At 32.3% G+C, this 72,089-nt stretch overlaps 1 protein-coding gene across 1 annotated transcript; it reads left to right on the top strand.

Annotated features, from left to right (window-relative positions):
- Window positions 1-43,196: 43,196 nt before the first annotated feature.
- LOC143255604 (uncharacterized) lies at window positions 43,197-59,057 on the top strand. The gene is made up of 3 exons (XM_076511492.1): window positions 43,197-43,740; window positions 45,612-45,669; window positions 53,703-59,057. The coding sequence occupies exons 1-3, from the start codon at window positions 43,384-43,386 to the stop codon at window positions 54,059-54,061; spliced, it is 774 nt and encodes a 257-aa protein (XP_076367607.1). The 5' UTR covers window positions 43,197-43,383; the 3' UTR covers window positions 54,062-59,057.
- The last annotated feature ends 13,032 nt before the right edge of the window (window positions 59,058-72,089 follow it).

The raw sequence follows: 72,089 nt of genomic DNA, 5'->3' as shown, positions 1-72,089 counted from the left end.
CCTCAGGGTCTTTTAAGAAATGTGCAACAGCAGTTTTACTTTGCCCAATCTCACCAGCGATGGCATGTTGAGAGAGACCTTGCTTTTGTAGCTCGACAATTCTGCCACGTTGAAACTCTATCAATTTTTTAGCCTTTGCCATGTTTTTATTCAATGTAACACAGGAGATGTCTGTGGGAGATGTTGACAACACTAATGCTTGAACACAAATGACTAAATTTCGTTATATGTTTACCGATTAACACTTCGTTTCAGTATGGTCTTAAACTGTTGACCACCTAGTATTTAGGCTAATTTCATGATGTTCACATTTTCCTTGTTAAATGCTAAAAACATTTTTATTTCTATTTTTCCTTTTTTTATTTTCATCATTCCAAGCTCTACTTAAATAAGTGGTTGAGTCTAACAACCCAAAATGCATATTTTTTCTTTATGTTCATTGGCCTAAAGATTTTGGCCAGCAGTATATGTCTAGACAATAGTTAAGTTTATTTGCCCTACTGATGCATACATTTTAACCCTTCTACCTTAAGTGGGTAGATTTTAGCCAGCCCATATTGCCAAAGGTAACCATAAAGCAGTTATGCAGTAACATTTTAAAATGTATATTTACTTTTTTTTTTAATTTTGCATATTATTAGTAAACATTACAAAGCATTTTTGCACAAAGTATCAAATTTTAATAAAGTTTTAACATTTTTAAAATTAATTATTTGCTCGTGCATTTTTATTTGTGAAAATTGACCATTGAACATGTAATTTTGATTTCAAGATTAAAAAACATTTTTGCACCAGATAATTGTCAAATTTCACATGCAAAATATCTATAATCTTCTAATAATCTCCAGATAATCATTAAACCTTCTTTTATAAATAAACTTTATATTTTATCTGTCTTTTTACTATTGTATCTTTGTATGAGATTGGTTGATTTTGTTAAACCATATAAACATTATAAATCATATGATTATATGAAACATAAATTAAGCTTTTTTCATTCTAGAATTACTACAAAGCATAACAAAACCACAAGTACTTAGTTCAAGTCGTTTAAATCTTGTGACATTTTACATACATAAATATTATTATTTTTAATTTTTATTGCCCTTTCAACACTGTCTGACTAACGTAAGTACAGAGTCACCACTTCATTAAACTTCTTTCTTGAGTTTGTTCTAGAGGACCAGTATTTTGTCACACTTCGATTGTAACCTATTATACATCTATATAGATTATTACTATATGCAAGTAAGTTCTTAAGTTTCGGTAATTTTAATTAAATCATAGGACAGTAAATAAAGAAGTATAGAAATCAATTATTTTAAGTCTCAGTTTGAAATAATTTTCATTTCAGAGTATTTTGAATAATTGTGCATACAGTTAATGGTATAGTCTTTAGTTGATTAAATTTGTGTGATATTTATCTTTATGATTCTATTTACTTTCAACAAAATTAACTTCTTGAAAATTATATAATGTGAATCATGTAATACATTCATTGTTGATTAGAAGTGCAAATTCAGTAACTTTCATCTTGATAAGGATAAAAATATAATCATGTAACCAGTAAAGCTAGTCCTTTGGATTGGGTGTATAGGCAATTTTATTATTCCTAAATATACTAGATCTTGTTGTAAGTGATAAAGTATTATAGAATTACTGCCTGTAAATATGTTATGTTTTGTAATTTAAATGAATACTATTAATCTGAAGAGAAAAAGCTTTATGCTTTTGTTACAAAACTTTATGTTGTAAGACATTCTGTACACTTTTAATTCAATCAGACATGTGGATTTACAGCTTATAATTCATTAAGAAATTATTAATTTGTGAATTTGCTACTAAGTGTAACTGTGGACAATAAGATCTTAAAGGACAAGCAGGTTTTGCATGTACATATACACCTGTATATGCATACAATGGCCTGCCATGTCCTAATTGTTAAGGCAGTTGGCTCTCAATTTACAGATTGCATGTTTGAATCTCTTCACCCAATATACATTTTCAGCCATGGAAGCTGCATTAGTGAAGTTCCAAATATATAATTGCACATGGCTCGAAGTGGCCCATTGGTAAATTTAAGGACCATGTCCTAATTGTTAAGGCAATTGGCTCTCAATTTACAGATTGCATGTTTGAATCTCTTCACCCAGTATACATTTTCAGCCATGGAAGCTGCATTTAGTAAAGTTCAAAATATATAATTGCACATGGCCCGAAGTGGCCTATTGGTAAGTTTAAGGATTTAAATTTTTTCTTGTCTAATTTAAATACAAATCAAGCTGTGTATTTTTAAAAATATGGCATGGATCTATACATTTCACTCAGCACTTGCTGTTAAGTGTTTTAGTGTGAAAACTAAAATGTTCTTGCACCCATAATAGAAACAGTGAGTCTTCAAATAATATTTGATAGACTAGTAACTACAAATGCCATAGCTTGAGGTCTTATTGTAATTGTTTTTGTAATTTTAATCAAAGGTGAGAAGTAACAGAGTAGTCTGTATAATTCCATTTTGCTTTATTTATACATAGTGCCACATCAGCAAACCATGACTACTAACAAGTAGTTCATGAAAGTAATCTGTACCAGTTAGTATGGTTACGGTGTGAATGCCTGAGGAAAGCTGTCAAAAACTACTATGTAACAATGTGTGAAAATTGGAAGCCTAAGTATATGTCAGTATATGTTTGATTGTATGTGTGTGAGGTTTTGCACACATACACAAAACTTTATATAGTCATTCAAACACATTACCCAACACAAAATGAATTGATCAATGAGAACACAATCTTTAAATGAGAATATGATAAGGATGTTAAAACTTCAAGTTATAGTATTCCTAGTTACTGGCCTGCCAGATATTATTTGAGGAAAGAGCGAGCTTATTGTTACCTCCTGATGGCTTGGATAGCAAGGAATGTTATTTTCTAGTCGGTACTTTTTCAACTATGTGAATGTTGTGAGTGGTATCAGTATCGTATGTAAAAGATGGTATTTTACATCACCACTTGTGGGTTCAGATAACCATTGTTGAGGGATGCTGGATTATTTGTCTTCAATAATTGCAAATAACATTGGAATCTTGGCCTTCAGTGCAAAGGTCACTGTTATCCAGTTATTACCTATTCTCAGACAGAAGAAAGTGTCTTGTGTATTGGTTTAACACCATGTTAGATGGCATCATTGCACTTTATTTGGCTCATAATAAATCATGGTACACTTGTATATGTGGAGGTACTTTGTTCCTTCTGCAAGATATGCATGAGCAGCTCACTGTCCCTGAATTTGTTGTGACCAGTTTTAGATGGATTTCTCACAGAAACTTAATTCACCTGTTGCATAGGCAAAGTTTGCAGAGAACTTTCACAGTATATCCATTTTAAGTATGTCAATGCCACAACTGAGTTCTGCCATAATGATCGTCATTCTTTGGCTCGTGCAGTCTTGTTCTACTAAGAAAGGTGACTCTTCATTCATGCTTAATGTGTCACAGTTCTTTAGAATGAAATTAGTATCTATTGGCCAAGTTAGGTGGCTTTAGAGTTTTTTGCATCGCCTTTGTCAACCAGGCATTCCATTACCCCTACTATGCATCCTTCCAGACTCACACCAAATACTATCAAGTCCTGAAAGAGATGAATGCTGGACATATAAGACTGTTTAGTGTGAGCATTATTATTTGGTTTATTTTGTGACTTAATATTTAATGATTGTTTTGTTTTCATAACAGGAATGTTGAAGTTTGATTGTTTTAAAAGCGTTAGTTGTAACAGATTTCATTACATAATTATGTACATGTTGTATGCAGTTAGTTTGTTGTACCAGTAATATTGTTGAAGTCACGTTACTCACATCTTTATTTTTATCATTATCTTAAGTGAATATTGTTTAATGTGATGGTCAATCCCACTATTCATTTGTAAAAGAGTATTCCAAGAGTTGGCAGTGGGAGGTGATAACTATCTATCTTCCCTCTAGTCTTTCACTGCTAAATTAGGGATGGCTAGCACAAATATCCTTTGTGTAGCTTTACTTGAAGTTCAGAAAAGTCAAACCTGACATTTGAAAAATTGTATTTTAGTTTGCAATACACCTTTGGTGATACTTCACAAGATGCGGGCTGACATGGCCAAGTGTGACAATAATTTTGAGTGGCTAGCAGAGCTACTAGTACATGAACAGTTAATGATAACATGCTCAACTGACATGTTACTGTTCCTAAAGGAAAGAGCACCAGAAGACATGAAGGAGATGATCTAGCTGACAGAACAGTATGTAGAAGCCCATAGAGAGAATATAATGTGTAAGTCCAAGAATATCCAGTGAAATTCAAACTCAGTGGTGACTGCCCAAGAGTAGGAGGTTAAGAGACAAATAAGAGATACTGTATTTGTATGTTGCAAAGGAATGCAAATTCACCCCCAACAAGTAACAGGAGAAAACTCAACATAAAGCAGCTAGAGCTACTTACAAAGATAGTACTGGTAGGTAAGAAACAAGAAAATAGTGACTGTCATTATAGATGATGTAGCCAGAAGAAAAAAAAATCAATAGTACACAGCAGATTCACCACAAGAAGGAAATGCCATTTCCATAATTGATCAGCTAAAGACAACTGAAGCTAACAAATGGATCAACAGTGCCAGTAATGAATGAATCATGTTACAGATATTGAGAGATGCCAATGAGTCACAACGTTACATAGGTGAAGACTTTGTTGGGGACAAGAAAGTGAAAGTTGTACAATATACTTGGTGCAGTAGTACATCACTGAAAACCAGTTTAATGTATGACAACCAGATGACAGGCAAGGTACTCCCATGTGTGTTAATTGATGGGACAGTGAGAAAGTTTACCAAAGGCAGATATTCCATACTGTGTATGCAAGCATCAGTATACAACTTGATGAGGGGAAAAGTACTAGATAGTAGAAATTTGGAGAAACCAGACAGAAAGAGACTGTGGCACCACTAGAGTTCAAGGGAAGAAGATAAAGCAAGAGATCAAGCCTTTATAAGTACCATCCCTAACTTAGTTTTATGGAAATGGAAGAATGCTCAGGAGAAACACCATTCTCCACAGAAACTTCAGGACAGTGCCCAAGAGAAATGGAAAGAGGCTAACAAAACAGATGACCAAAAAGAACTATTGAACTGGACCTATCAAACCAGTTTTACTGGTGAAGATAAACACATCAAAGCAATAAGTACTTACATAACAAGAAGGTCAAGGATTGACATTTTGAAGTCAGACAAGAAGGTCTTAATTCTTCTTCCCATAGCCAATAAGAAATTCATCTGGCAGTGGAAAGGATCTTTTGCAGTTCAGAAAGTTGTTAACAGAATGCACTATGTTGTGAAAGTGGATGGGACAGTTAAGGTCTATCCTGTCATTCTGTTGAAGAGATTCTTCAAGAGAGAAGAGGATCTTATGAGTGCAGCTATTGAAGTACAGATGGACATGACTGGTGTGGGTGTCTAGAAGTAAAAAGTGAAGATAGTAGTTTTATTATAGAAGATAAAGATCTATTAGGCCTAAGATCCTTGGGTGGAGATGAGACATACAAGGAATAACTGACTGGCAAGAAGAATAAAGAGGTACAAGATGTACTATGCCAGTATACAGATACATTAGTATAGATGAAGCTTGGGCAACACAAGATCAAGATTAAGACAAGGAATGCTGTCAAGATGAAGCTGTACCAGAGATTCTATGAGAAAAGAGACCAAGAAGGAGTTTGCAAATGTTGATGCAGACAGTGTGAGGAGGCTTAGTGTATGAACTGAGAGCAGTCTTTGTACCTGGTGTAAAAATATATTGTAAATGTTTCTTTTTTAGATAGGTTTATTGTTGGGTATACAGTTTATGATGTTAGAAAAGCAGATAGGCTCAAGAAGTCTTGATAGAAATAAGTTAAAACCCTATAACCTGAGCACTTTCAGAAAGTGGACCTTTTTTCTTCAGGGGCAAACTTTCCAATACTGTTTACTGTAAGTGTTATTACTTTAGCTTATTTTATGACTTAATATTTAATGATTTTTCAATTTTCATGATAGGAGTGTTGTAAGATGATTGTTTTACAAGTGTTGGTTGGGAGAGATTTTATTATGTAACTGTATGAGTCATACATTGTGTATGTAGTTGATTGTTGTACTAGGCTTTAGTAATATTGTTGATTTTAGATAACTCAAACCATTGGTAATTTTCTCCATATCTTAAGTGAGTATTGTTCTTCCATTATAGTATGACATAGTTTGTAGGAAGTTTGAGGCCTAAATTCAACAAGTTATATATGTATAGGTAACTAAGTGAGCATAAGTCAAGTGAAGTTCAGCCACAAAAGTAGTAGTAGCAGTTAGCTAGCATGTGAGTGAATATCCTTAATGGGTGATTTTTATTGTGTGTTTCACAGTTGTAGTGTAACAACCGAGATTTTAAAATGTAATTTGTCAGTTGAGTTCTAAAGTAACTGAACCATCTTGTATGGACTTTTGACAGATAATAAAAAAAGAGAGACAATTATTTAAAACTTTGGATACAACTGTGATAAGCAACAAGTTAAGTAAAAAAAAGGAAGTTAGAAAAGTTAAATTATTGAAAGTGAGGTTAGACTAGAATTGTTAGTTTAGTTGTAATGAGCAATATTTTGAAGTTTGGATTTTAGTTAGTGGTTATAAGGAGATAGGGTTTTTGGTTGGAAATTTTTATGGGCAACTAGATGAAATTAATGAGAAATTCTAAAATGAGATTATAATTATGGGAGATTTTAATATCTGACATCTAGATTTGGAAGTTTTGGAGTCAAGTCATGAGGGAGGCAGGTTTTCTAGAAATTGCACTAGGAACATTGCCATTTTAGATTTGTTATTAGCATCTGATATAGAAATGGCTGACAGGGTGGAAATTGGTGAACATCTGGTTGCAAGCTATCATTGGTTAATTAAATTTGGTGTTTTGCTTCACATGGAGATACATAATAATAAGGTTTTGGTGTCAAATTAAAAAAAAAAATCTTTTTGAAGTTATGAGACAAATTATTTGCAGTCAATTGGGCAGTTGTGTTAATTAGAAATACTGATCAAATGTGTAAAAAGTTTGAAAATAAATTCTTAAAAATTTAAAAGAGACATGTTTGTTACAGAAAAACGTTTCACAAGGGAAAATACTTTATTACTAATAAGGGGATACTAAGCATAGCTTCACTAGGGGAAATACTCTTATTAATCAGGGGATACTAAGCATATTTCACTTGGGGAAATACTCTTATTAATCAGGGGATACTAAGCATAGCTTCACTAGGGGAAATACTCTTATTAATCAGGGGATACCAAGCATATTTCACTTGGGAAAAATACTTTTGCTTATCATTTGATATTTTTTGAAAGACATTACTGCTTATGTAGATAAAAGTACAGGTATGGATTTTGCATATTTCGATTTTCAAAAATCATTTGACAAGGCATCACATAAAATACTTTTAAAGTTATCTTGGTAGGTGTGGGAGATAGGTTGACAAAATGAAATAAAGCAGTGGGTTGTGAGGGAAGTTCAATCAAGCTAGATTATTGTCACAAGTGGAGTGCATCAGGGCTTACTGTTAGGATGTTTGTTATTTTGTATTTACAAGAATTACATAGAAGAAGGAGTGGTCAGTGAATCATAAAATTTGCCAATAATATTAAAATTTTGAGTGTTGCTTGTTGTGGGGAAGATACTGCTGGTTTTAAAAGGATTTTGTATATTTTGTGAGTTGGGCAAACACATGGCAGATGACTTTTAATAAAAATAGATACAAAGTAATACATGTGATATATCACAATTTGCATTGTGTGTATACTTTTGATGGGAATAACATTAAAATAGTTATGAAAGAAAAATTTCATGTTCTGTTTGATTATCCTTCTAAGTTAATCAAGCAGTGTGCTATTGCTACTGGCAGAGCAGAAAGCATTTTAGGTTTTATTTATAGAAATATTGAATACAAGACTAAAAAAGTTGTTATTATATGCATCACCGACAAGGCAGCATTTGTTGTAATGTGTTCAGTCTTGAACTCCTTGCCTAAGAAATGACACTTAATTGTTGGAAAGAATTTAAAGGAAAGTTACCAGTATGGTACCTGGGGTGTGAAGATAGGTTAAGATCTCTGAAACATTTTTTTTTTTTCTCATACAAAAGTGGAGTTAGAGGGAATCTGATTGAGGTGTTTAAGATTTTTAAAGAAATTAATAATGTTTTTGTACCATATTTTTTCATGTTTAATGATGAAATGGTAAGGCTAGAACACATAAAATTAAATTTTTGGAATGGTTGTGTAATCTTCACCTAAGACAGTTTTATTTTTGTACCATTGTGGTTGGCCTTTTTAATAATTTGTATTAGATGTAGTTAATTTAAAGTAGTTTAAGGAAAGGCTTGATATAAGTATTATTTTGTTAAGAGCTGGCTTTGAGTGTTTTGCTTTTATTTTGTACTTTAGTGTAATGCATAAAATAGCATAGATAGACCAACAAGCCTCTTGTTATCCTTAACTTATAGCTACATGTATATCTATGTATGTGTGCCTTCCAATGCAAATGATGCAAATCATCAGAGAACATACCTATATTCATAGGGAGGCCTCTCCTACATTCAATCTGATGAATGTCTTGGTTTGCCATTGGCTGAACTCGACCTGTGTCTCTCTTGGCCAGTTGTATCTCTGTGAGATAGTCAGTAGCATTGAGTGATGGACCATCTAAATTTAAGATTAAGTGATTTATTGTCTTCTTCTAGACCAACATTTTGAGGTAGTAACTAACTAGAATCTTCTTATATCATGGTTCAGGTTTTACTTTTATTCAAAGGGGTGTGATCTGTGTTCTCTTGAAGTTTTGAAGAGGGTCTCTCTTACTGTAGCCCTTGTTATAGTACTCACTGTATCACCTGTTGGTAGTACAGTTTGTCCTGTTGGGGCTCATCTACCAACAGTTTCTTGCACCTAATGCATGAGACAGTATAGGATTTGTTTTGAGAATTTTCTTTACTGTTTAATGTATCTCTAAGGATTTGTTGCTGAAACATGGGGTCATTTAAAAATGTTATTAAATTGTCCAATCTCTTTTGTAATCTTAAGAAGAAGCCAAAGTAATGATATATAAATTGAGCAGAGTTATGAATTCCACAAATTTTGGCAAAACTGAGAGGTATTGTCACATTCTCCGTGAACACTGAGATATGATTTTGTACTTTGATCGATAAAAATATGGATAACAATAAGTGAATTGCTTGAAGTTCTTTTATTCAGGTTATTGTTTATTCACAATTCAAAATTATTTGAATAGTTAATGTATGTTAGTAGTGATGTGTAAAATATTTTGCACTGAGTTACACAGCAATATGTGTACTACACAACATACATTAATAGTTGACATACAAGACATTATAAACATATTATTAGAACTGAAAGAGAATAACAAAATATTTGCAAATGCTTGTTTTTCCACATTCTTTTCACTTGTCTACTGCATCTCAAAATCACAGGTGTGTAAAAAGTCAAATCTATCTCTTGTCTCATGTAAGTCATTGTCCAGTATGTTGCAGTGGAAAAATTAAGAGGAATTTGAAGTAAAATTTGCAAACTTATTTTAATGGCAGTTCCTAGGCCTGTTGTTTTTCCAATTTCACCAGAATTTGGTATTTAAACTGTTTTTTAATGACTTGTTAAATTTAATTTTAAATATAATTTAAACTTGTGAATAGTAATATATTAATTTTGTTTTGTGTGGAATTTAAGTGAAATTTACAGCAATAATTATCAAACTGTATGTTAGTCAATATAAAGCATGTACATGACATGTTTTTTATTTTGACTTGGACTTTCACATTTCTTAAGCTGAGCTAATAAGTCAAATATTTATCAACATTAAAATTCTTTATGTTTTATAGTCTGTTTTAATTGTATTATTTTCATTTTTAACATTAATGTATAATGTATTTTTGGACATACTCATTGTGAAGTATTTAAGAATGTTAAATATACTTAATTTTTTTGTCATGCTGGTATTTTTGTTGATGTGGTTTGTTAGTTGTATATTTAATATTTGAATATGTGTAAATGCATCATCAATATGAATATTTAACCAAATTTCTTTCCCTTTGTTTTTAAACAGATGTATGGTGAATTGGTGGAAATGTGGAATAAGTGTGAAAAACAGAGGTGACAAGTGTTATCTACCAAAATATTTTATAAATATACATCCAAATAAAAGTTAAAAAAATTGTGAAAAGATTGTGAAACATATTAAAATACTATGCTTAGGCATGTCCATAGCTTTGTTTGTTTTTTTTTACATCTTCCTTCTGTCACATTTCAGTCCATCACTGATCATACAAACCATTCTAATACACATACTTTTCTACTTTATGTTTTCTTTCTTCATTTCCATGATGTTAAAAAAACAGTTTTTGAGACAAAAATGTGTTATGTTAGACTAGAATGAAATAAGTAATCTGTATTGGTGCATATAAAGTTGATTTCATGTAAAATAAAATTCAAAATATATTGAAATTTGACTATCATTTCATTGATTTTTTGGTAAAATTTCCTTATGAAATATTATATATCACATAAGAGAATTTTTAGTATGACAAACATTTCTCTCCTTTAGGCTTAAGTGTTTTTTTGTGTAATGACAACTTTTTCAACGAAAGTGAAAATGCTTGGTTCAGAACTTATCCTCACTTTTTGTATTTTTTATGTAATTGAATAGTTTAATTAACATTTTTGCATTCACAGGTTTGTCAGTGAAAAGATATTCTTATTACTTTATGCTGGCATAAATGTCTACATTTTTATAGTTGTATGTTGAACATTAATTTTAGAACTAGTAATTTTATTAACTTTTTTTTCCTTTTGCAAAGTTTTTAATGTCTAGTTCACAAACTTCTCTTTACACCCTATCTTTTTGAGAAAGAACATGCATTTTATCAGGATATTAACATAATTTATAACATCAAATATTCTACTTATAATGAGGCAGTGATAAGTTTAATCATATACAGTGATGAAATCTGGGGTTTAGTTAACTTGTATAGCTTTACACTAAAAAAACAAAAGCAACTTATATTTATACTTTTTTCAGTGTTTCATTGTTAAAAATTAATTGTTGAAATAAATGTTGAACATTACTTGATATTTTGTAGCTTTTTGTAATTAATTAAAACCAGGTGGTGATCAAAATATTAACAATTTATTCAAAGTAAGGCTTCTGGTTCTTTTCATAATTCTGTAATGTTCCTGGTTTTATGTTATTTTTAATCTTATAAAGGTGCATGTGATTTTTTTTTCACAATGCACAAAGCTGTACCTTTTATTTAGTATGCTAATTAAGGCTAAAAATATATATATGCTATTTGAACTTCATTTAATGCAGACTTACTCATTTTGTAGAAACATTTCTTCCTAATATTGTTTATTCCTTTATTTATTGTGCTTTAAATTGTGACTTCAGAAAAGCAAAGAATACACATTTCTCATATGGTCTTATTTTAACCTTTACTCTCTTTCTTCACTGTATATGATTCTTACTTGTGAAAAAATTTTAAGTAACTTTTCTAGAACTGTAAGTTGCATTACAAGTATTGTGAACTCATCACTCTACACAGTTACATAAGATGCACATTACACTTGGATCATGTCAAAAATAAACTACTGTTCCATGTAGTTCAAATAACTTTCTGCTAGAGTTTATTTTGCTTTAGTGAAATTTAACAGGTGTTTGGTAAAGGCAGGTGAAAGATTATTAACTCTTTAAACTATAATTTTTGCACATTCTGCTGTTGATCTGAAATTTGTTTTATAACAAATAACAATACTTCACAGTTAAAATAAAATGAGCATTTTTATTGTCATGTCAGGTCTGTATATTTTTGTTTCTTGTTTCACTTTTCTTCACACAGTAATAGGTAAGAATGAACCACCATAAGCTGAGTACCAAGGTCTGTTACTCAGTTTTGATTTTGTGCATTACAATAATATCTTTTATCTTGATCTATGTGTGCTTATTATGCATTCTTTATATTTTGGGTTCCAAACATCATGCCAAATTGGAATTTACAGTCCATAAAGAATAAAATATTACATTGTCAGAGCTTTGTAAACTAAGTTTCCAAGCTGGTTTTACATTTTCTTTACTTCTAATGGTGTACTTTATTGCTTTATAAATTATGGAAACTGTTAATTGACATGTCTTCACAGTAGATGAGAATTTTTTTTATAATTTGATATCATTAACAAATTATATGTTTTAAAATCATTCTTGTTTTCTTTCTTCCATTTTTCTGTAGAACAAACTACCTGTTAGAGATCTTATTTTTCATTTTTTTTATTTTTAACATAATACATTTGTATACATTTTATATGGAAAAGAGTTAATGAGCGAAATGCTCTACGGCATGCTTGTTTATGAAAGAAATCCTGAAACTTTTGGTGATACCTGATATTGTAATAGAACCTTAAAGCAAAAAAAAATATATCAAAATTACAGATATATACTTACTTAACATGTTTTGAAAAACTGATTTTTGTATTAGTTATGAGATGTATATTTTTGTGTGTAATTTTTCGTAATAGTACGTGTGGCATTATTGTCATTTTTTTTTTCTTTTAACATATAAAAGTAAGAAGACAAGAATCTAGCTTTTTCCCAAAATGGATTAATTGTTCTGATGTGAAATGAATAATAATCAATGGTATTGAAAGTAATGCTTTTTAAACATTGATACAACTTTTACAAGCTTTTTAATTATGGAGTTCCTTAACCTAGTATTAATCCAACTATACCTGTTTAAATTCAGACAAATGGGTTTCAAATTATCAGAAAATAAGGAAAAATCATATTTTATTGTTACTGTTTCAGAAAAACAATCATCAGTACATTTAACCATTACCTTTTCCACAACATATATCATCTTTATAAATTCTTTACATAATATTTTTATCACAGTGTTAATGTTGAATGTTTTTTGTACTTGTACAAAAAAAAAACTAAACTTGTTAAGAAACAGTACTATTCTTAGTTTGTCTAGAGTTTAAACCAGGAACTCAAATTTAGATTAGTAACCATTTTTGATGATATTTTAATGCTATTGAAATTATTTGGCAAGAAGAGAAACATTCAGGTTTGCAGACATTTTAATCTGTAGAATGGTAAAACTGTTTCACTTTGATGTACATGTTTTTGTGAAGTTGCTAAACTCTAATATTAATTATGTGAATGTTTGTTTTTATTTTGTTCTTCTAATCAAGATATATGAATGAAAACTAGATACAGTGGTTGAAACCTATCCACTACTATTTGTAATCTGTTTCATCCCAATAAAATACTTTGTCATTATGTCGTTTCACCTGTTTATTGTGAAATATTTTTTCTTGAATGAATGCGTTATTAGAAGTAATTTTATATTCTTTGTAAAGAGACAAATTTACCATGTTATAGATTCTCATAACAACTTCTGAACACCACAAAACGCAAGATTTTCTTCAGTCACCTTGTGTTAGTTCTCTTTAGTTTTCATTGCATCTACTTTTAAATCAGTTTTATGAAACATACTTAGAAATTCTGTGTTAAAGGAAAATAATTACTTAAGAGTAACTTAATATACTATTAATTAACTTTGCGATATGTTATACAATAAAGTTGTACCTGTGTATTGACACCTTTAGCACATAGTCATCATGTTCCTAAAATGAATTAGGTTTGCATAATAAGTATGCAGTATCATGCTCTTCTAATATAGATTCATCAAATTTAACTATTATAATATTTTAAATATATAAGGAGGTTTTAATATTATACAGCCCTAATGTCAAAGTAATTCTTGCAAGGGTTAGTTTCTACTTTTACTCATACTTGGTAATTTAAAAGTTTTTTTGGTTTTTAATATTCAAAAGCCAGTTGTGGGCTGGCAAAGATGTCCTGAAAAAATTAAAAGTGAAACTAAGATAGAGAAAAGGAAAATTCATCACAAAGTGATCTGGAAAACACCAAAAGATTCTAATCCAGCTAGAAAAAAATATTCTGTCATTGGAATGATAAATGTTGAAAGATCTGTCAGAAATCATAGTTATTATAAGATATAAATATTCATCTTGCAATTTTTGGAAATAGTTGTAATCATCATCCAAATGAAATGTGTCAAACCTAGTCCATTACTATAAATAAGATTTTTTAAACTTTTATCATCCAAGTGAAATATGTCAAACCTAGTCCATTACTATAAATAAGATTTTTTAAACTTTTATCATCCAAGTGAAATGTGTCAAACCTAGTCCATTACTATAAATAAGATTTTTAAACTTTTATCATCCAAGTGAAATGTGTCAAACCTAGTCCATTACTATAAATAAGATTTTTTAAACTTTTATCATCCAAGTGAAATGTGTCAAACCTAGTCCATTACTATAAATAAGATTTTTTAAACTTTTATCATCCAAGTGAAATGTGTCAAACCTAGTCCATTACTATAAATAAGATTTTTTAAACTTTTATCATCCAAGTGAAATGCGTGTCAAGTGTTGTTTATTACTATATATAAGATTTTTTAAAACTTATTTAAGTAATCATTAACATTTAGGTCTGATACAGCTAATAAGGCTATAACATGTGACTTTTATAATCTTTAATGCCTTTACTATAGCCAAGTGGTTAGGGCACTTGACTTGCAATCTGAAGGCCGTATGCACACATGCTCGCCCCTTTCAGCTGTAGTGGCGTTATTACGTAATGGTCAATCCCATTATTCTTTAATAAAAGAGTAGCCCAAGAATTGGTGGTACGTGGTGATGAATAGTTTATTTCTTTCAAATCAATTGTAAATATAGTTAAAGAACTTAAGGGAACATAGAGAGATGTTTCTTTGTGATCCCATAAATCTTCTCAAATGTCAAAATTTTTAAACTTGTCCTTATTTGTATAAAATGTAACATGTTCTGGCTTGTAAAAAAATATGTAGATTAACTAGTCAGTCAGCAACATGGGACTGTAACAAATGTAAAAAAAAAAAAAAAAGTTACCTGGTATAATGGTAGAAAAGGTTATGGAGGTTTTAACAGAGCACAATAGGTTAAAAGAGAATAGTAGAGTTATTGAAGTGAATATAAAATTATTGAAAAGTGTACAAGTAAAGGCAATAAGGAAAAAGCTTGAACATCAGTTTGCTACACAGTATTCTTGTCTGTTGAAACTTCCTTTTTTTTTAATGATGAATGATTCCAATTGGCTCAATACATAATTTTAGCCACTGCAAAACTTGTGATACCAAATTAGAAATCTGAAAAGTAAATCATTAAATGAAGAGCAGTACAAATTTGTTCAGATCAAAATGAACTGTCTATTAACAAACTGTTAATGTTTTCAGCAAAATGGCTCATATTTACAATAACTTTATCATACATAATTATGGCAATATCTTTATTATATCTTAAAGTTTTAACGTTAAGCATTTCATATTTTCTGCTATTACATTTAGCACAATATTTAGTAATATTGTTCATAACGAGGCTGGAATCTAGCCTTATTTTTATTTATTTTTATTCTTAGATGAGAGGTAAATGAAGTAAGTTGGATTAACTCCTGTGTGAATTTAGGAACAAGATTATTTGTAGACAAAAATCTACTGCAGGTAGTTTTAACTGGCCCTCAAGTATTTGATGATCAGATAACTTTATCACTTTTGAAGGTTGATCTGTATGGTCATTACCTTTATTGGTGTCAGTTATTTTCAAAGCAATATGACAGATAATGTATCAAACTTATTCTGTAGGCTTTTTGTTGTTGCTGTTGTTTTTATTTTCAAGATAACCATTTTCACTAAAAGTCCAACTTTCATTCTTCTAGCATGTATTTGGTTGTACACTTTATTTTAAAAGATGTCTGTTTGTTTTAGAGCAAAGCTACATTGGACTATCTGCTGTGTCCGCTGCGAGGAATCGAACTCTGAATTTTAGTGTTGTAAGTCAGACTTACCCTAGTCTCACCAAGAGACTTGAGATGTAAGTTAATAATTTAGATATGTAACTTATTTGCTGCTATGATTTCATCAGACATTACATCTTTATTCTCTTCAGTCCAAGGAAAACCTGGCATTTCTCCGGTTGAAATTAGCAATATCATAAACTTGATCAACTCCCCATTTTCCCAAATAAATAATGAATTTTATACTCAAATTCAAGGATCATAAACTACCAAATTTCTTCTCTCTTTCTCTCTCCAGTACTTCATGACATTTTTTAAAGATTATTTTGAAACTACTGTTCATTTTCAGTCATAACAGAAACCAAAAGTATGGTTAAGGTATGTGGAGAATAGGTTGGTAGAGTTAAGGTGGCATTAAGGTAAAAGAATTTCAACACCAAGTAAACGCTTCACATAACATTAAAGTTATATTTAAGAAACTTACAGAATAACCACCTGACATTTTATTAGGTAAGTATAAGCATTGATTTTTTCTTAAGAACGTTTTTTCAGTCATCAACAGACACTTGATTGCCATATATAGATTCATTGAACACAATCTTTTTTAAGAGATAAGGTGACATGAATCTAAGTTCGTATTTAGTCCAGAGTTATCGAACTTTCTGACAAAATAAATTACCTCAAAATTTTAGTATGTATGACATTATTCATCTTTATGAATTTTTAATTTTCAAAACATAAATCGCCAGAATTTTTCTGTGACTTATTTCACAGAAAAGTAACAGTAATGTTGATATACTTTGAAGAATTTGATAGGCTAATTAATTTTTCATAAATTGTCTAGTGGTGGACCTTTTCTTTCAAATTATTATTTCCAGCATTAGTTCATTATTTTAGTTTTCCTAACGTTTTTCCACATGAAGGCTCCTTAAAAACATTACCTCCCTCTTTCTTAGGGATAAGGACAATGATTCGTCACTGTTTTATATTTCTCACTACCTACAACAGATTTACTAATTCAAACTTCTCTTTCATCTCCAGTTGTCTATACTACCACATTTCAAATGCTTTCACATCCATGCTTCTATACAGTTCATTAGGACTGACCATACCAAACATTGTAGTAATTTCAACTGTAGTTTGATATACTGAGTAATTCTTTGAGTTTGAAAAATACTGTTTTTACCATTCGTTAAAAATACTCCTCTACTCATTCCACGGTCAGATGGTTAAGGCACTTGACTCGTAAGCCAAGGATCGCGGGTTCGAATCCCCGTCACTCCAAACATGCTCGCTCTTTCAGCCGTGGGGGCATTATAATCAGATGGTCAATTTCACTATTTGTTGTTAAGAGAGTAACTCCAGAGTTGGCGGTGGGTGGTGATTTTTAGCTGCCCTCTCTCTAGTCTTATACTGCTAAATTAGATATTAGAGACGGCTAGTGCAGATAGCCCTCGAGTAGCTTTGCGCGAAATTTAAAAACAAACAAAACATTCTATTTATTCCAGCACTTTACCTTCTGTCCTCGTACATCTGATAACTTTCTCAAATCATGAATTTGCCATTCTCTTAATTTGATTGAAATGTATTCTGAGATCAGAGTATTTTCCTTTTAAAAATCAAACTTGTCAAGCAAATGTTATGTCATTTCCTTAGATTTACCCTAAGTACTATTTCATGAGCACACCTATTGTTAGAAATTATATTTCTGTTATTCCTTTCTTTTTATATGCAAAAACGGCTCGTTTGGGTTGAGTAAAATATTTTCTCAACCCAAACGAGCCGATTTTGCATATAAATTTCTCAACAAGTGGGTTTCTCGACATCACTGTTATTCCTTTCTGTCTCATTAATTACCTCCAACATTAACCGCTTTCAATATAAATTATATTAATGTTGGTAAAAGCACATACTATTGTTATACACCTTTCTGAAATATAACCGACAGTTTAGCTCTCCGTCAGTTTGAATTGTAGTTTCCTGACTTCAGTTTCCATTCTTCGGGATTCTGATATTTTATTGGTCTATTTTAATGCGCTGTCTAATTTCCATAAGTTTTTCATGATTAACTCTATCAGAAATGTTTATAAGCTCTATGACACATATATAAAGTTTTTCCTGCATTTCTATGGCTCTTTTTACCTAAAATTCTAAGTCTGAACGCACGCTCTTGATATCTCGACCTCTTTTTAAAACCAGTTTAAACTTTTGGAAACTCATTCCCAATCTTACGTTCAGTTTTATTGTGGATGACTTAATATTTTTAGGAGTGAGTCAAGAAGATTGTCTTCTATTGACCATACTTCTTAACTTGAGGATCAGCACCAATGCAGATCTTTGAAAGTCTATTGTTATTGTTCTTCCTCTATAAATTATCTTGGAAATTACAGTCAGATATTTAAATGTTAAACTGTCCATTTTCTTCATAAAAGTCTGATGTAATATTATCTGTGCTACAAGCTTTTAAATTCTGTAAAATTTAAACGGTTTCTTGTACCTCTCTTTTCATTGATTCTACCACTTTTTATGTTGGTTTCTTATTTTATAGCGTATTATACAGTTTCCTCAAAGAGTCCATAAAAAAGTCAGAAACGACAGAATAATCTGACTGGACAATTGTGTTAGATTCAACAAAAGGTGTATTTCTATTCACTTGCATTTCAACACAATTACAAGTTGTATTACTGTAAACAGAATTTTCCTACACCAGTAACTAACAAAAGCTACAACATTTACAAACTGATTCAACAATAAACAATGCCCGATCAAAAAATAACAGATTATGATGAAGTACTATGTGTGACATATCAGGTACAAAATGAATATATGGAGTACTAAGTAACAAGCTATTCATCAATAGCAACTTAAAAGAGCATATAGCCATGAACTGCAAACAAAAGGTTTGAACAAATAACTGCTCAATACTGTGAATCACACAGAGATATTAAAACAAGGACAGGATCCTCTAAGAATAAGAACTAAAGCCCAACAGTTTCAAGGAACAACAAAGAGCTAAACAGATATTATTTAAATTAAATAAATCGATCTTACGTTTACTGGCCCTGATTTAAAAAAACAACAAAAAACAAACTCTTTAGCACTAGTTGAGGGTGCAAATTATAGAATCCTGAAGCAAGTTTACACTGGATCTATCAAGCCATTCAATTGATCAACATCAACAAAACCAACAACTATAAAATGGACAAGGTTCGGAATTAGGAACTTTGTATGAGTTTGGGAGCAATGAGAACAACATATATTGAAAACATGAAAAAGACAACCAGATACTGAGCCTCCAGAAAATGGAAAAAATCTGAAAATGTTGATTAAGACTGTAAAGATAAGATGACTTCAAAATTATCCACTACATTTCAAGTTCCAAGAAAGAACAAAAAAAAGACCGAAATGTAAGGTTCTCAACTACTGAGTTAAAGATCTACATACATCTGCCGAGAACATTCTGTAATCGTACGATAGTTTGTGAGAAATTTTGGCACGAGAGAAATGGGCAAAGGAAGTGTGCAGCTTTGAAATCCATTTAACCTTACAAAATATTGTAAGTAAAATGAACTAAATCCCTGTAGTAAAACACGCTCTTGAACTGTAACTGCTTGACCATGAGTATCTCTACAAAAACAGGAATCATATGTATATAGTTGAAACCGCCATTGAAGCCACAAGAAACAGAAGGAATATACATGAAATATCCAAATGGTCAGGCCCCTCTCCTGACCATTTTTAGAGAACAATTCTGCAGCAAGTTAAAATCTGAAGTGACAGCTATCACTTTGTACAACTGAACACCACGGGACATACAGAGCGACATACATCAGTGATGGACTTTAATTTGACCTTCTAGCTTGTGATCTGTAGATACAATAGCTATTCGAATGCTGAAGAGTAGAATGCCATGTGATATTCAGATAGCTTAAAGGCACTAATTTTCTTGAAACTGTATGAAACATTTTCAATGACATAAAATACGAATTAGGCAGTAGTAGAGTATGTTATTAATTGATTTAGTGAATCTGTTATAGTGCTTGAGTGGATTAAAAAATAAGCTAATTAGCTTGTTGCTTCAATTTTATCAATATTTAACTTATACATGAATGAATTACTGTAAATATGGAAACATTAGCAATGACTGTGCAATGTTATTTTATGAAACTATGTAAGTAATAAGTCGAATAAATTAAATGCTTTGATTGTCATTAAGTGGAAGGTAAAATGCATTATTTTGTTACAAAATATTTCAAAACAGTTTGCTCAGTAACATAAATAGTTAGAACAGTATCATCTATGTATGGAGTTGCGATGTTCCCTGGTTAGGCATGTAGCTTATCTAGAAATTCATTGATTCCTGCTAGCTGATAGAGTACATAAGCAAATAAAGAGCAATTAGCTTTCACTTAAATATAACTGATTGGAAACAAACAAGTGAACACTTCGAGTGGCCAAAGGAAGTAGTTCTAATTTTGGATCTGTGATTGTCCCAAATGTGAAGTTTTGCTACTGGAAAGTTAATTTCTGAACATAAGGCTCAGTAGTTAGTGAAATGATTAACGATTCATACGTATGTTCTGCTGCTTTGAGGGATAATTTTGCTTGCTTTCTAATATATATTGTGGATCTTTGTTGTTGTCTGTATGTTCAATGTCATTGTAATTGCACGTCTCCCCATCAGAGTTTTACAACAGAAAATGACCCAGATTCCCCTAAATAATATCCAGGACTTAAACCTGGTTACTATTAACACAGAAAATAGTCCTTCACAGGATTTCCTTGAGGACTGTAACAGATCAGCAGCCAACATGTAGGATACAAACTATTTGGGAATTAGTATTTACTGAATAAATAATAAAAGTTATTAATTAATATTTAAGCTTAACTAATCCTGATAACGACTGCTTATGAAGATGTCCTGAGTGCTAATAGGCCCAAAGAAATAGACAACTCCAATTAAGTTCTGATAGTAAGCAACGTAAAATAAAAGTACTTACTATATAAAGATATATAGCTGATAATACTGCAACAGAAGCAATACCCGATAAACCTTTAAAAATGCTAAACAAATTGTTTGTTTATTTGTTTTTGAATTTCGCGCAAAGCTGCACAAGGGCTATCTGCGCTAGCCGTCCCTAATTTAGCAATGTAAGACTAGAGGGAAAGCAGCTAGTTATCACCACCACCGCCAACTCGGGCTACTCTTTTACCAACGCATAGTAGTATTGGTCATCACATTATAACGCCCCCACAGTTGAAAAGGCAAGCATGTTTGGTGTGATAAAGATTCGAACCCGTGCCCCTCAGATTACGAGTCGAGCGCCTTAACCACCTGGCTATGCCGGGCCAAACAAATAGAATACAACAAATTGTTACTAAGAATGAAAATATCATTGGAGAAGTTTTTCTGAAAATATTAATATTTTGTCAACAATTTTGACGTTATCACACTTACAAATGTATAATAATAAACACACATACATTAATAGATGAAGACGAGTTATATGAGATGGAAGTCATCCATCCTGCTGTGAAAAAAAAATCTCATGAATCAACTACTACTTGATCAAAATTTGGGGTAAAACTTAAAAAACTTAAAAATAAATTAAGTGTATGTACATATAATTGTTCATAGCGTTGCCTAAAGCTTCATAAACCTTATACATGAGATGAAACAAGCCTCGTAAACGTCATTTTGCGATTAATTTGCTTTTTTCTGATATATCACTGTTTATCCAAAGTATCGTATCATTTAGACCAGTGGTTCCCAACCTTTTTATGCCCTGCACCCCTAAAAATTTTAATATGTTCTCGCACCCCTCACAGTATTTATTTATTTAAGAATAAAGGTGAAGGTGGCCAAAACAAATGTTATCTCGCACTCCTAAGGGGTACGAGCATCCCTGATTGGGAACCACTTGTTTAGACTGACATTAAAAAAGCTGTATGATAATAGGAAGGCACCATCTTGTCCAAGATTATTACAAGTATATGAGACTACTATTTTTGACGTCAACTGGAAGTGACATCATGATGTTATTCAAGATGGACATCGAACATGTATTATACTAGTTTTTCATTGATCAAAATGTAACAGATTTATGCATTTATTTTAATATATATGTTCGTTTCAGTTTAACGCATGTAACGTAAATATGAGAGTCTTACCTGTTCTCTAAATTTCTAGAAGATTCCCCAGTGTAAGAATCAACAACGTACAATGTGTGTAAAATATTAGTGATTGCCAGTATTATTGCTAACTGAACTTTTAGAACCTCACCTAAACGTTTATAAATCGACGCGATAAGATACAATAGAATATTGTTTGATAGCTAGAATCAATTTATTACAAGCCTCAGAAGTTATAATTGTATTAAACATTTATTAATCGGAAAACTACAGATATTTGACCAGGAACATTTACGGATTTCGAACAATACAAACTATTGTGAATTAACTTTGGACACTAGTATTTCTACGAATACATTATATATTGTCGTCGGAAAAACTCAGTGTGGGAAGAATACAGCTAGTTAGCATTCCAGTCAAGTGAACTGTATCTGTGTATCAACATAAAATTAATTCGCTCGCCCTCGTTAAAATATTCAATTTCAGATCACATAGAAGACTAAATATTGTTTGTGATTTATTAAATTTTTTGCATATAAATAATCATCTGTAAAACCGTTTTTATACATTGTATTATTATTTGTATATTAAAATACATTTGTGTTAAGAAAGAAAATTGTGTGTATCAGTCTTGTTGACAAATATAATAAATTTTGATACATATCGACATTCTAGTAACTTCTAAATTCAAGTTTCCGGTTATTTTAAATTGTAATACGTAACTTGCGCAATATAATAAATCGGATAGTCGTCCGAGATAAATTATAATACTTAGCACCTGTAAAGATTGAACTTCAGTTCTGTGCCTAATTAAAGAGAAATTTCATAGGCAATGTGTGTGTGTGTGTTTTTCTTATAGCAAAGCCACATCGGGCTATCTGCTGAGCCCACCGAGGAGAATCGAACCACTGATTTTAGCGCGATATACTAGCGGGAGTTTATGGTTTATCACCACAGTTCTACTCCAATCCTGATCTACTGAATTATTAGCCTAATTTTAATATCTTTTGTTTGAGTGTTGGACCACATGAGATCTTTATCATCATCTATGGATTTATTATCGTGAATTGTGATCATGTGCGCTTTAGATTAGTTGTCTTATGCTTCTTTAATTTCAGTGTTTACATTCTTCTGAAATATAAGGTCTTCAGAGTAATGCATTACGATTTATATTGCTCTCACCATGGTGATGCATATTGTTGAAGTTGTACATCTTGCTACTTAGTCTTTTGGATCGTAGAAACTCATTAGCCATATTCTCATAATCTGTTAGGTGCGGTATAAATTATTTCCTCTTACTTTGGTTCATCGAATAGCATTTGTCAGTATTCATTACTCATATCCAAAGATGAGACTTATTTTGATTAGAATAAAGTATCTAAAGTAGAGTAAAACTTGTCAAAAGATTTTACATGTAGAAAAAGAACCAATCAAAATAAAGGGATCAGCCGTATAAAAATGTAATACTCTAAAAGACCCAATTTGTAGAAAAGAGTAAGCCTTGTAAAGATTTGAGGTGAAAGTAAATTAAACAAAAAAAAAAAGATTGTCCCTTTTATTATAACTATGTTTCTGCTTGTTCAGTAGAAATAAAAAGAGAGATTAAAATACTCATCAGTTTTCTTGTTTACTATATATTTTGCTTCTTCACTACGGTGAAAATGAATAATTTTACCAATTAGTGATGACGAGAAAGCCCACTCGTAGGGAAAAATATATATATATAAAATAGCTGGTTTGGGTTGAGAAAATTTTTTATGCAGGGTTACAAAAATCTATTAGTATTGAACAAATACACTCAAATACATAAGCTTTTTAAGACTTTCATTACTAAAAGCGCCCTCTTTCATCGGTGGGTAAACGGTAAAACATATATCTTTTGGATTGTAGAAACTCATTACGTATATCAATGCAGAATGTTAATGAAATACTGAGTGACAGACGCAAGAAATGTTTAACATTAGTCTGAAGACATTCTATTGTTATTTGTATGGTAGAAAATTTACTATAATCATGTATCATGATTATAGTAAACAAACACAATAAAGATGTAAAATTAAGATTTTTAACAAATAGAGTAGTACATCGCCAACAAATTTGCAAAAAAAATAAAAAATAGAAGAAAAATAATGAATATATCATGCACACATATTAGTACCACAAAAGTTTCGAAAAAAGTTTTGAATACTCAGTTTGATACTTTATTTATCGTAGAATGTTAAAGAAATATTTTTGATAAAATATGTTAAGAACTTTAATAAAACATTTATTGAGTGTCAATAACCTAGAACTCGTCCACATTAAAAGAATGCCTCTTTATAAAGAATGAAACATTTCACTGTGCCATTTCAGAAAGTAGATATAGATATTTTATGACCTTTACAAATCTCCCATTTAGGATATGAAAACATATTAGTCATATCAGACTATTTAATCAGATTTCCAAGGACAATATGTTTGCCAAATTATAATGTAGAAACTATTGACAAATCTTTTGCAAATCAAGTTGTAACTTGACGTGGGATACTATAATATTTATTGAAGTACAGAGATACAAACTTCATTTTAAATTTAATGAAAGAAACAGGTATGAATTGAGTAGAAGCAAATGCATACCGTATAGATACCAATGGGTTAGTAGAAATATTTAAAAACATTTTATTAGACATGTCACAATATCATGAATCAGATCAGTAGAGATGGGATGAGTAGGTTGACTTACCACTGTTAGCTTGTAGAATAACTGCAAACTTGTCGATACAAGAAAGTATTTTCTCTGTATTACATGGTAGTTTATTGTAGTCAGCTTGAATAATATTTCATGTAAATCTATCAAATGGATCTTTACTTGGTCATGTTATATATCTAAGCAATAAAACAATTCGGTTTGTTACATCAAACATGAATGTACGTGAAAATTCCTAAATGAAAAGAATAGACTCAAAAGATGTTAAACAGAATAATATCCAAAAATCAGAGTGCAATGATAATAAGCACGTGATAAAAATAGAATCTACTAAAGATAGTAATGAACGGTGACGGCTTACAAATGATGTTACTCTTGTGAGATGCTCTTAGAACTTATAAGAAAAATAATCCAGTTCTTACTTGGTAAACATATTTTGGTTGTTATCCGGTTTCATACACTTAAAATTGTAAATAGTAAGGCCAGTCAATCCTGTACTTTATTACATGAATACATATCTCTGGTTTCCTTATTCTCATGTAAATCTCCTCAAGTTAATGATCAGTGCATCAATGATCTGGTATTTAAATAAATACTATTTGTAGCTGGTTACTCGTTTCACGATAAATGTCTATAACATGCATCATATCTTTCTCTGTTTGTTTCCCAATGGACCAACATTAAGTTTACGGACAAGCAATGCTAAAATCTGTTTTCAATTTCCAAGTGAAAGCAGGATGTATATAGCACATTGTGTCGCTTTGTAATAAGAACAAAAATATATCTGTACTGAATATATTGTCTATTACAAATGCGTATAATTTTCTGTTGGATGTCAGTGTCCATTAATACCACGATTGCGTGTCTTTGACAAACACTACTATATTTTGGTATTTTAGTTAAAAGATAAAAATAAACTGTTTAATCAGCAACTTGTATTGAAAAGGCACACAAGTGTGAAAATAAATAAAATATAACTATCATGGTATGTTAGTTTACAATGGAGTTATTACACTCCAATGTTCAATGCAGTAACTTCTCATTCATTTAGTGCAAATAAGTTTTTTGAACATAAGAAATCAATAAAAGTTTGTATTCTCAAGACTGCTGATATTGGTATTAAAACTTTTATTTAAAAAGTACAGAACAACGTTTCGATCTTCTTAGGTCATCTTCAGGTTAACAAAGAGAGTTTGCAACTGACCGTTGCCGGGCGCGTGTTTTATGGACAAGAGTGTAAACGGGTACAAGAATGTAGGGGTATTGCAGTTAAATGTTAGGTTATTAATTAGTATAGGAATAAAAGTGTTCCTTTATATTGGTTTTATTTTGGTTTGAGTTGTTGTATAAGTAAGGCTTCTTTGATTTTGCATTTGTTTATATTTGTTTCCCTACTTAGAATGTGGGTGTTGTCTATTGCTATGCTGTATTTATTTGAGTTGCAATGTTCAAAAACGTGTGAAGTTTTTGTGTGTGTTATTTGAGTCTGGTTTCCGTTTTTCTGCTTGTTTCTCCAATAAAGAAGTCGTGGCAGTTGTTTCAATGTATTTTATAAATAGAGCTTGTGTTGTGTTTGTCAGTATAGTTTTTACATAGTATGGATTTTAATTTTGTACCTAGTTTTTGAATAAATATGGTGTTTACTGGGATGTTATGTTTCGTGATAAGTTTTTTTTTTCTTCCAAATGTTGGTTATTTTTCGCTGATGTCGGAAATATATGGTATACATCAGTGTAAGGTTTAGTAGTTTGTTGTATCTAGGGCTTTATTATTGTTTGTTTGTTGTTGACTGTGCTGTTGATCTAGGTGAATCTGTATAATATTTTCAATTGTTTTTGGAGAATATTTGTTGATGTTGCTGAAGTGTTGTTTCATTTTGTTAATTTCATCGTTAATTTTATTGGGTGAGCATAGCTTTAGTTTTGTGACTGTTTTTATTTTGAAAAGGGACTTAAACTTGGGATTTAAAAAACTATTTCAATCCCATCATCATCGTAAGTAAACCTGGATACCATGGATGTAGCAGCTGTTATAATTGCTTTATCATCATTACTGTATCAGTTTTACTGTAATCACCTTTTTTTTTAGGTTATTAAAGGATAGATTATTAACAGCGTACGAGAGACAAATAACTCTAAATATTAATGTGAAACAAATATGTTAATATAAATGTGAATGCGTCTGAGTTTTTGAAAATAAATTGCAGGTGTTAGGAAACAGACTGAGGAAATTACTCAATCAAATTGAAATGATAATATAAGTTATATTAAACAAAAGTCAGGTGATTATTAGAAGAGATTCAATAGAGACTCAAACGAAGACGAAGAAGGCATCAAAATTAATAGATATAGCTAATAAAAAAAAACAGAATTATAAATGTAGACGTCTGCAAGTAAATTCAGTAAACAACAGGTGAAGTAAAGAAAATCGGTCTAACAGAAACTGCATGTTTGGGAGTGTGTGTGTTTTCTTATAGCAAAGCCACATCGGGCTATCTGCTGATCCCACGATGAGGAATCGAATCCCTGATTTTAGCGTTGTAAATCCTTAGACTTACCGCTTAACTAACGGGGGTCAGGTTTAGGAAGCAGAACAAATGAGGCGGTATTAGCAGTTTACATGTGGATTATTGGACGTATAGTGAGGCTGGAAATTATTAAACGAAATTCATGCACAGAGAAGATGTACGTAAAGTATAGGAAATGATAATGAGAAGTAAAATAAACAACACGATTCCAGCTGGAGCTGTCAGTGGTATGACTAAAGTCAGTGAGTTTAAATGTTAATTACTGATTTACACAGATAATATATTATTAGTAGTAAATACGTACTTAATAGAAGAAAATTCGATATTTTGTAATAATGAAGAAAATGAAGTAAGCAAGCATATGTCATATTTCTCCACGTGTTATCCATTCAAATGAAATCGTATACGAACTTATACGGAACAAAATAAACAAAAAACAACTCTTCTACCTTCCGTATAATTGATTCATTTTACTAAATGATCAAAATTAAACACATGATCAGGTGGCGCTGTACTCTGCAAATTCTAGTAGAAGATTTAATAGTAAAAAATAATAATAAAATTCTATATCCATCAAATAGTTAAAGAAATCTGTCAGATTTTGAAAAAAAAAAGCTTAATAGAGAAGTGCATTTTTATGAGTATATTCTATTTATTTAAATACATACAATTAATGCCTGAATCAATAAATGACTCCATGAACAGTGACCACAGGTATAGAGCTAAATATCAGAAGTCAGAAGAGGCTAATACTAAGATACACAGTAGTGGTTGTGGAATAAAGAAAATCAAAACTTCAGTCGATTTAAGTGAAATAATAAAATATAAGGCTAGTTGTATATGTGTTTCGTATTTTTGACACAAGTACTGCTCCTAATACTGACCAGAGGGTAGGTAGCTAGTGAGCAGTGCCCTTATACTCATCCATGATCCAAGCTAAGGTACTGAATGAGGCTACGTAGTAATAACAAATATACTAATACAAATGGTGAAAACGTTAAAGAACCTACAGAACAACAAGGTGAAATGAGTTGAGCGAAACATAAAAAAGAGGAGAATGACGTGTTTTTCAGATTATTCTAACGAACATAAACGAAAGAGTCTCAAGCAAATGTCTACAAGAAAGCGTATATGTAAGACCACTAGAATTTATTAAGTTACCAGGAAAATATCCAGTTATTATTGATACTGAAGTATAACATTTTAAGTGTTAGTTGTGGTTTTCAAAGTGGATTTGGAAAAGCTATAATAAATGATAAAGACGGATAGTTTTAACATTATCTGCGAGAAAGAATCAGTCGAATACAATGCCATACTATTTATGTTAAGCACCTTCTATTTCTTAAAGACTAACGATTATAGTTTAACAGGTCTGAAAGACTGACTGCTATTACAACTTAGATAATGTAATAATTTTCAAAAACAAGTCCTAAAAATATTTAATTGATTATACGAAGAATTTTTGTTGTTTTAAATTAAGCACAAAGCTACACAATGGGCTATCTCTGCTCTACCCACCACGGGTATCGAAACCCGGTTTATAAGTCCGCAGACATACCGCGGAGCCACTGGGAGATTATACGAAGAAACGTTGAATTCAAATATTTTGAGCATCAGTTTTTAAAACGTGAAGTTAGTTATCTAAAAGATAAACAAATAAAAATATGAGACAGTTGCTGAAATTTTGGTGTTAAGTATTAGGATAGAGCACAACTTGCAGATAGCTTTCGCAATGAAATATTGTAGAACAGAGTTAATAACAGTGTTTAACATATATAAAACGTTAAATCCTTACTATCTACAAACTGAAACACTGTAACAAATGTTAAATTCAATAGAAAAACTGCCTAACACTTATAATTTTGATTTCATCTTTAAATGCAGTGATCATGTTTAAATATGTTATAAATAAGCTGTTTTAAAGAATATGCTAAGAATGTTTCATGGAAGTACCTAGAAACTAACTTTTTACTCTTAGAAGTAAGTTACTCACTACAGTAGTAAACCAGCCAATACTTTATTTTTATTTTATATTTATGTCTTGTTTGTTTGAAGTTAAACACAAAACTACACAAAGGGCTATTTGTGTTCTACCAATCACGGGTCTAGAAATCCTGTTTCTAAGAGTTGTAAAGCCGCAGAATTACTACTTCGCTGGCCGTATTTATGGCAAAGTTTATAAGACTATCTTCAGCTGTCCATAATTTTAGAGTACTGGCCAGAGATAAAACAGTTACTCGACGGTGCCCCACCACTCATACACTATCCATGCTGAGAGTTTATATCCAGTGGTTCGAACATATTTTCTATTTTTCAGTTCCGGTTAGGCTCTGAACTGAACCAAACCTTTTGATTATTTTTCCTAAAGTTTAGAACGTTTTACTTTACTCCATTCTAGTTCGAATGAAATTAAATATCAGTTAATACTGGTTCAGTTTTTTCCTAGTCGAGTGGTACTATATTGGTGCCCTTACGTGGTTCAGTAACATTGCACGAAGAGGATGTAATACAATAAATTCAAGTTAACTTGTCAGTCCAGAGGAAAACACATTTCACACACATTATGTCCACGGATTTACAATCCTAAAATTAAGTGTTCGATTTCACTCGGTGGGCTCAGCAGATAGCCCGATGTGACTTTGCTATAAGAAAAACACACACACACACATTAGTAAATACACTTAACTCTTTGTCTATAGAAACAACAAAGTCTGCGTTGTTTCCTTCAACAGCAATTATAAAAATCTTCTTCATTTCTTTTTCTCCAGTTCTATTTTAGAATAAAAAAGTAAAACTTTTCAATATCCTCAGTGAAAACATCATGTAGAAAATACCTTCTTCAAGTAATCAATTACCTGTAAATAATAGTTGTTATCTCTGTTGCCCCAACGGCACAGTGGAACATCTGCTAATATATATAGCGCTAGAAACCAGGTTTCGATAGTCGTGGTGGGCAGAGTATGGATAGTTCATTGTGTAGCGTTTTGCATAACTTAAAAAACAAGTATCCCCAGGCATTCTACAAATGTACCGTTTTCACACAAGCAATTTCCTAGAAAGAAGTTGGAAGTAAAAAAAACACAAAATGACGATTGCATTAGACTATAATAACCACACACTCCACTCTTAATTTATTCTTTACTGCACCATTAATTCCCAGGCGTTAACTAACTATTAAATTAAAGCAAATTATACAGCACCATAGCTCACGTTACGGTAAATAAAGTACGAAATTGTACAACGCACGAGAAATGCGCACATACTTCACGGAGAAAATTTTTATCTGTTTTTTTTCATCTGAGGTTCTTATTTATCCTGATGAGTTTTAATTTTTATGTTTTTGTTAGTATTGTTCTAAAATATATAAAATAAATAAAATATACTTAAGAACTAGAAATGTAGCTCTTAATTCAGGTATTGAGCCGTTTGTATTCGAGTAACTTACTTTCTCTAGCTTTATATTTATAGCTAAGTTTGTCTAAAATATAATTCATGTAGTTTTCAAATATGTATTTTAAAACACAAACAGTAAAATAGAATATCCCGAAATTACTGTAATTTATCTGGCTTCTTAATTAATCTATAAATAGGTTAAATAAAGTACCAACTCCGATCTACCCCAAGTAAAATCTAATTGTAAGATGGAACATTTACAGAAATAAATTGAAATATAGACGTCGTAATCACATCGTTCACAAAATGGTCTTTCTATTGGTTATAAACACATAGCAATGACAAGTAAGCATAAGGAACATGTAATGTTAAAAACATGAAGATTTGGGAAGAACTCGTGCTATGGGTGTAGCAAACGTATTGACGTTTTCGAAAATAAAAAAGATAGGAAACTATTACTTTACATTCTAGCTTGTCAATATCTATAGTTAGTGAATGTAACTGGTAGACATTCTGAAACCCATATCAGGGAAGAGAGAAATTATGAAGAGGAGAATTAACAACAGATAAGTGAAGATTAATAATTTATTTAAATGTTTCGTTTTCCAGGTAAGAAATTAAAACCTATATAACAGTAAAATGTAAATTATAAGCTACATTTTAATATTATGTTCATTAGCATATATTGATATTAACGTTTTTTTAATTAAATTTAAATGAAACTCTTTAAGAAGTGTTTTTTTTCAATTTATTATATATCTGAAAGGAATGAAAAGGAATAAAGAAAACAGGTTGAAAGAGAGAGAAAAAACATTGATAGCTAATAAATCCTGTACACGTGTGTATCTTTTTTTTATTCCAGGACGTAATAAACTAATAAATTAATCAATTTTGTTTCTGTTTCTTTACAAATTTCAGTCTTATTTATTTTTTTATTCCGTTCTCAATTCCTGCTTATAATGCATCCATAATTTAAAATACGGGGTACATTTTGTCGTATCATGCGGATTCAAACGCCAGGTTATACACCTCCGAAATTCAGAGTTCCACCACAGGCTAGCCTGCGCTCAAGTGAGAAAAATCCTATTTAGTTGTTTTCATTGGTCAGCAAGCTGTGCTGGAAATAATAAAAAATAAATATCTACTTAGAATGTTTACCGCTAATTCAAGTGTTTATTCAGCATCGATATTATTAGTTAACTAAATATGTTTACTTTGCTATAAGATGAAGTAAAATTTTGCTAAAAGAGGTTAATTATTCCTTAACTACTTTACCTTTGTAGAAATAATTACCCTAATGACCTGAATATTTAATCTTGAAATAGCAACGTTCCATTAGAGTTTAAAGGACAGTTAACATATTCAATCACATTTTGTGCTTATTAAAAGTAAAAGTAGAAGAGTAATCTGAATTTAATATTCAGTAGTATATAAAAAAAAGAGGACTTAAAAATCTGTTTTTCATATACAGTGATCTGAGAGTGAGTTTTTATTTTGTTTGTTTGCGATATTCGCACAGAACTACACAAGTGCTACACTTGCAATAGACGTTCCTAATTTTGACCATCATGCTTATAACACATCCATGGTCTGATAGAAGACGAGCAACAGACAGGATGGGTAACAAAATATATGAACCGTCTGGGCTGGACTAGTAAAAATACAGATAAGGAATAGTTTAGAGAGAAAATTTTCCAGTGATATTGATTCCAGAAAAAGGTAAAAATATTACTAAAATAATACAGTTATTGGATTGTGTTTTAGAGGAAAATGAATTATCTTAAAATAAGTGCTATATCAGAAAGAGACGCAGTACTGCGTGTCCTCTTCAGAGAAAAATAAAAGGTATGCACAATTGACTAACTAGTGAAAAGCATTGTTATAAGTTGATATATTTTTAATCTTGGGTCTTAATACTACTATTTTCATATTAATATTCGTGTATTTATATTTTAACTATATAATGTTACTGGTTTCTATCGGTCTTAGTACTATGTTATTAACAACACAGAGAAATCCTTATCATTACGTTTAATTGAATACAACTTCATAGAATGTTGAAATAACGAACTTTTATGTTCTTACAAGTGTAATAGCCAATGTAAAAATACAGTTTAATATTTGTTAAGTTAAGATCAAAAGTATATATATCAATAAAACATTAAAGCATATTAACGCAGTTTCATTTATATAACGTATATAAATGGAAAATATTAGTGATAGATAAGGTCTTAGAAGAAATACTCAGTAATGAAAATGACCAGATATCTACAAAACGCATGTTCTAGAAGTGTTATGCAGAGCGCGGATAGTAAGGTAAATGGAAACAAATATGAACAAATCAAGTCTTGATTGAGAACGAGTAAGTCGTAACTCTGTATTAAAAACTCCTGTTATCTGACGAAAACAGGACCATAAAAACATACAAGTCCATCCAGGAGAAGGACCAGAGCAAACTTAATTCACTAATACAGTGTTAAGTCAGACCGGAGTCCTAGTACAATATCTAGCTAGATTCATTGGGTCAACGATAATTTCCATTAAGCATATTCTTGGAAAATAGTTACACATTTAATAACCATAATGTCTGAGAAACATGATAGGTCAAGAATTTTTAATAAAAAAAGGATAAAAATCATATACAATGAGCGTTTTTGAAGGGTAGACTTTTCTTATTCAGGAATCAACATAGGGGTTTAGTTTCCCACTACAGGAGACCATGACAGAGAAACAGAGTAGAGCAACTACTAGCTCATTAAACAAGTGTTGTATGACATACTAGCAATACCATAAATTTATTCTGTCATTATAGTTTGTTTCCCATACAGAGAATTAACGCCCGTTTTACAGTTTTTCACATTTGGTTTTACACTAACAATTTACAAAGAATCAGCACGAAACTTTTAAACCATTTACTTAAATATACTGGAATAAAGATATATCCTACACTTGCTGGTGAAAGTCAAAATATGATAATACTTCATAGCCTAAATTCCCCCCTTACGAATACGACAGAAGAATAACTGAATTAATGTAGTTACTGACATAGGAGATGTAGCAATTTATAGGGACTATCGAAAGAATGAGGGAATTATTATATTCGAAACGAAAACTTTGAGATTGAAAACGAAGGTGGAGTTGCTCAAGTAGCATGTAAAATATTTCATATCCAGAGTTGGAAAAAGTGTAATTTCAGATAATAATGATGGGGGATGTGATATATTTGAAACATAAGGAAGAAATTTACAAATATTGTTTCTGTTCTTGCATGTGTCTTTATAGATATTAAAATATGTAAAGATTTAAAATAATGTAATCATGATTTCGAAAAAACAAATATATAAAATAATCTAAGGGTTCTGTCTTATTATAAAAGTGAGGTATTTCAGATATCATACTAAAGATATACAATCCTGGCCAAAATATTTGTATAATTTGTAACAAATAAGATTATAATGATTAAGATGGAATACGAATACACATAGCGCCAATAAATTGAGAAATTCATGTTATAAGATCCACACATGTGATCTGTAAAATGAGACAGGTTTTTATGGACATCATGAGTGATTTATTAGACCAGTGAACAATTTTATCAGACACTTGTGGAAAGATGAGTTATTCAGCATTTCACTTATCACAATAAAACTTTATCAAAACAAATATTATGACAAGATATAACATCAAATTATAATAAAGAGCGTCTGTAACCGTATATCAGTTCGTATTAAACATCCAGTATTTGGTTGATCTTAACAACCTCCGCAAGGCGACTTTGCACGCTGTCGATAAAGTTATTAGTGGAATCCATCAGAATTTCTTCCCAATTTTTCACTAGAAAGCGCTGCAACCAAACTACAGTAACTGGTTTAGGGTCGTGGTTAGCGATGTTTCCGCTCAGTTATTCCCAACAGTTCTCAATGGGATTACAAACTGGAGAATTTGCTGACCATGACAATGTTGTAATGTCGCCCATGATCGAGATAATCCTGTACAATACGCGCACTATTGGCAGTGAAATTCATTGTTATCCTGGAACAAAAGGTTATTGCCAAACCTTGCCCTATGGCAGAAATATTATATTCATATGATACCTACAGGCAGCGTCACTGACTTTTCCTGGAGGATTTAAGAGTAGTTCCCAACCATCATGAAAAGCTACTCAAACACGAACTGCACCATCTCCTGTGGGAAAGACATTTTTCCCTTGTCTGTTCTCCAGGAAACAACAAAAAAGAATGCTATCATCAGCTTTAACAAACCGGCAATAGGATTCATCTGGAAAGATGACATGTCAATAATGACTTCACTGAAAGTTGGTGTGCTGTCTTACTCAAATAGCAAGAGGTGATATCCTAGAATGAATGTATTCATACTATTGCTATCGTAAGTTATTGCAAAACGTTTTTTGATCCTGACGTGTTAACTTGATCAGAATATAGTCATCTTAGGCAGTAGTTTTCGGTGTCTAGCAGTAGACTTTTCTGGAACAACGTTTTTTTGTAGTTGGATGAGATTTCATAATTCTGAATACAGTACAGTGGAACTACTGTACTGTTCTGGCAATATCTGTTTGTTTCGTATTATTTCTAAACAGTTGAAGAAATTGACGCCCTATAACTTCTAGTATGTAACGAGGCAGAGAAAATGTCTGAACAAAGTAGTGATCTGTTTAGAAAAAATATTATACCAAAAGAACAGCCTTTTATACAAAACAAGTATATTTGTGGGTTTTAAGGAACAAACTGACAAAACAACTTATATAGACAAGAATAATAATTCGTACATGTTTGTACGATCATATGTTTCATTTTCTGTCACTTTTCGGGTATTTACTTAATAAATACTCTATGAATTTAGACGATAACATCAATATACACTGTATATGTAACCATTTTACTTGGAATTATCCAATAATGGTACATTTTGAATAATAGTTTTTGTGTGTGTATATATATATCAATAATATCAATTTGTTTTACATTCTTGTTACTGATATAACTAGCAAAGATTGAGTATGTTACATTAAAACAATTTTAATGCTTCATCACGTCGTTACAGTTTATTTCACCACTTCCAATCATGCTCTAATTGACGACCATACATATCGTAACAGATCTACAGCATAGTATCTATTGCATAGGACTCCATTGTAAAGGCTTTCATGATGAAAAATATCACCTTTCTTCCCTGTTTTCTTTCAATAAACTGTCTAGTGTCCTAGAAAGGCGGCTTCCCAGTACTCGTTTCAACAATCGTATAGAAATCCAGAGGAATTGTATTCGATGACTTGACCAGTATGTCTTTCTATGGAGTAGCATTGTGTCACTTTTCTCAATCGAGACCTTTTTTTATTATATTGCACACTTTGCAAATCATCGTTGTAAATTGTATTCTGAATGTCTCTGGTGCTTCAAGGTGTTCCATATATCTTTTTTTTATTATATAATTAAGTACAAAGAATACATATTCTGTGGCATCACACTACCCACGTAGATATAAAAATTGCAATTTTGATATATTCTCTTCCACTGGACATTATCTTGGTTGTGGTTGCACGTCACTTGCTGATTCGCACATTGTAAATCTTTTTAGTATAACATATTCAACTGTCTGTATACCTCATTAGCTGATGGAATTGATATTTGTAAAATAATTAGAAATTGGAAATTTAATTTTTTTCAATCTAAACAACACTTTATGCCCATGTGGGCACATCCGAAAGGTTAAGGTATTATTATTCTTAATTTTGAGCTATTGAACGGAAATAAAGTATCTAACAGCGTGCACACAAGTTTCATCCGACTATTGGAACTTAATAACTATCATTTTTATAACATACACACAGCTGAGAGCACAGAACATATCCAACAACATTTTTATCTATAGCCCGAAATTGCAACCACATGTAAGGATTTTGTACTTCAAGCCATTTCTTTGCATTATGATGTAATATAGAATTGTTTCTCAAATAAAAACAATGTTGTTGATAGTTTGTCGGGGATGATGACTTGTTTATTACATAGATAATCTAGGCACCCTTAGTCTGTGGACTTACATTGCTAAAAACTGGATTGTGATACACGTGGCAGGTAGAACACAGAAATTCCACTGTGTAGCTTTGTGCTTAGCTACAAAAACACTTTAATTACATCATTTGTGTGTAAATTATATCTTCAATTTTATTTTCCGATTCCTTAAACTGGTTAAATTTTCATTTTTAAACCATATATACAATATCTTGTGTGAATTCAGTTAATTTCAGTAAATATCCGAAATTCGTGATCTACGTTGGTAACAGATCTTTTAAGTTTTATGCTTAAGATGTCAAAATTTCCATGCTCAGACTAGATTATTTTGACCCTTCATTAACGCCTTGGCCACGCGTGTTATTAGTGGGTATTTTTACAGTGACACTATCACCCGCAGTATTTCGCTAACTGAAATAACTACTGCTAGATACTGGTCAAAATTATTCTTTTGCTAGTCGCTGTGCTAACTCTACACGTAAATAACGTAACTTAACAAAGATAGTTATTGTCCTCGTAAAAACAATAATGTTCGAAATAATTCACTGAATTTGAATTGTTCATAATGTTTTAAATCTATAACATTCCTTGTCAAATTCTGTATTTTCCAATTAATATACGTTAATCATAATTATAGCGACACACACCTAATACATTGTTGATCTGAGGGTCATGGGTTCGCATTCCCGTCGCACCAAACATTCTCGCCCTTTCAGCCGTGGGGGCGTTATTATGTGACGGTCAATCCCATTGTTCTTTGGTGAAAGGTAGCCCAAGAGTTAGCGGTGGGTGGTGATGACTAGCTGCCTTCCTCTAGTCTTACACTGCTAAATTAGGGACGGCTAGCGCAGATAGCCCTCAAGTAGCTTTGGGTGAAAACAACAAAAAAAAAACATTGTTGATCCTAATGCACAAGAACGATTAAAAGATTTCGAGAACAGGCGAGAGTTGCGCAATACATAATCAACGTAAATATATGTCACATACAAGGAAAACTATACATAAACAAACGTAAGTACTAAAATAAATGTATAACGGTAAGTCCGCTACAGCTGACGCTTTAACATATCTTCAGCAAAACATCTGAAGTACTAACTTATTTGTGTCCTTAGCACAAAAGACGCTGTCTTATGGTCTGATGACTCTGTGGTGGTTTTCTTTTCTCATTCTGCTATTCATATGGCTGTTTTTTGTTTGTTTGTTTGTTTATCTGTAACATAGAGTGCACAATCAGATACGGTATTTTCAGTTGTTTCGTATTTATATTTGGTTTCACCAAATAATGTTACTAGCGGACAGCACTATTCTGTCTTCTCACTATTTTGAAGCAAACTTTTTATGTTTGTTTGTTTGTTTGTTTTAGAATTTCGCACAAACCTACTCGAGGGCTATCTGTGCTAGCCGTCCCTAATTTAGCAGTGTAAGACTAGAGGGAAGGCAGCTAGTCATCACCACCCACCGCCAACTCTTGGGCTACTCTTTTACCAACGAATAGTGGGATTGACCGTCACATTATACACCCCCACGGCTGGGAGGGCGAGCATGTTCAGCGCGACGCGGGCGCGAACCCGCGACCCTCGGATTACGAGTCGCATGCCTTACGCGCTTGGCCATGCCAGGCCTAACTTTTTCTGAATTCTTGACATAGGACTCTGAGACCTTCAATTTGAAAAGCCTCCAACAGGTCACTTATCAACATTTAAAGATGCTTTACTTGGGTTCAAGTGTTATAAAACGCTGTTTTTCTGTAAAACATTTAGATCCACCTGCAAATACGAAAACAGAACATTAGGCATTTACTGGTGAAATAATTCATGATGACGAGAAACACTTAAAGTAAAAATGTATTCTTAAGACGGCTGATTTGGGTTTTAAATCTTTAATCAAAATAAAGTATAGAACAACTTTTCGACCTTCTTAGGTCATCTTCAGGTTAACAAAAAGTTTGCAAACTCTCTTTGTGACTGGATTATTGAGGCACATGCATAGTATTTTTATGCCTTGCGACATAACTCATATCGCGTATCTAAAATATAAAAACTGAAAATTCTCAGGAGAACGTTTTGATGAGAAAGAATTCAAATGCTCTAAAATAACACAGTTTCGTGTTTCGTTTCTTAAATATAACGCAATGATACTATACTGCTCTAAAAAATTAAAGGAACAATACATATTTCAGTATATTTTTGTCATAACTAAATTTTTGTATAAAAAACATATCCGTTCGTCTACAAATGTAGTTTTTGAGCTTGCGACTGAAGTTTGAAGCAACTCAATCGAAACCCACTTCACTCAAGGAGAATACAACTCAAGGCACCCCATATAAAGCTGTTACGCGAAACTATGCATTTCTCATTAATTCTCGAAACAAACACCAACATGGATCTTTAGCGGCTAGTTTTGTCAGTGTGTACCTTTATCTTGTGTACCCAAGCAGTCAGGCGCCATCTGACAGAGAACGAGGTGGCCAGGGCGGTCCAGATGCTAGAGGATGGCCAGACCCAAAGGAGGGTTGCACAACGCGTCTGTGTGTCACCAAGCGTCATCAATCGACTTTGGCGACGCTACCAGGAGACGAACTCTTATCACAGGAGATAAGGTCAAGGCCGTCATTGCTGCACAACAGCCATAGAGGACCGCTACATTGTGACTACTGCTCTGCGGGGCAGGTTAGCTACGGCTCTGTCACTACGAAATGACCTTCAGCATTCCACTGGAACCTCTGTATCGACCCAACCAGTTCGCAATTGTCTGTACGAAGGACGCCTTAGTGCCAGACGGCCTGCAAAAGCCTTTATTCTGACAGCGTGCACCGTGCAGACAGATTGGAGTTACCTCGTCAGCACCTGGACTGGGAACTTCGTCAAAGGGCCGCCTTGCTGTGAACAGACGAGAGCAGGTTCACTGTGTCTCGTGATGATGGACGTGCGAGAGTGTGGAGACGCGATTTTCTACGTGTAACATTGTGCAAGTAGACGGTTATGTAGAAGGTCCTGTAATGGCCTGGGCAGGAAGATGCTTGGGTGGTCGCACAGACTTACTCATACTCGTCATGGGCGCTCTGAACGCACCACGATATAGAGACAAAACTCTAGAACTCATTGTAAGGCCATTGCCAGTGATGTTGGCGAGGGGTTCATTCTCATGCAGGTTAACGAGCTAGCCCACCTCGCCAGACTGTGTATAGTTTTCCTTGACGAGGAAAGAATAGAGACTTTTGAGTGGCCCGCCAGATCTCCAGATTTAAATCCGATTGAACATTGTTTGGATATGTTGTCGAGGCGTGTTAGTGAACGCCAGCACCCTCCTCAGAAAGTACAGGAACTCCGACAAGCCCTGGTAGACGAGTGGGCTGCCATATTCTAAGATAACATCGATAGACTGATTGGAAGTGTGCCAAATCGGTATCAGGAGTGTGTCAGAGCCCGTGGAGGTCACACTAGATATTGAATGTTTCAAACATTTCTTGAATACAAGCATGTAAACTGTTTAAAGTATTGTTTCATGTGGGATATCAGTTTTGGTGATACTGGTCATTTTTTAAAATTTTATTTATCCATGCTTTTCCGTTCATCACACATTAAGAAATGGATACAGATGGAACTGAAAATTGGTAAATTAACTAAAAAATGAAAATATTATCACATTTGGAACACTGAGATAAATTATATAAGAAAACGTATTTGTTCCTTTAATTTTTTTGAGCAGTTTATATTTATAGGCTTCATATAGTCGGTTGAGATGAGTTGTGTCACGACTCTTGATTTATAGTAGAAAGGAGTGTTTCTTAAAGTGGAGGGTGTCTCAGAAAGACTTGTCGAACCCTTATGGAATACAGATACATTTTTAAAGTTAAACAAATACATTTCTTATGTCTGATGCACATTATACCGAGAATTGATGTATGTATGTTAATTGCATGCAATTTGAATAATAAGTAAATAAAGAATAAATTACATATTTTCTCCTATGGATCCAAAATTCTGGGACACCCTGTATTTTTAGCATTACTGACGCATTTAATAAAAAGTTAGAACAAGTTACTTTCTTTGATATATTATGTATGTATAGACACACACGTACTAGTTTTATGTTAGTCTACACTGAACGTGTGGTTTAAAGTTTGGTTTATATGTTGCAAATTCGTTGATAGTTTTACTTTATCTTAGATGTGGTTAAAATTCTACGATCTCATGTTCGTACATGGAATAAAAGTCCAAGTGCATTAATATGATACCTCATAAAGGGCTGTTGCATAACTTTCCCAAGAATGAAAAGCCAAACAACGTCAAATGTACTTCAAATACATGCCGTATCATCTTGAAATTCTATCGACTGTGGTTATTACGTGGCTTGTTGACATATTCAAAATCGTGTTAAGATAAGGTACTCAACTCTCTAACAGAGAGTAAATAAAAGTAAGTGTTTCGAGTTATAATAGTTTTGAATATGTGTTTAAAATTCTGTTAAGTTAGAGCTAATCCACTGAGTCATGAGCTGGCTTCATATGTGAACTATATACGCACATAAACATTAAAGGACCAGAAAGATGCAGATATTTTTATACCTTACTTATCCTTTGATTTTTTAACATGCGTGAGATTAGGTAAGTTCGGTAAAAATATACAAAGTGTTTGCAGTTGATGAATTTAAGTGAATTTTATTGAGCTCGTGAATGATGTTAAACTTATGAAGAACAACCGAAAGATTATAGTATACTGTAGTAACAGTTTGATGTTGTTAAAACTATTTATAGGTTGTAATTAGTTAGCTTTAATTTCTTAAACCTAACATGCTAACAAATCTCACTGAGTTATTATTACACGCAACTATTCAATAATTGTGTTTATTGTATGCGATTGTACAACAACAAACAGGAACAATTAGTTTTAACTCAGATGTAAATAGGTTCACATACTTAATTTCTGTCTAAAGGGAAGCCAGTTAATTAAACTAACTCCGGTCCTGGCTTATGCAGCTTTGTGCAAACTTCCAAAACGAACATATAAACCTAAACGGTCTGTTGTATAATTTTCTATTCTTCCACGTGAGCACTGAAGGCTTACTTCTTGTAAATGTACTTGCCCTTTAGTTGTACATTGTTTAACAACTATATCATACCTGTATCATTCTTAGGAAAAGTTTGTAATTACTCTTCAGGCATAACTTTGTCTGTAATGTCTTGTAATGCCAAATGTAAAACAAATATTTGTAGGTAGCATTCGTATACTCTGTGGTGACATGACTGGCATATGTAGTAACATAGTTTTATTTTAGCATTTACAAATAATTATTTTAAGATGTGCCCTGCAGTGGTTCAGTAAAACTCTACATGCTTATAACGCTAAAATATGGATTTTGCTGCCCGTGGTAGGCAGAGCACAGATAGCCCCTTTTGTGGTTTTAAGCTCAACAACAACCTAAATAAATTACCAACGCTCTGGAGATCGATAAGTATTCAATTGGTAAATTTAAGACATCTGTTAAAACATGAAACTCACACTACAAAGGAACGTTGTATTTATATATCAGAAATGTTTTTTTTTTATTCAGGTAAATTTAAAACACATTTATGAAACTTCCAATTCTCAAAAAATAGAATGTCAGTAAAATAGTACTTAACACAAAATTATTAATTAGTTAGTTCAAAAGAAGTTTGAGAAACATAAGTGATTTATTTGCAATATATATGTATATATATTAACGTTAAAGGAATGTTAAAACGTTAAATTCACAGTGTGTGTCTGCGTGTGTTTTCTTATAGCAAAGCTACATCGGGCTATCCGCTGAGTCCACCGAATTCGCAGTGAAAGTAACCATTGCAAAACACTTATAAATATGCAACTAAACGTAATGGATAAAATGTTAGTAGGTCATGCTCCTTTTCAATTAAACCATATTGGCAAGTTTATTCTTCCAATCTTAATATATGTTCACAAATTTGAAAAGAATTTCAAAAGTAAATTAGTGATGTTTAACCTACAACGTACCACAACTAAATTTAGTTTTATTCATTGTCTGTTGTCAATCGTGAGAAGCTAATTGATTGTAATGCAGAGTACTTAATTTTATAAATGAAATAAAACTTTATAGAAATGTATGAAGCTGTTGCCTTATTGTACTTTCTACCTTTTAAATATAAGTATCAGCATATATATATATATATATATACACACGCGTGTGTGTCTGCTATACGTTACACGAATTCGTTCTCATTAGCTAGTCAGTTCACTACACGTATTATTCCTCGGTCGACTGAAATGCCATTACGCGCTTGAATACTGTCGGACATGCTCAGCATTTCAGGACATAACTTCGATTACTTTGTTGCATTTACGAGAGAATGATTATAATGTTTTTTATCCTAAACCTATGGGCAGGTGTTTTTATGCTTTCTTATTATGCCACAATTCTTTGAAATTACATAAATTACTTTATAATTGAAATGTTGTGCAACTCGATTTTTATTTTAAGGGCAGAAACGTAATGCATATATGGTCCCTAGTATGTAGTCACGTACGTAAAAGCAAGGTAAAACAAAGATGAAATGGGAAGACTAAATCACTCTCAGTGAGACAACCAAGAAACAACTCTGTAAAACCTCGGAATCTGACCACACACCAGAATTTAACATTTTCGGCATTTTATAAATTCAAAATGGTAACATTCTACATTTTGGTCCTAAGTTTATTGAGTTCTTTTGACTTTTCAAGAGGTCAGTTTTCTCCTCACGTGTTTGAAACGATTATCTCTAGCTACGCAGCTTCCAAGTACAGACAGAATAAAATACTGGACGTCGTCCCTGCCGAGGTGGTTTCCTCCCTTACCGTCTACCAGTGCCTCGCTTTGTGTTTACAAGAACACAGGAAATGGGCCCGTTGTCGATCTTTCAATTATGGTAACCAAACCTGCTTTCTCATTGATACTTATCTATGTGAAAAGGGTAGAAAAAACAACCTTGCAGAGAAACTGGGTTATAGCTATTACGATGTCTTACAGCGTCGTGGAGAAGAGGTAAAAAAATCATTGGTTTTCTACAACTGATATTGTTACTTTATCTCAAATTAAGTTTCATTTGTTAATCTACAAATTTCCATTAGGGATATAGTCACATAATTATGTACCTTGTCTAGTAACTTTTGTTTATGATTTAGTTTTCTTTCGTGATCGTCAAACTCTCTTTCTTTTCGACTGAGGTTTGATTATTGAAATAATACAGCCTTCATGAAAAATCTCTTTGAAGATATAGTTATATAACATATGTTAATAAGCAACTATATTTTTTTTTAGGTTGGTTGAAATAATAACATGCAACCTCATTTTTTTTTTTTTAAATGGTAGTGAAGTCCAATGAGGTGAGTCGTAAAAGTTGCCCAAACACTATGAACTTCAGATGTAACGTACAAATTGCATATACGGTGTAAAGTTGGCGTGTCATCACAATCATCTTGGCTAAAGCCAACATAATACATATATTTATGTTTAAAAATTAAACAATTTGGACGTCAACTATAGTTGTAACAAGCGCATATCAAATGAGTTCTATTTCGTATTTTATATTTAAAGGGCTCCTCAGTGGTTCATCGATAAGTCTGGAGGTTCACACCTCTAAAACCAGTGGCATATGTAGGTAGAAGGTAGAGGAGGCTCAGCCCCAAAGCCCATGGTCTTAATATTTTTTGTGGTCCCACTGATAATTTTATCTTATGTAAAATTACATGGGATGTAGGGCCCCTAAAAAATTATTAGTCGCTGAATCCACACAACCTTAAATTCGCCACTGCTAAAAACAAGGTTTCAATGCTGGTATTGGGTACAGCGCAGATAGCACATTATGTAGCTTTGTGTTTTTAATAACAAACAAATAAACATACTTAAAAGATGTAATTTTTGGGAAGATACAGAGGGACGTGTGACTGGCTAGTCATCACCACCCATCGACAACTCGTGGGCTACTCTTTTACCAACGAATAGTGGGATTGGCCGTCACATTATAATGCCAACACGGCTGAAAGGGCGAGTATGTTTGGTGTGACGGAGATTTGATCTCGCGACCGTCGGATTACCGATCAAGTGTTTTAATCACCTGGCCACGACAGGCTTAGCGTTATGAATCAATAATATACGTCATAATTGCTTTGCTGAACATTATCCACATTAAAAAGCAATGCCACATTTTAACAACAGATGCTGTCACATACTGAAATTAAAGTAATGTTTCTTAAAGTTTTGTTACCAATTATTCTACAGAAAAATACTTTATTAAATAAACTGTAATTAATAACTTAAAACCATTAATCGCACTAAAGGGCTTTGATTTAATATTAAATTATGTTTTTTATTACATATGTGATTATAGATTTATTTATTACAAGAAACAAAATATGCTGGACCATATAAAAATAAACATTCCATATTCTTAATGTTATTAATTTTTGACAAAGGGTCAAATTTCAGTTAATGGTAAGTGTATCGGACACAGCAACTAAAGATCTCAAGTTACAGACATGGTGCCATCAAAAGCGCTTTGTACTTTTGGCTGAAGGTGCGTTGTATGTTTGGTTTGAATTCCGCGCATAACTGTACGAGGACTATCTGCGGTAGCTGTCCCTAATTTAGCAGGAAATACTAGAGAAAGAGCAGCTGATCATCACCACCCACAGCCAACGTTTAGCCTACTCTTTTGCCAGCGGTATAACGACGCCACTACTGAAACGGCGGGCATGTTTGGTGTAACGGAGATTCAAACCCGTGAACCTCAGATTACGAGTCAAGTGCCCCTAACAATTTTTGTTTATATAAATCTGTAGTATACACAACGGAAATGATCGGTAGAATACACATATTATGATATTAAAACAATTATTTATTATTTTAATGTATAGATGGAGCACATTAATTCGAAGTCCTGCAGGAAATTTGGGAAATGCTCATCTTACTGTCGTAAGTATTTGAAGTACTTAAAATTATGTTAAGATTAGATTTACAATATATAGATATTGTAGTACCAAAGTTACTATGCATGCACATGGGACAGTTCATAGGAGACTTTTTGTGAATACTATTAAGCAGTTCACGAAACTCAAGGTTAAGTTAGTGAAACGGTATTTAAAACTCAAACACAACTCAACTTGTGATAGACCAAGACCAAGATATTTCCCGGAAGAAAACTGCCGTGATGAGAAGTGAAAATGTTCTGTGTCTCACAGTAATTATGTCGAATCTAGTCACCACTAAACTGTAAAAACACATTCATTCCAAACATCAGTGAATGTGCAATCTACAAAGCTGCTTATGGAACAAGGTACATATACAAGTAGCTACTGTGAGTGAGTACAACTAACGTACATGCACACGAGATCTTCCACCATTATCTAATGGTTATAAAAATAGAGCAGAGGAAGGAACAAAACTACAAAAAACACCTGACAAAAGTAAATGACATTAAGAAAGACACTTTACAAACAGTGACCAAGTATTCTAGTCTCCAATGTTGCACAAACCTTCCGTTCATAGCTCAAACATGCCTTCTATCATAAAATAAAATGAATTCAAATGGATGAGTAAAATCAATCTGATATCATAAACAAGTCAAGAATTATATACATGTAGCAGGGGCACCGCTAATTACCAAATAAAATCCGGATTTGGACTCCAAGAAGCAGCCACTACGTGAAATAATTAAAAACTTAAGTATAATGCAATAAATTATAATTTATTTAAGATAGATTTGAGGCAGCGTCAAATACATCTAAGGAATAGGCCCGGTAATACCCTTGTCATATAGCTAACACACAAACACGTTTAAAAAACTACAAATAAATATAGTTATCGCAAACTTTATGGATAATAACTATTTTGTTTATAAAAAGTATCTGCAAAGTTCCGAAATTGTTTGGTTATACAAATCAAACATACTTTCAAATCAAAACTTCTCATAAACAGTAGAAACACTTTGCTTTCTTTAATTTCACTGACTGATGAGTCGCATGATCTAAAAATACAGGTGCTGGCCAAAATCTTACGGGCAATGAACATAAAGGAAAAATATACATTTTGCGTTGTTAGACTCAACCACTTATTTGAGTAGAGCTTCGAAAGATGAAAACAAGAAAAGGGAAAATAAAAATAAAAAACTTTTTTAGCATTTAATATGGAAAATGTGAACACTATGAAATTAGCCTAAATACTAGGTGGTCAAAAGTTTAAGACCATACTGAAACGAAGCGTTAATCGGTAAACACGTAACGAAATTTAGTCATTTGTGTTCAAGCATTAGCGTTGTCAACATCTCCCACTGACCTCTCCTGTGTTACATTGGCTAAAAACATGGCAAAGGCTAAAAAGTTGACAGAGTTTGAACGTGACAGAATTGTCGAGCTACAAAAGCAAGGTCTCTCTCAACGTGCCATCGCTGGTGAGATTGGGCGGAGTAAAACTGCTGTTGCAAATTTTTTAAAAGACCCTGAGGGATATGGAAAGAGAATTTCAAGGGGTCGGCCCAAGAAAATGTCGCCAGCATTGAGCAGGAGGATTCGACGGGTTGTCCGGCAAGACACTAGCCGATCGTCGAACCAGATTAAGACCCTGATTAAGCCAGATTAAGAATGCAACTCAAGAACAATAAGACGGCATCTACGAGAAAAAAGCTTTAAAATCCGTAAACGTCTTCAAAAACCACGTCTCCTTCCACACCATGAAACAGCTCGGTTAAATTTTGCTGAGAAGCAACAAACATGGGACGTAGAAAAATGGACAAAGGTTTTGTTCTCTGATGAGAAACAAAATGAACCTGGATGGTCCAGGTGGCTTTCAACGTTACTGGCACGATAAGGATATCCCACCGGAGACAATTTCTACATGACACAGTAGAGGAGGTTCCATCATGATCTGGATGCTTTTTCCTTCAATGGAACAATGGAGCTTCAGGTTGTACAGGTGCGTCAAACAGCAGCTGGCTACATTGGCATGTTGGAGAGAGCATTCTTATTGACTGAAGGACCTCGCTTGTGTGGAAATGACTAGATTTTTCAGCAGGACAACGCTGCGATCCACAGTGCTCGCAGGACAAAGGACTTTTTCATGGCGAATAAAGTGATTCTTTTGGACAATCCAGCGTGTTTGCCCGAACTGAACCCCACTGAAGATGTTTGGGGGTGGATGGCAAGGTCTATAGAAATGGACGTCAGTTTCAAACAGTGCATGATCTGCTAGCCTTCTGCAAACGCTTATATCGACCATGCCAAAGCGAATGTTTGCAGTTATTCGCAATGATGGTCATGCAACTCACTACTGAGATCTCTTGGTGGGCATTTCCTACCCTGTTTAGGAATTCTTTTTAGTATGGTCTTAAACTTTTAACCATCTAGTATTTAGACTAGTTTCATAGTGTTTACATTTTCCTATTAAATGCTAAAAAGGTTTTTCATTTTTATTTTCCATTTTCTTATTTTCATCTGTCGAAGCTGTTCTCAAATAAGTAGTTGAGTCTAACAACGCAAAATGTACATTTTTTCTTTATGTTCATTGGCCTTAAGATATTGTCCAGCAGTGTATTTCAGGCTCCTCAGCTTCAAGACATTCCTTTACTAACACCTGTGAAAACAATGATCCATTATGTTTTTTATCTGGTGTGTTGTACATTTTCAGATCGTTGAGGTGTTTTTCCCAGTGAGAAATCACATGCTTACAAATTTTCCAGTTGAGAAACAAACTGTATATATAATTTTATCTTATTTTATAAAACAGAGATTACAACACTTTGACCCTGAAGAAGAAAGATCAGCCTTTTCTAAAGCGCTTGAACTATAAGGTTTTGTATTTTTGAATCTAGAAAATGCACGTTGAGTACAAATAAGGCATTGTTCTTTGCATTCATTTAAACAATGGTCTGTTGGTGTAAATCAAAGAACAAATCTGAGAAGATCGCCATCTGTAACAGGTTCTTGAAATCAGGTGTTTAATAAGTGTCTTTCAACTACAGCTACATTGAGTTCAAAGCTCCAAGCAACAGTAGTGCCTCCTTTGTCAGCAAGTTTTATCGCAATGTCAAATATTGATTTTAAGTTAAAGTTGACGTGATATTTTTCTACTTAGATAGGTTGTCTGATGTTGATGAAATAGAGTAGTTGATATTCTTTCTTTATTGACCATAAGTTAAAATGAAGTAATAATTTGCCATCCATTTGCTTTATTTCATATTAGTCGAACCAACAAGTTTCTTCTATTTTAAATCGCAGGAATTGTTTGAGAATCAGACTTTTGTATCCGAAAAGGTTTCATCACTTTAAGTGCATCAGGTACTGTCTTGTTGAAATGAGCCTGCAGAAAAATCAATCTGAAGAATTGTTCAACGTTTTCATTCAGCATAAATTGAACAGTTTACTTTTAGTTGGAACAAAACTAAATCCTTTTGATGAAACACCAGTCACGTAGATGTCTGATGAAATGATGTTGCGTATGTAATATTCTTTAACTGTAAAATTAGGCTGAAGATTTGATATGAATTTCAAAGCTACATAAGGTCTATTTGTGCTAATCTTCACTAATTTATTAGGAAGGCAACTAGTCGATATCACTCGCCTTCAACTCTTGGGCTACTCTTTAACTAACGAATAATGGAATCAATCTTCACATTATGTCGCTCTCACGAATGATAAGATGTGCATGTTCTGTGACGTGATTCGAACAAGCGATTCACAGATTGCGAGTCCAGCACCCTAATCACCAAGCTATCTCAAGCCTATGTGAATGAAGCTTAAAGCATGAAGTTATCTGCATTTGGTGTTTTTAAGTTCTTTATAAAATTCAGCATAAAAAGTTGAATGATATCATGAATCTGTCTAGCGACTTCTTACGTATATATCTCGTATAATGTATGGCTGTGATATATCAGTTTTGGGGTTATTTCGACAGAAAATAAAAATTTGAGAATTCTTTATATCTCTGGGATCTACAAAGAGTATGTTTGTATTAAATCCCACATAACTTGATCGATATGTGGTTAATTAATTGATCGAAACCTCTGAAAGTATGAATTTATTCAACTTTTTGATTCCCACTAACATTGCCCCAAAATTGGTACATTCCACATTTTTGTATGTGTTTGTATTGAAATCGTAAAAAAGTATCTTTGCATCAAATCCCATATAAATTTGTCGACATACAGCTAAGTAATTCGTGTTTAAAAACTAAAATTATGCATTTTGTGAATATTTACCTTCTATAATTACTGAAGTTTGACAAGTCTACCATTTTTGTTTGTCAATGTATTCTGCCTGTAGAAATGTATCTGTATACCAAATTTTTTGTAAATTTGTCAAAATATAGCGGAGTAATTGACCAATAATCTGATAATTATGGTTTTGTGTGAAGTCTGACACCATAAAATGACTCAAAATGGACAAATCTAATTTTTTGTATGTCAATTATTTAGGCGCATGAAAATTTATATTTGTGCCAATTTTCATTATGGTTACTGCAAATGTGACCGCACAAGAGCCCAAAATATACACTTTTGAGTTATTTGACTTTGTCCTAACAAAATTCTCAAAAAGGCCGAAAACAAAAAGAAAAAAGAAAATGAAGATCGCGGTTGACTGAAATGTTTTTGGAAGAAGAAACAGAAAGAAAGAAAAATAAGAAACAAGAGAAATATAAATATGCAATCACAACTTTGGGAATTTTAAAAATTAATTAACTCTTAGGTTGTCTAGGAATAAATGTCATTTTTGAACTACTAAGTTTGAAAAAATATAAACCAGTGTTGTAAAACATACTTTAATTGAAGTGAGCATCATTTGCTTCAACACGTTTTGCCAACGTATAACGATGCTGTTTATACCCCTGATGTAGAAATCAGAGTTTCTACAGTTTGAATGCTTCTTCCGCAGCTCTCTGATTTTGAAAATGTTTATTGTTTAAAGAGTTGCCAAAGTGCTTGAAAAAAGAAATATGTTGAAGAAAGGTTTGGGGAATAAGATGGATGAGTCAGAACCTCGATTCCCAAAGCGTTCAATTTTTGGAGCGTCATTCTTGACAGGTTTCATAACGCCGATGTTCTTGATCGTTAGTCAGCTCATGCAGAATCCATCCACTTATCCAACTTTTTCGTTTTTCCAATCATACTCAGGTGGTTGGCAATGCTTGATTTGCTTGTGCCTTACTTTTCTTCAAGTACAACTAACGTACTGTTGTGCGAGGGTCTGTCTCAACTGCTTCCCTTAATGTGCTTCCATCTAAGAATGGCTTCTTTCTACGACCTTTGTGGTCTTCAAGATGTTCATCTCCATATCGAAACCTTTGGAACCAATACTGAGCTGTCTGGTTGATGTTCCCATAACTTTTCGTCCAAATTTGAAATCGTAGAGGAAAAATCAGACAAGAAGGTTTCTTAATTGTAAGCGATAAACATTAAATTAAACCAACCAAACAAAAATAAGTTACTCAATATTCAGCTTCTAAATGTCATCATGAGAATTTTGACATTTATTTCTGGACAATCTAATATTTCAATGATACATGATACATTCATATGTTGAACTACCCACCATAAACGTTTTGTCAGTATTATCTGCAGGCAGTTCCTTGTTTGTTATACATTGTTAGCAGAAGACCAGCCTACACTATTGTTGCTTTGTACTTCTGATAAGGCCGTTCAGTTTTAATGTCACTGAAATCTGTATCTACAAGTAATGCAATACCTTTACTAGTGCTTCGAACAATGTTTGCTTCAAGGACTGTGTCAATGCAAAGCATATATGAGACTCAGACAATGCATAAAAATATGCTATAAAATTTCAAAATGTGTTAATTAGACTAAAGCAAAATAGTTTTACATATTTTAAGAAAGCTTTTTCAGTTGGAAGTAGAATTCCAATCAGTAAAATTACATAGAAACAATCAATGGCTAATCCAGAAATTACAGAATTATCAGATTAAAAAGTGTAGAGTAACCAAATCTCTCTGGTGGAGGTTTAGAAAGAAAAAAGTAGGCCACAAAACAAAGGGTGTTGCAGTTTCAACGTAACAGAGGTTAATGCCACGAATTAAAGATAAAAACCTTTAGGAAATGAAAACAGCTCCATTAAGTATGAAGAAAAAGGAAATTAAACTATTATCAGTGTGGAAATATGGACATTACATCTGAAACTGTGATCAACAAATCAATGATAATAAATTAAGCAGAAAGTCACGTGATGATGAGGATACTTCACCTACTCCAGTTAAGAAAAGTTTTACAATCAGAGGTTGAGCTTCCAAAGCAGTCAAGGACAGAAGTACAATGTTACATAAGAAAATCAGTCCTCAATCATCTACCTGAAAAGAATTTCTCAACTGAAAATGCAACAAACATAGATAAATGGCAAGAAATCATCCTATTTTTACGCATTAAGCTGTGGAAAAGAAAATCACCAAAATAATTCGTGACTGAGCAGTTTATGGGAAGTAAATAAGTAAAGAAAGAAGAGTTTGGTTATTCTTTGTTTCATACATTTAATTCACGATTTAATTATGGTAATGGCTATATATATATGACTATTAGTGTTGTTATTTGTCAAGTATTACCTTCTTTTTAATTATGGAAATATGAGTTTAAGGTACCATTGTTGTTGTTGTTTTTTTTGTAACAGGATTGTTCGAAAGGGATCTAGAATCCAGGAAAAAGTAGTTTTTTTAATTTAGACATTTGAACTGTAGTTTTGCTGTATCTAGGTTTGACGACATACAATGTTTTAAGACAATTTCATAAGTATAAAACATGACTTAAATTAGACAGATTATGGCTGATTTTTGGGATAGTTAGTAACACAAAATTTGAAATGTGACGTTATTATTTGATTGAGTTCAGTAGTCAGTTAGTTAGATCTGTTTTGGAATGTAAAGTTTGTTCCTTGATTTATTTGTTTGGTAATCTGCACTAGCCATCCCTAATTTTGAAGTGATAGACTAGAAGAAAGGTAGGTAATTAACATTGCCTAGTGCCAACTCTTGAGCTGCAGTTGTGAGACTAAATAGTGCAATTTACTTGCTCTATAGTAATGCATCTACGGCCCCAAAGTACTGGCTTCAATTTGCTTTCGGTAATAACGGAACACGAACTCCAAAATATAACTCATCAGATATGTAAGCTAACCGTTGAGTCATGCGCAGCCAATTATAAGAGGTATGTCATATGATAGAACAACAATAAAAAACAATAAAGTGATATTGTTGTATTTAATACCTGCTATGAACTTAGTTAGTTCTATGAGCGAACGTTATGGAGCTTTTTATTAGAGCTTTTAGTCGAGGAAAAAAATACTTTTGTCGTCATAAACTTAACTGTATTTTCGAATTATTCTTTTTATTTAATAATTCAGATAAAACCACCAAACAAGAAAATATTTATAACATTGCGATCAATAATGGCCAGATAATCATAAAATAGAAAATGATAATGATTATAGTAAATTGGTTTAAGAAAATACGTAAAAATAGATAAATAAATGAATATATATATATAAAAACAGAGATATATATTTCAAATTTATTTTAAAATTCACTAAAGCCGATGACAAAATAAAGAGGCATGTGCTTAAAATTAAATTATTTTTTCAATAAACAAAGAATTCGGAATATTGACGTTCCTCTTCAACCACCAACGATCCAATTTTTCAATTTTTGGATTTAACATTAATTTCTGTTACAATGAAATATCTAATCGAAACTTACGACAACTCGCTGATGGCTGAAGACAAACTTTAATGCCGCAAAATCTTTATCTATTAAAATAAAAATTTCATGTTATGCGCATGACTTTTTTTGTCTTTATACTATATTCGTATATTTTGTGGAAATTAATTTGGTAAAATGGTTTGGAAACGATTTACTGATCAATATATGTCGTGTGACTGATTTTCGTTTTCAAATATTTTCATGATATGATATTTATTTCACCTTAAAATGATCACTAATTTAAATTTCCTAAATTTTAGCCAAATACAAAGTCTTTAGCAATCTTAAGAAATTTGATGAAGCACAAGAAACATGCGAAGCAGAAGGAGGTGCTTTGGCAATGCCTCGAAGTCACAAACACCACCAGGAACTTCTAGAGTTGCTAAATTCTCACAAAAAGGAACGTTATTGGATTGGTCTGCGTCGTCAGAATAATATTACAGTCTATATCGATGGAAGTGCTCTTGATGAAAGCCTGCAACTCTGGGGAGAAGATCAACCAAATAACAGTGGTGGTATTCAGTACTGTGTGGAGATGCTAAAAGAAATGGGCTACAAATGGAATGATTTTCACTGTGACAACCTGGCAGCTTTTATTTGTCAGTATATCATCATATAAATTTCTCTTATTCAACACTTTCGCACCCTGCTTAAAAAGTTAATTTCAAAAATAACATTTAGATAATGTTTACACTAATCACAAAAGCAAGATATCTCAATACTTTTTTTTAATATTATAAAACTTTTAACCGAAAAAAACAACTGTCCAAAGTTGTTTGGTCTACCACAAAAAGTAATATTTCTTCAGCCAACATGCCTTGGTTACTCAATACATACAGTAATTTTCCGAGTATACTGGGCATAAATCTAAATGTAGTTCTTTTATTTTTATAGACAGTCCAAACCTCTTTTTCCAACAAGTTTTGTGAATGATGATGCATACTTACTAGAATCGTTGCGTTTCGACAATTGTGTTATTAATACTCTTTGTTTTTGAAATATAAATAAGAATTATCTCCAATTTTCATGCATTTGAAGCATCCATAAGTACGATTTTTTACATTAAATGATCAAAAAGCTATTCCTTTTAAATTTTAAGACTTATTTAAATGCACACTTAGAAATTTTTGGAAGTGCAAAACTAATCATCGCTACATTACGTTTGATATTTAAAACTAGAAATTGGTTTCGATGAAATCTACAAATTCTGAGCCTGAATCACTGTTTATGATTAGTTGACGCTACTTCTCCACCGGCTGTTAATGATTTGGGGAAGTTTATTTGCCGGCCTCAACTAAAATATAACAAACATTAAAGGGAACACACTTTTACGAATAATTTAACACTTTAACAATGTTTATTTGTCGGTCGTGATTGCGAAAGAGCAAACAATACAGAGAACGATAAATTAGATATACGCACATTCAAACATTATTATCTTCAAAGGGTTACTTTGACCGCAGTATTACCAACTTCTAAGTACATATTATTTATGGTGATAAAGCAACTTTAACTCTTTGTTCATAAAGATTAGATATCATATTATATTCGGAAATATACATTGTTAGAATTATTGAACCAGTCCTCCCTGTGGGACAGCTGTAAGTCTCCGGACTTAATACGCTAAAATTCGGTGTTCTATTCTCTATGGTGGACATAGGAAATAGCCCAATGTGGCTCTGCTCTGAAACACACACATTCTTCAACCACTCTGAACAATATAAAAATCTATCAATCATTTGATATTTATTGACGTGTATGTCATTTCTGTGCTTTATTAATCTTTAGATTTGTTATCTAACGTTTAAAATCATTATTGCTTTATAAATATTGGAAAAGTTTTTTATTCTTATGGATAATAGTTTCTAATTTTTCCCATACAATCACACGAATCACTTCAGTTTTGCAATATACATGTATTTTATACATACATTTCTTAACAGGATACTTTGAATATAACGTTATTACAAAAAGTATATTGCTTACATTATGACGAGCGATTTATTGTAGCGTGTAATAAAAGAAGCAAAACCCAGAGACTGTAAATGTTTGTTTGTAGAATTTTGCTATTTGAGAGCTATCTGTGCTAGCCATCCATAATTTTAAAGTGATATGCTAGAAGTAAAGCAGCTAGTCAATATCACCCTCTCCAGATTTGGGCTACTCTTTTACCAAACGAATAGTAGTGTTGACCACTATCCGCAGATTGTGAGTCAAGTGCTTTAACAACTTTCATTATGTGTATTTTTAAAATTTTTCTCTGGTCATTAAGATTAAAATAGATTGGTTCCAAGGAATCCCATTCCTCGTAAAAGTCTGAACATGGGCAAAACTAAGGACAAGCAAAGCCACATCATACTATCTGCTGTGTCCACCAAGGGAAGTGAGCCCTTGAATTTAGCATCGTAAATCTGGATACTTACCATGATTCAAGAGAGGGACGGCATCTTGTACATGTGAACTGTAGTTGTTATATAGGCATTACGAATGTATGATGGTGTTGTCCTTTATTCACCATAAGTAAATTAATATTAAAATGTAACTAAAGTACTGTTACATATATATATATATACGTATATACTATAACTTACATAAATACAGATATTATACTTATATTTTGACTTATTTTAAATCCGAATAGTATTTCATAATGTAACCTCCATAAACCAACGACTTAACCATCGTGTACTGAAAAAAATCACTACATTTGATTCCAGATATAAAAAACCTGTTTTGCATGTTCATCAGGATTAAACAACGGAGACTTATCATTGTATTATTGAATTAATTACATTTATTCACGGTTTATGATATGAAAAAAGGGGAAGGATATATGTTAACTTTAAACTCTCACATCTATCTTCTTTGTTTCACGTCAGGAACTTCTGATTCTGCTCAGGTTAAAGTAATTGTGACATAATGATAGTCTATAAATCTGTCTTAGTTTGAAGTTTTTCTTTATATAGTATTTTAATATTTAATACATATGTAAAATTCATACTCTCAAACTGACTTATCGTATTTTGAAATACATTGAAACAAGTGCCTCCTCCCCAGAGACTCAATGACAAATCTAAAGATTTTACAGAAAAAATTTGGTTTCGATACCCAAGATGGAAACAGCACAGATAGGACATTGGAATTTGTACAAAACAACAAACAAACAAATTAATACAGATATAAAAGTTTTTCTCCAGTTTTTATTTATTCTTTTATTCCAATTTTAACTTTTCTATGTGTAATAGATTCTAACTAGACAAGTGGCAAAACCATGCAGTCTCATTTACTGTAACAATCACTTGATAGTAACTCCTATGTTGCAATGCCCAAAATAGTGATGACCATATGCTAAGATTAAATATAACTACTGAAAGTAATTTTTTTGCTTTTTATCAGAACAACTCCTCATATCTTAGCGTCTTAATAAACTTAACTTTGAGAAAATAAGACTGTTTTTAAGTAACAAATGTTCGTTAATTAATGAATCCATTAAAAAGAACAAACATAAAAGCTTATTAAAACCAAAAAAATTTAACAAATTTACATGCAGTTTTTAAACGTTATGTTGGTTATATTTAATATTTTAGCCCTCAAAGCCAGTAAAATGTTAAGTACATTAATGAGATCGTGCAATATTATATTACCTAACAATATCTTTTCGATTAAGAATATTGCAAAGTTTTACGTTTTTTACTCTATTATTGGGATTTTATTACAAATACATTAATGTATAATTTAAATAAAGGCACATTTCTTAGAAATAATAAACTTGAAAATTTATTGTAGAGTTTTATCGTTTAAATTAATTTTTGTTTGATATTCAGAAAACTTAACCTGTTTAGATGTTGTTCTACTCCTAGCAACATTGAAAACTACAAAACCGGAAGTAGAAGTTGTTATATAAGATACTTATTAACTGATACATTAAGTATGAAATAAATGTACTGCAATCTTGAAAGATGACTTCTTAATTATTTAATAAAAATCTATAAACTACAATGTGAAAGTTAAGTATAAAGGTATTTTTTTTTACTTCCGTTTAAAATTAATTAAGTAAAATATAAGATATAATTAGTTTTGAAAAACACGTAATTAATGGAAAATGTGGAGAAAATCGTCTACATTTATGATGATACATCGATTGTTTACTGTGTCTTTTTTTTTTACATTATTCTGGTGAATATACGAGAAGTTTACCCTAAGTTAACGCAGAGTCGATCTTTGTTGAAATATATTACGCATATTTCAAAAGTTTAAGGTTCGTACTATGTTATCATGATTTTATTAGAAATACATTAACCATGTATTTTAATTGACAAAGGAATTAATTTCATAAAAGGAGAAAATTTAAAATTACGATTTAGTTCAAGAATAATTGTAATACTTTTACGATATCCAAAGGATATAATACGTTAAACATCAGATCATAACAGTTTCGTTTTATTAGTGTAAATTTAGTTTTGAAGTGAAATGTACAGCAGTTTATATTTAATCTCTGTAGCTAAGAGGAAATCTTATCCTTGTTAATTCTAGCTTTAGATAAGAAATACAACTCCATTTACCAATAAATGAATATGGTATGAATGGTATGATGTCTACCACTGTGTTAAAACATATTAGATCTTTCTAGCGAATGCCTTTACCACACCTTAGTGTTTTGTAAGAATCTGATATACAATGCAGAAGAAGAATGTTTTGAAACATCAAATATCTCTAAAATGTTTTAAATTTGTAGGTGCGTATAACTAACCTCATAACTAACACCATAATAAAGTTCGTGATATGTATAATCACATCATGAATTTATTTCTGCATTATGTCTACTTTCAAAGTTTCAAATAACACACGCAAGTTACTGTAATTTTTCGATTAATTTCTAATGACACATGACCAAGTTGAACGTTAAATACAGTTTAATAAGGAAAAAGTATCTTGTTCCAATAAACCCTAGCATCCAATACATAATGAATGTCATTAAAGGAGAAAATGTTCATAGTGTTATCTATATTTAAAAAATAAATCACTTTGAGCTTTAATTCACGACAAATTCAATTGTCTTCTTTTATTCTTTACATATATTTTCAAAACTTAAAACATGCTTACTACATACATGGTGAAGACATAACGAAAATGAATAACAGATTTTTGTAATACCATTTTTGAATGTTTAAATGTTCGGTGCTTTTGAACATGTTGAGTTTATATTCAAACTAAGGTACCGTTAGTATGGTAGTTAGCCAGTGAACTTGGACGCAATGTTCAGAATCTTTTGTTACGATTACTAATCACTCGTCATAATGATTAAAATGTGTTAAAATGGAAGAATATTCTTTTTAAATTAACTTGAAATGAAATATGGGTATTATAACATTTTGTACATTTCGTACAAGCTGAAATTTGTGAATATTGTAAAAAAGTACCCTTCCAAAATCCAGTTCAGTGCAGATGAAGTTTATCGCGAAATCGTGGTCGAAAAAAAGAGAAACTTGTTCGTTGTGTTGCTGAGAAATTAAAACTCCTGTGACCAGAAATACTACGACAACTCGAGCATTCAATGTTACTGTTTTTACTTTTAATACTTTGTACTATATTTTTATTACAGATACTATTTTGAATTGCTAGCTTAAAATATGTATGTACGAATAACCTAAATCTCCGCAGGTGGCCGAACTCTGTGAGATATTATTGGATTTACAGTAAAAAATGTAGTTTATAATGAAGCTACCCAACTGATGAAACAACGCACTTTAATCTTTTAAGTTGAAATGCATGAAAAGTATATTTAATTAGCTCTATTGACTGTCAAGTCGATTTTTAGTTTCGCTCGACGTACATACTTGCCCTAATGGTAAGTTACTTTTATCTATTAATAGAGTTTTATTACTTACATAAAAAAATACAAATCCATGATATGAAATGTACTTCAAATATTACATGATGTTTCAGTTGATAGAACGTATCATAACGTAATGTAGATACATTTCAATCAGTACCAATGGAGTTGTTAGTACTATGATTGTTGTTTTATTTCTTACTTTTTTATATAATATGATATTTACACAGATATTCAAATGATAAAAATAAACTGTAACATTTTTTGTTTCAAATAGAAAAATACTTTAACAGTTTTAATAAGCAATACCATACAACAAATATAGTGCATTAACACTACGAACTTCTCTTCAATTTAGAAGAGTTACAAAATTTCAATTTCACTTTACTTCTTGGAATTTCATTATCAATATTTGTCAGCTTCGTGCATTCTGATTGTTTTTCAATCTAGCTAAATAATAATAGGAACCATGTAAAAAATATACAGTATTAAGAACAAGATAAAAAAAGTAAAAGAGAATAAGAAAATATATCCCATCTTATCCGTGCCAACTCTGAAAATCGGTCAATTGGTTTGGTTTTTTGCACAAAGCTACTCGAGAGCTATCTGTGCTAGCCGTCCCTAATTTAGCAGTGTAAGATTAGAGGGAAGGCAGCTAGTCATCACCACTACCCACCGCCAACTCTTGGGCTACTCCTTTACCAACGAAAAGTGGGATTGACCGTCACATTATAACGCCCCCACGGCTGGGAGGGCGTGCATGTTTGGCGCGATGCGGGCGCGAACCCGCGACCCTCGGATTACGAGTCGCGCGCCTTACGCGCTTGGCCATGCCGGGCCATGTGAAAACACAAAGTTGAGCCGTTATATTTAAAGGTTTTAATATACAAACCATCAAGTCACGTAATAACAACATCAAATATATAGTATTAATGGAATTGATTATATTACAACTACATTTCAAAACTGTTTGACATTACTCACAGTGGCATGGGAAACCGGGGGCAGTACGTTACGTTTCAATTTATCCCAGTAAAAATGCATCAAAATTAAGAAACTTATTTTCAGGAAGATTAGAATGCGTAAAATGTAATCCAGGACTAAATGGTTTTTTAGGGTCTCAAGGCAAGCCCTATATCCCGACTGTAATGGGTGCCCCTGTGGTGAACATTCTCTTACTTCATTCGATCAAATAAACCTTGAGCTTGCCCAATTTCCATTTGTCCCTACAACTACGATCGCTTTTGTGTGGAGCACACAAAGATCAGATAAAGCATTTTCTTCAAATCCTATATAAATATAGGTTCATAGATCAATTAATTTATTTGAACTAAGGTCTTAGCAGATGCCCATAGGAATATTTTTCGTTGGCTCAAAAATAATCTAACTGAATGATTATATGTATCTCAGGACGTCTGGTATGGGTATTGACACTTACTAATAAAGAAGAGAACAACGTTTCAACCTTCTTAGGTCATCTTCAGGTTAACAAAGGGTCATTAGTAAGTGTCAATACCCATACCAGCCGTCTTGAGATACATTTTTACTTCAAGTGATTTTCTCGTCATCATGAATGATTATATCAAATTCTTTTAAGACATTTTTTTTTTTTTGCAATTGACTTATTGCAATATTATTATAACCATGAAAAACATTTTAAAGGCTTTCCGATGTGTTTCAAGATTTTATGATATCGAAGGTATGTTACATTATTTACACTTTTACATTTTTTAATGACTAAATACTCATTTACTGAGTTACCACAGTTGTGCATACGATTACAGTAGTATTGCATCAGAACATCAGTAAAATTTTGAGTCTCTTTGTAAACACGTTAGTTCACAAAAAACGGTAAATTTGAAAGAGTAGATCGATAATAAATTCTAAACTTTACTATTTCTTACTTTCTGATGAATATGCCTGATGATGACGCAGTGAGATGTAGAGTGTACAAGGCTGTTCCCAGTTTCATATTATTTTATTTTTATACCATAGAATCATTATGTAAAACAATTTTTATTGTATTTTGAGACTGGTGACAGTTTCATTTTTAAACACTTATTGTGTAGTATTAAACGCTGGGTTTATTTCGTTAACACATCTTTGTGAATATAGTAAATCAAGTAAAACATATATAAAATGAGCTACCTTGACTGGGTCGTTAGACTACATTTTATACTTTAGTCCAATATTTGCTACAATTGTTTTTAAAATACGTGGCAACATGATAAAATTTATTACATTAATGAACAAATATCGTAATAACAGAGTCTCTAAGAATTGTGGAAACATTTAAAAAAACTCATGCCGGGAAAACCGTCATAGAGTGTTGCACATACACAATTAAATAATTAATATTTACATATTTTTAAGCATGTGCTCACCAATAGTTAGATGTAAAATGTTCAATCTGTGCCCAATCTCCCGCCAAGTGTTTTCGTCATTGTAAAAGTAACTTTTGTGAAGCTTCTTGAATATATAACAGAGTTCGTTGGCTCTCGTAACTTTTCTGACATAAACCATGTTCATTAAGAAGCTCTATAAGAAACATAACCAAAGACCTTCTTGATGATGAGAAACCCACATGAAATAAAAACCTGAAGATGACCTAGGAAGGTCGAAACGTTGTTCTCTGCTTATCAATAAAAATGTTAATCACCGAAGAACGCGGGGACCAGTTGATCCTTGCCCAATCCACCGACACACTACGTAACGTTTTGTTTTTTGTAAGATACTTTTTTACGTCTTTAGTTGATGAAATCGTTTTTTAACCTCCTTACGGTACATCCAGGTGTATTTTACGGATAACTTAGTTTGAATTTTCTCTGCTTTCTGTGTATGGAATTCTAACATGACAATCACAGCACTCATTTCGCTATTTTACTTCAGACTGAAATCCCATAGTTTTCAAACACCTAACGCTTATATATATTTTTTGTCAATTTACTAAAAATTTAAAACATTTTTTTTCGTACACGTACCAAACCGTGTGTCTTTATGTTAAACACCCTTTCCAGCTATAATTTTTCATTTGTAGTTAAACACAAAGCTATACAATTGGCTATCTATCCTCTGTTTGTCACAGGTTTAGAAACCCGGTTTCTGTTATTGTAAGATCGCAGACATACCACTGCGTCACTGGTATGTGAGGGGGGGGAGCTATATTTTTTTCAAAAGTGTTTCTAAAATACATATCAATAAGTTCACGTGAGTCAAAAAATCTAAGGGTAATTTTTTTAAATTTCACAATTACTAACGTTTAATTCTTAACAGATTTTTTTAGTGGTTTAACGGTAAGTACGAAGGGTTATAAGTCTAAAAATCAAGGCTTCGACAATACCTATGGTGGGCACAGCACAGGTAGTCCACGGCAATTAATAAAAATCAACTCCCGAAAAGTAAAGCTTCGCAAGCTCGCCACTTACAACTGAAGAACTTTAATTATAGTCTTGTGAAAATACAACACATTTACAGAACAACTACAACACATATACAGAGTAAAACTACAAGACATTTACAGAATAACTACAACACATATACAGAGTAAAACTACAAGACATTTACAGAACAATTATAACACATTGTATAGGAACAATTTAGATTCTGCCTAAAGAAAATAGTGTGTCCTATTTATTTTACTGACTGTGACTAGATACAATACTGTTATTAGTTGTCCTTTTTTATGTGGATTTCATAGATTACTCGATAAAAGTAGTGCAAAATCCTTAAAGTTTGATACAGGCTACTTTCACTTGCTTAAGTTCACAAATAACATTTTCACTTTCAACAGAATATTTTTGCTAACTAACTAATTAACCTAAAAGACTACAAATATTAAACAGATATATGCGTTTAGTCACTAACTTCTCAGAACTCTCATTCAGTACTGAAACGAATACTCCAGTGATTGACTGGCACTCTGACGATAACTCATTGCTAACTCTATATCTTAGTCAAACATATAAGATCGTAACCTCGCATGCCCTTTAGCTAGGTATTGTCATTTGATAGATATCACATGATTTACAGAATCTGGTCACACCTTCGATGATTCCCAGCCAATGGAAACTGCTGGTAATTCTGTTTGCCATCCTCTTTGTACCTTGGCGTCCTCCAACAGTAGACTCGTGAGCCAGCTTTATAGGTTAAGTCCACTACTCTGTTGGTATAATAATTTGTTTAATTTCTTTAGTAAAACTGCCTTGATAGAACCGGTACAGCAGTCATTTACCATCCTCTATCCTGTAAGTCTTATTTCTCTTTTTCTTGTTCTCGACTTTCCCTTGATCACTGTCCCAAAGTATCTGTACTGATGGATCTTTCTGATGTGCTTCTTTCAGATCCCGTAAATCTACATCATGATTGTCACCTTTCGAGACTTACAGAAACTTAATGTCTTGCTTGTATTTCTTTTATTAAGCTTTTGTGCATACTGCATATGCTTCATTATTCCTCTTTCTGTCTGGTTTCCTAGACTTGTACTGCCTCAAATATTTCCAATCACTAAGTCTAAGACTGATGTTTTCGAACACACGGCTTCAAGGTTTCCCACGTAATATGGAGTGTCTACTTCTATTTTTTATATGGAAAACTTTCTCACTGTTCTATGAATCAGTACACATATATGCACCTTGCCCATCTTACGGTTATCTGATATAAGTCTGGTTCTCCGTACTGCACTCATTGTCTCGTAGGACCTTCAATTTCTTGTTCTCGACATAACTTTTGTCTACTGGCATGTTTTGATTTGTTTACACCTCTCGATATTTATCATATGCTACAATTACCAATAGCACTGTTGACCCATTCGCCAACTTTAAAACATTTTAAAACGAGCTAAAACTCATGCACTGTTTAGTCATGAAGATAGCTCTTCCTTCTTGTGGTTAATCTTACGAGATGTTTCTATTCTGTTTCTTCTTGTAGCAGCATCCATGGTGACATTTACTCTTTTCTTGTTTCTTACTGTAATTATCTCCGTAGGTAGCTCCAATTGGCTCCCTGTAGCACAATAGCATAACATAGAATGCTAGAAACTGGGTTTCGATACCCGTGGTGAGCACAGCTCATTGGATAACTTTGTGCTAAATTATAAACAACAACATCAACAAAAAACTCCAGTTACTTTATGTTAATATTTCTTCTGCTGATTGCTGATGACAGTGTATTCTATTTTACAGCAAACAAAGCATCTTTTTTGTCGTTTACCCTCTTGACACTTTTGCTGGCATCTTGCTTCTGGTAAGCCACCCCAATTGTAAACTTTAATTGGTTATACTTAGATTTGCCAGTTATACTCGCTTTTCGGACTTCCATGTACTATTCTGTCAGCTTCATCATCTCGTCTACTTATGTTGGTACTCTTTCCTTTATAAATAGTGATATGTCAGTTGAACACGTGAAGATGAACTGTTCAAGTATTTGTAGATCTTCAAAACTATTTTCACACTTGACCATGCTAGTCTGTCTTATGAAGTATATCAGTAGCCATGCCACAAACCGAAATAAAGCTTCTCCAGTGTTAGGTTTGACCTGTCTGAATTTTCAGACTTTTAAATTGTCATAGTCTGTAGCATCTTCTGATGTCCTGCCTGCATACACTTGTAAGCCTTTTCCTAGATGAAGTTGGCTGAGACAGACTGTTCAGTTGCCTTTGTTTCAGTTCATACTTGGAGGAATTTTTTTCATATTTCTCCAGGAATGCATCCATGTCATCTTTCTGTTCATCAAGTATGTGCAGTTTGGGTTTGCTGTCCCTGAAACCATTGCCATTTTTTAATCCTTCTTCCTTTGGTTGGTTGAGTTTTACAATCTCAATCTGTGCTTTTATTTTCTCTACTTCTATTATTTCTTCTCTTTCTCTTCTCTTCCTCTTTCTCAATTTGTTTTATTATACTCGCTCTCTCTATTTCCTGTTCTCCTTTCATTCTTTCCTTCTCTCTTCTGTTGTCATTATTCTCTCTCTAGATCTCGTTGTTGCTTAACAGTCTCTCGTAGTTTACTATATTTTAACCCAAGAAACTCCCCTCTTTCTATTCATTTATCAAAATCTGTTGACTTGGTTATATAGTTTGACTTTAATCTCTACAGCACTTCCCACACCACTATAGTTGTATGTATATAGGCCAACTTATTCCTGTTGTTGTTCATATCTTCTTTCACCACATTCTACTACTGTATAAACCTTGCTGGCTCTCCAAATCTTAAAGTTTTAGATATATAACTATTGGGCTGGAATTCTTTATAAGTAGATGTTTGTAAATTGTTGGCGAAAATTTTGAAAAATAAATGTACACTGCACAGTCCACTTGGTTTAAAATAACATATTCAAAACAAGTCAAACTTATGTACACAATTTTTTTACACCATAAGATATCACAGATATATCTCAAATTCTAAGTAATTTTATCTTCTTGTCAAAAGTCCACACAGGCTGATTCAACTGCTTTATAATCAAAGATGAACTATTTTTCCCTGTCTTATTTTCTAGCAATACAAATCAGTGAATAATTTACTTATGCTACCCTGCGGATCACCACAGTTCTATTTTAAACTTCAAATAATTGTCTTCTTTTCGTCAAAGTTCACATAGACGGGTTTAATTACTTTAGAACATTCTTTGACAGACATTTATTCTTCTTATCTCTATTAAACCGTGGAAATCATTTTAAAATATTTTCCGTTATGGCTAATCACTCACACACTGGCTAAATTTATGTACTATATTATTTTTACTAAACTTTTACTTTACTTTATATACTTAACGTGCGCTTCGTTAGTCACCTAGGTATATGTATACTAACGACTTCATTCAGGCGCCAAACGTTCTACAGACTACGCGACGCTAAAATGGAACAATTCTCGCTTGAGGTAACGAGAAAAGTATCGAAGTATCGAGTAACTTCGTGTCAACAACTGAACCATATATACGATGTACGACTCTTACTGAGTTATGCAACCAAACTTGTCATAACTATCGCTTTCAAAGTAATTGCTTATAACTCTTTTATTATGAAATGTAAACAATCATTAAACATTAAATCACAAAACAAATTAAATAATAACGCCTACACTAAACAGCCTTGTATATCCAAAAGTTTCAGATAAAATAAACTTTTATGTATTTTTCAGATGGTTTACATTTTTAAAGGTGTTCTACGTGTAACAATGGTGTTAAATATTATTAATCTTCTTAAAGCTTGAAATTTCAATTGAGAAAACTAAGACTGTGAGATATATATGTGATAAGAAAATTAATATTGATTAAATTCAATATATATTGAACACTGATATTGTTCCTTCAAAATAATCATGTTAATGTGATATATCCAGGCAAAACTTAATACATTTAAGAGCAATGGAATAGGTCTGCAGAATAATAGGAGATTAATCAGGATATTTATTTTGAACTAATGTTAAACCTCTGAGTAACTGAAGCGTGATTAGAAATAGAATAATGAGAATGGACACAAAGTAAATTGCAAAACCTCTATCATAACACTAAACACAGATATAGGGTATATATATATATATAATTGTAGTTGCTTTATGGTACAATTGATTGCCACTTTTAGTGGCTTCTTTCTGGTGCTTATCATTTAAGATACTGTTACAAACTGACTACAGAATGTTTAAATGCAGTGGTCCAGTTCGAAATAAATTTCAAATTTAACCAATGAGAAAAGCGCGACACAAACTAAAGATCATTTTTATTACGACATAACTGAGACTACTGTCTGTAGATTTCATTTGAACGACTACTGAAGGACACTATCGTCCATGATCTTGCAAATATTTCAGTATCGCGACAATACCTACTCCCCTTCCATATAGAACATGTTATCTACTAGAACACGGGCAGAAGTAAATCAGCTTATCGTGTCAGGTAAAACTTTCACATACACAGAATAAAGAATGAATTGAGAACAAATACTATAATATTTCGATAAGACAGAAATGCACAGTATATTCATATACCACACTTCCCTGCCCTCCTTTAAGGCAAACTTGGCGTGGTCTGGCAGCTATGGTACTTAACTCACAATCTGAAGGTCGATCTTTCACCGTGGGGGCATTATAATATGATGGTCAAACTCAATACTCATTAGTAAAAGATTGGTCCAAAAGTTGGCGGTGGGTAATGTTAGCTAGCTGTCTTCCCAATTGTCTATTACTGGTAAGAGAAAGAGAGCTAGCGCAAATAGCCTTGTAGTAGCTTTTCAAGAAATTCAAAACAAGCCGACAATCCATTTTAACCTTAAAATAAAAATAAATTATAAAAATTCCACTCTGATCGAGGCTTTAGTTTTCTTTTGCTCCTAAATAAATTTACATCCAACATAAACGTCAAACTCCTCAAGAAATTTATCAGAAATATTAACAAATAATTAATGTAACACATAAATAATACAGTGCCCGGCATGGCCGAACGCGTTAGGCGTGCGACTCGTAATCCGAGGGTCGCGGGTTCGCATCTCCGTCGCGACAAATATGGTCGCCACTTTTAGCCGTGGGGGCGTTATAAAGTGACGGTCAATCCTACTATTCGTTAGTAAAAGAATAGCCTAAGAGTTGGTGGTGGGTGGTGAAGACTAGCTGCCTTCCCTCTAGTCTTACACTGCAAAATTAGGGACAGCTAAGGTTTCTCCTCCTGGTTGGGGGTTGTGTGGTAGGCTAACAATCTACTCACTTCAAAAACCAGCCTGTTAATGAATCCGCAAGCCATTGCGGCCCTATGTTCCTTCATGGAATCGAGAGGCATAATAATAATAAATAATACATCTATACAAAAAAATAACCCTTTAACACAGATACAAATGCGTATACACCAACAAATAATACACATCTTTTAACGAAGATTTATGGTACATAAATAAAAGCTAACAGTTGCTTTCAGATAATACAATGATTATACTACATATCAAAACATAAAACAACCCTCTTTATCCGAATAGTAATGAAATAAAGAATTACAAAGTAACAATGAACTCACGATCAAAACCACAAATACAGAATAAGCACTTTAACAAAGAATATCATGCATTTTGCACAGTCAAGTTTATAACCAATAACCAAAAAATATTTCAGAAAAATAAATTTAAGTACAAAATGTAGCAAAGTAAAAATAAAAAGCACTATGATATTGAAACGTCATTGATATAACTAAAACCAAATTAATAAGATTCAACTGAGATTCAAAATGTGTAACTTTTTTTAAACATTAATTAAGTCATGCAACAATGACAAAATATTTTTAACGTAAACAAAAACGTCAACAACGATAACAGTAATTAAAGTCAACCCTATTTAACAAAGAAAACCAACACCAAAGCAACAGTCACTTCAAAATGTGCAAATAACAAAAATACATTTCATACTTAATTGATATCAAGAAAATCAATTAAGGTTCCAGATATGGGCAGGAAAGAAGAATTAAATTGTACATGTCACGATCTTTTTTATTTATTTTTTTTTGAATGTTGTTTTCAAACTAAAGCTACTTTTGCCAATAAACTGCCTTTAAAGTAGTTTTCAATTCAAATGTTTGTATTGTTTAACTTTTATTTTCTAAATTTCCAAAGATAGTATTTAAATAAATTCTCATTCTACACTTACATATGTAATATTCTAACAGAATGAAAAAACAAACAAACAAGAACGTTGCCACGGCCATGGTCGAACAAAAAAAACAAACAATTTATTAAACAGTAAAAATGATAGAAATCCAAAACAAAACTTTCAAGCGAGTGGATAACAGTTTTATCACTTAAAAGAAACAGGTAAGAAATCCGTTCATGACCATGACTTGATACGAACGTGAATAAATACAATACAAATACCAATGATACGAATATCAATAGATAAGGGATTTAGAAAAGAAATATAAAAATATTGAACTCAGGTGAATATAGACTAACAATACAATGAATAAAAACTTGGTAGCTATCAAATGTCAAACTTCTAACACTTATTAAAGTTTGACATTGAAAGTTATGGAGGGATTATCTATATGTTTATGTTTTTTGTTTATTTAATTTTGCGCAAAGCTACCCAAGGGCTATCTGCGCTAGCCTTCCCTAATTTAGCAGTGTAAGAATTTAGGGAAGGCAGCTAGTCATCACCACCCACCGCCAACTCTTGGGCTACTCTTTTACCAACGAATAGTGGGATTGATCGTCACATTATAACGCCCTCACGGCTGAATATGGCGAGCATGTTTGGTGCCACTGGGATTCGAACCCGTGACCCTCAGATTACGAGTCGAACACCTTAAGTCATCTGGCCTTGATCTATATGTAATTATGTCATTCTTGTATGATCATTTTAAATTTTTTGGCACTTTCATCCCTAGCTAATTCTACATTTACTAAATATTTTTATTAATTATTTTTGGACATTTTTATCCCTTACTGAAAGTTACTGTATGATAGTGTGCATTAATTTTTCTTTCACTCTTTCACTTCAGTCATAATATAGGAGTTGACTTCCTAAAGATACCAATCATACACTGTACAAAACATCGAATATTTTACATGTTAAAGTCATCCGATGTTCATATGTTACTGTCTGATTATTCCTGTTTCACTTGCACTTAAGTGTTTTAGAGAAACAGTAGAGTTCGAGTTCGATAAAAAACTAAGTTCAATGGGTAATGATAACTTCGTTCACACTAGAATCATAATTTGTTTTTAATTGCTACTACTTTTTACAACTAAGCGATGACATCATACACTGCTCAGTGACACGCAAGTTGGACTTAGAATTAAACTATCAGTAGTATTAAAGTAGTTGTAGAGTCGTCTCGATCGTGACATAAAGAAAGATGAACAATTTGGTGGGTTGGTTACTTTCATGTTTGGTATCTTACCAATAAATTTTTGTTTTATTTTAGGCTTTGTGAATAAAGAAACAAATGAAAGTGAGTAACAATTATCTTTTAAAGTTAAACTTTGTCATTGTTTATTTTTATTATCCATATAAACAGCATATTTGTATTATATCTATTGAGTGCCTTGGCTACTCCTACAGAGTCTATCGATTATATGATATATAGGGTGATGTAATTTGGATGGTAGCTAAAACACATTCAAATTGTACAAATTGGCCAGTTTACCATTAAATACACTTGTATAAACTAATTTAAAAACTGGCTAGTTTGATTGTTATCTTGCTACATGATTACGTCATACACTTTTTGCTTGAAATAATGTTTTAGTTTTCTATATTATAACCCTGGTTAAAGTGATTGACTTTCACTCTTTCGTTGCCGTTATCTTGTGTGTTTGTGGATCTATCACGTTTCCCTTTAAATACATACTTCAACTGCTGTTGTAAATCTGACTTTTTGTTGGCACCATGCTGTAATGTTTTACATTAGACTTATCGTTGTATAGCTAGTCAAGTGGGGCAAATATTTTCTGTAATTTTAAATCTAGGAATTTCGATTCAAATACTATTTTTAGTATTAGTTTTACTTGTAAACCTTTTATTTTAATTTTTTACATATCCTTGAAATTCAAATCCCCACACTGTAGATTTTACATTGGTAAAAAGTCATCTAAAATCGACGTTAATTATTTGTCTTCCCTTCAATCTATCACTTTTAAATTGAGGACAACTAGTGCAGGTAGCCCTCGAATAGTACGGCTTTATGCAAAATAAAAAACAAACAAATCTTCTGTATTATGCTCCATAAGAAACAGAATCTAAAATTATATCGTTTAAAAAACCCAAAAAAACTGTGTTTTGCTCTCTCTCTCTTAGTTGTAGCGTGAATATTTTATTATTTTTATTTCTTCTAAGAAGGTTCATTGCTTCTCAAATATTTCAGCTTCAAAATCGAAACATTTTCTTACTAATCATAGTTACATTGCATTTTTCAATAATGTTTCTCAGGTTAGTTATCAAAGTTAAGCTTATAATAAGCAGTTATTGACATTAAGATCCAATCTTATGTTTTCATGACCTGGTTGTTAACAGTTATACTTTTTTTATATAATTCAACCATCCATGTTAAAAAAAAACATTCGTAAATGACTATAGATAATGTTTATATAGCTGGATGGAACCACAAACGTAAATTTAGATTCTTACTTCTAACTACTCCATGAATCCGAATCCTTCACTAATGCTCAAATGCCATTAGAAGCTATATTGAATAGTAAAAGTAGTATTATCTAAGAACCACTAAACTTTAATCATTTATATTTCATGATGCACCAGATAAACATTCACTGATAAAATGCAGACAAATTAAAAATTTTACCTACAAGTCCAACTAATCGAGATTAAAAATTAAGCTGATGCTAATGTACCTCAATGCACTTCATAAGAAGTACAATTCTCTTGTAGCTTGTAAAATCAGCATGCAGAAAAACAAGGATTGTAAGTGTCAATCAATCAATGGTTGTCGTAGCTTCTTTATCAAGTAAAAATCGCACAGTATATTGCACACATTGTATGGTATTTATCACTTGATAGCTTGAAAAGTAAAAAAAAAAAAAATGCCACTTTCTTTCATCTCTCGAGTGTTCGACATAATGAGAATTCTAGTGAATTAACAAATCGTAATAAAATAATGTAACCTATACGTGGCGCCTCATTTAATTTGGGGCTCAGAAAGAAGGATCACTACACCATTTCTGTCACTTGTCTTTCAGCTAACTGATCCTAATAACTTTTGATCAATTACAAAACGTAACTTGTATACAGTGCTTCATGTTACCAGACAGGGGCTCAGAAAACAAGTAATCAGTCGTTTGCTTACCTGATCATCGTGATTTTCACGGATTAATCAGTCATTTTCAGTAGCTTA

This window comes from Tachypleus tridentatus, chromosome 7 (genome assembly GCF_004210375.1).
Source record: "Tachypleus tridentatus isolate NWPU-2018 chromosome 7, ASM421037v1, whole genome shotgun sequence".
In the NCBI taxonomy this organism is placed as follows: domain Eukaryota; kingdom Metazoa; phylum Arthropoda; class Merostomata; order Xiphosura; family Limulidae; genus Tachypleus; species Tachypleus tridentatus.
The sequence above is the reverse complement of the archived record's forward strand: the minus strand, read 5'-3'. Positions and strand labels throughout refer to the sequence as shown.

Bases quoted from the DNA above. Each gene is read 5' to 3' on its own strand.
- LOC143255604 (XM_076511492.1), top strand. From the start codon at position 43,384: ATGGTAACATTCTACATTTTGGTCCTAAGTTTATTGAGTTCTTTTGAC. The intron at 43,741-45,611 runs GTAAAAAAATCA...TTTAATGTATAG, and splicing joins TACAGCGTCGTGGAGAAGAG to ATGGAGCACATTAATTCGAA. The intron at 45,670-53,702 runs GTAAGTATTTGA...CCTAAATTTTAG, and splicing joins GAAATGCTCATCTTACTGTC to CCAAATACAAAGTCTTTAGC.